A 54,135-nucleotide genomic window follows, 5' to 3' on the forward strand; every position below is an offset into this window, starting at 1 on the left:
CCCCCCCCCCTCCCCACGCTGCTCCTGGCCGGAATGTATAGGAGCAGCTGTGAGTGCAGGAGAGCCCCTCATACCTGCTGAGTGCTGACAGCTTGCCTCCTCTGTCCCCCTGTTGAATCCTCTCACTCCCATGTGAGTCTCTGCCCGACCTTCTAGGCCACCCTTCCCCCGGCGCCCTCAAGTGCCCCGGCAGTGCCTGCAGAGAGGCCGGTGGAGGGAGGGAGAGGGGTATCTTCCACCCTGGCTCATTAATATTATATGCCCCCCCCTAGTTTCAGCGCTGGCAGAATGTGTGGAGGCAGGTTCCCCTAGCCTGTGCTGGGTGCGGTGCCCGCTCACTTGATGTGGCCCGCCTGGTACAGGACAGCTGCCTGTACACTCCTATCTGCGGGCCTGGCCACAGGCACCGTGCTGGTCGCGGGCCTTCGGGCAGCGCCCGAGTGCCCAATGGGTCAGTTCGCCCCTGCTCATGATATTAGCGCAACTCTTTATCAGACCTAACATTTCAGTAAAAAATACACTGAATTTAATTCTACTGCGCAAAAACACAATATAATACACATTTTTTTTTTGTCAAATATAAACAAAGAGGTTGTGCCAAGTAAATAGATTCCAACATGCCAAGCTTAAAAATATGTGCACCCGTAAAAAGGCCAAAAATACAGTACCCCAAATTGTCCATTGTCGACGCATTCAAACTCTGTACAGGTTATCAGCTTACAATTAACCATGAATATTGGCCCTAGAATTATTGTTCTCATTCTGGTGCACTCGACGATACCTAACATGTGTGGCACAATTGTCGTTTTCTTACATAGGCGCACCCAATACGTGTTTGCATTAGTATGTACGTGAGGATGGGGGACTTTAAAACGTTTTTGGGGTGTTTTTTACATTTATTTTATTTTTTTAAACTTTTTTTATACTTAACTTAATTGCTATCACATAGGAGGGATTACAAGCTCATATGTAGTGACAGGTCCTCTATAAATTGACATTGTCACCTTTGCCACCTTTGCAGCCTATTGAAGCTATTGAAGCTGATCAAGCATAGATCGTGCTGGATCAGTTTCTTCCCCAGCCTCTCTAGCCGGGTAATGACAACTCAGAGATCGGAAGTGATGAAATCATCATCGCTTCTGGTTTTATTCAGCAGGGAGGAGATCAGCGGATGGACTGAGCAGTCCTGAGCTAGGTTAATTTCCTAGCCTCAGGCTACAGTCCATGTTTCCTGTATTACTGTTTCTCAGTTTACCGACTTCAGCTTGTATTTGGCTATACTTGTTTGCCATTCGCTCTGACCTTTTGCTGGTCCCTTTTTCTGATATTGACTGTCGACTGTGTTCCATGCTGTTGTTCTGTTCCAGGTCAGTTTCAATCTGCACATATGTGTCTAAGGACAACAACTTGGTACATCCACCAATAAATCCATCCCTTTTTGCGGGGTGCTCTGCTAAAGATCTGGTTCTCTCTGCGCAGAAGAAACTGCCTTTTTAACCCACAGACATTTCTCTCTACTCTCTCCTACATAGAGTATTCTTTGCAGCCAAAGTCATAACCTCCGCCAGTTGAGTGTCAGGATTTTTTTTCTTTTTTTTCTTTGTTGTAAGGTTTCTTAAAAATTAAACACTGGATACATACTTTGATGGTTTTAATAAGGCAGATATCCTCATGTCCGATTTACAAGTCTATTGTATGTGTTAAACTCAAACTTTTTTCAATAATGAATCCAGATCAATCAAAGATACATTGCCCAGCAAAGTTGCTTTACATTTTTGCCCAAACACTTATCTCATGTTTCTGAACAACTAAGTAACAGCTAAGTAGTCTCTCAGCTAAGTTTCCCTGAAATTCCGCTCCAGTACAAGATCATGAAGGACAGTACACACTCCAGTAACTGTTCATCTCCTAGCTTGGAGAAGGGAGGAGATGGGCCCGGGGGGAGGAAGTAGCTTGATTTTGTTTTAATCAGGGTAGCAGCTGATTCTGCAGGAAACTGAAACTTTTAAACATCAAGAAGCAGCATTCATTGTAAGTGATTTCAGAATTTGAAATAGCTTAAAATAGTTAATATCACTTTAAATATTTATTTTTGTTCTCTTTCATTGGTTTCCTTGAGCGAGACTTCCAAGTCCTTTGAAATGTCAGTGATTTATGCTATCAATACCTTTTTTTTTTTAAACTGTTTTTCTACTTTAATTGCTATCACATAGGGGGTCTTACAAGCCCCCCTATGTTGTAGCATAGTGATGGTGTCAGGTCCTCTTTAAGGTGACACTAGGGGTTCAAAAGACCCCTAGTGTCACCTTTCCACTTTAAATAAGCTATTGACGTGCAGTTTGCACTTCAATAGCTTATTCCTTGGCTTCAGTAGCCGAGCAATGACAGCTCAAGGACCGGAAGTGATGTAATACTCATCACTCTCAGTCCCAAAGAGCAAGGAAGAGATCAGTGAACGGAAGTTTGCCGCTCTGCTCCCCAGCTTCCCACGACACCTGAGATGCCGGGGCCATGGGGGGGGGATCGTGCATTTTACCAGCCTATAGAACAATCTGGCGGCCACTGCCAAAATCGCTTCTATTGTAAAGCCGACAACCAGCTTTACAATTGTAAACGGAGTCTGTTTAAACGGGCCCGCTCCCAATGATGTACTATGTACGTCAGTGGACGCGAAGGGGTTAAAGCCACCGCTTACCTCTGTAGTTGTGGGTATTGGAGAGTAATTTATCTTCAAATCACAACAAACACTCCAGCAGTTGACATTCAGCAGCTGGTTTGTGAATATCATTTACAGTGAAGATGAGCTATAATATTTGTGCCTTTGGTGTAAGATTTAATTACCGTATTAATTTCTCCACAATGCCTACAGAGGACAGTGAGGGCTTGTTTAAAGCTCATTTACTTCTTGTCTACAATATGTAAATATTTGAATATCCATAGCTTTGCTAGAGTTTCACTTATAGGAGAACTATGGGGTCAGTGTTTTTCCCCATAGTTCTCCTTAGGGTAACGGGAGGACACAAACTAGCGTCCTCCCGTTACCCTAAGCTCAGTATACCGCGAGCTATACTGAGACGCCGCACCTGGAGCGGATCCCGACTTAGATGACGGGATCCGCCCAGCTGCGTGAGTGACAGCTGGCTCTACCTACCTAGAGGCAGAGCCAGCTGTACCCGCCCCCTCCCCCGTCCGTTCTGCCAGTCAGCGCTGGCAGATCGGAGCGGGGAGAGGGGAATACAGCCCCTCCCCCTGTCACGGCAGAGAGATCGAGAGGTAAGGGAACCCGGTATGTTTTCCCTCACCTCCCGATCTACTGAGCCGACCTGTGACAGTCTCATTGTCACAGGTCGGCTTAGAACTATGAGGTGAGTGGAAATCACTTATGTCATAGTTCTCCTTTTAAAGGCCTTGTTATATTATAAATTAGTGTATTCATGCACATTTAGTCATAGGTGCAAATGATGCCTTTGGACTCCAAAGCAGGGCTTTGGACTTTGTCTATGAATTAACAACTGATGTAAAGAGGAGCCACAGCATTGGCCTCTCTCCGCTACACTCTGGCCTGTGGATTGATTTCCCTCAATGTCTTAATGTATAATGCAGGGCTAAGAGTGTGAAAGCAGAGAATCAGGTAAATAACTAGGGGGTAGCTCCACTGCAAAGGTCATTTTTATCCCTGCAAATAGGCTTTAATAATTGTTTACACATTCACAGATTAACAAACAGGAGTTGAATAGTACAGTATGTGTAGTACACAGTAACAAAGCTTTTTCCTTGTTGCTGTTTGTGCAACTTCAAGGTTGAGTTTGTATTAACAATAAGTTGTTGACTGAATCTGAATGGCTTTAGAAAGGAGCATTTAAACTATTGCGTAATTGAATGTGAAAGCTCATACAATGTATGGCTGTTACCAGGATACCAGAAAATACCATTACCAAAAGCGCACACACAAGGGGGGGAATTTATCAAAACTGGAGCAGACAAAGTCTGGAGCAGCTGTGCATGGCAACCAATCAGCATCTCTCTTTCATTTACAAACCTTGACTGGACACACTGAAGATAGAAGCTGATTGGTTGCCATGCACAGCTGCTCCAGATTCTGTCTCCTCCAGTTTTGATAAATTCCCTTCAAGGTGTTTTAATCTGTATGCTGTAGATAATACTTATCTACAAAAGGTTGAAATTACAAAGTTCACATTTATCATGGATTGTTGATTAACTAGCACAATTTCCTTTTTAACATCTTCTGTTCATTTAAGTTAGCCCTGTACATCTAAATTCATCTCACAGCCCACAGAGCTGAATAAGAGAAACCATTTGATTCCCCCATCCATGCTAAAAACCTCCCCTACCAGCTATTGCACACAGCAGTCAGTGGGACTCGCAACTGCTGAATAAACAATGACTGCATCTAAATAAATGTCAATGTTTGACTAGCAATTTGCCACCTGGCTCCTTTACCAAAGGTCGATTGACAAATTGACTTTTGTCAAGCTAGGTGGTGCCAACAGGGCCACCCACATCTCAGGTTTTGGCCAGCATTAGTCTGTGGGCAGCATGAACAGATGAGGGTTTACACTTTTGAGGAAGAAACATAAGAATCAAGTGATTAACAAATATATACTGTAGAGCAGGGATCTCAAAGTACCGGCCCACGAGCCGGTACTATGTGGCACGCAACCAGCTGACAAGTCGGGCACACGGTCACGGACCGCGTGCCCAACTTGCGGGAGCAGCTACACGGTCTGCATCTATGTCAGATGCAGACCGCAGAGCTGCTCCTGTCAGCCCCAGCCGGAGCTCTTTCAGTTCTGAGCTCCAACCGAATGATGAATGATTAGTAAGGTCTGCACTAGACCTTACAAATCACCACAAGATCACCAGGGAATGGTGATGTGCCTCCTCCCTGCACAGATGCAAGCAGGTGAGGGGGCATGGAAGGAAAGGAGGGAGGGGGGAGTCTATTATATGTGTGCTGGGGGCTTGGGATGGGGGGAGTTCCCCTATATTTCAGGTGCGATTAGGGATTCCTGTGTCACAAACTTGCGTTTTCCTGCAGCAGGAATCCCTAATCTGGCGTTTCAAGTTAGTGATATGATTACATGCAGTTACAAAAACAATCACTCTCCCTGGATACACAATCGTGTATCCAGGGATAGTTATTGTTTCCTAACTGCATGTAATCCTTTCACATATGATTACATGCAGTGTGCAGGCGTGTACATGCAGCAGCTGTCACCCGATCATTAACTTGACTCGGTGACAGTTGCCGCTTGTAACATGTGCATACATTAAAACTGGTACCGTATATAGTAGCGGCCCCAACGGGACAAAAAAATCTGCCCAGTGGCCCCCGACTAAATTGAGTTTGAGACCCCTGCTGTAAAATCTCATAAAAAGACCTCTAAGTCATCATTATGTGATAATCTAGCCAGATAGCTGATTACGCATTTGGAAAGAAATACCTGCACTGATTTTGGGCTAAATGAACATAGCATTTTGTAGGATACATTTTACTATTCTTTTATTTGCTATAATAAAGACATATGAGTTATTGGAAGAGGTGGGTATCCTGAGGTCTAGCCCTTTGGATAACTCTACTGTACCGAATTCAAAATTCTTGGATTACAGAACACAATGGGGGAAGTTTAAAGGAGAACTATGAGATGAGTGATTTCCACTCACCTCATAGTTCTAGCCGACCTGTGACAATGAGACTGTCACAGGTCGGCTCAGTAGATTGGGAGGTGAGCGAACACATACCGGGTTCGCTCACCTCTCGATCCTGTCACGGCTCTCTGCCGTGACAGGGGGAGGGGCTGGATTCCCCTCTCCCCGCTCCGATCTGCCAGCGTTGATTGGCAGAACGGACAGGGGAGGGGGTGGGTACAGCTGGCTCTGCCTCTAGATAGGCAGAGCCAGCTGTCACACACGCAGGTGGGCGGATCCCGACGTCCAGGTCGGGATCCGCTCTGGCGTCTCAGTATACCGCGAGCTGTAGCTCGCGTTATACTGAGCTTAGGGTAACGGGAGGACGCTAGTTTGTGTCCTCCCGTTACCCTAAGGAGAACTATGGGGAAAAACATTGACCCCATAGTTCTCTAACAATTTGGTCGCATTATCAGCATCTTTGAAACTGTTGTATGATTTGTAGAATATAAAGCAACAGATCTATTATTCTAGTTTATGTTTCATTCTTATATGAGGATTAAGGAGATGTGTCTAAACCAGTGCTTCCTAAAGTGTGGGTCGTGACCCCATATGGGGTCCCACAAGTGAACAGGGGGGGGTCGCGATCTGAGTCCCCGACCAGGACCGCCATCACCGCTGGGGGGGAGAGAAGAGGAGAGAGACACTGACCGACGCTGGGGGGAGGGATGAGAAGAGGAGAGAGACACCGACTGACGCTAAGGGAGGGGGGAGACACCGACCGACGTTGGGGGAAAGAGGAGACACCGACCAACGTTGGGGGGGAAAGAGGGGAGAGACACCGTCCGACGCTGGGGTCCCTTAAAAATTTCCTCGGCCAAAAAGGGGTCACGAGTGGAGAAAGTTTAAGAAGGCCTGGTCTAAACTGTCGCGGTCGCTAAACGATTGCAAGCTTACAGGGAACCTCCTGGAGGACAGCTGAATAGCCCCGAAGTGCTCAGCTGATTTGAGGGTATTATCTTTATGATACTTTAAGAAGTGCACAGGAGACTTCTAGAATTTGCGACAGTTCAGAGGGTTTTTAATGTCGCAAATGCTAGACCAGTTACTGTGCAGTTAAGAAATTATGTGAAAATATTGCACCTAAAAAAAAAGCTCATAACAGAGTTAAAGCTTTGCGGTTAGTTAGCATGACATTTTGGTCTTTGCAACAAAAAATTATGTCGTAAACACGTTCATAAATTTCCAAATGAGTAGAAGGAAGTCTAAGCTGACACTTACAATTTGTAATGCATATGGTTTTCAGTAATCCACAAAGCTGTAGCACTAGTCAGGGTATAACTAGAAATGACTGTGCCCTGTTGCAAAATTTTTATGGAGCCTTCATTAGCGGTGTGGATAAACACTTGATGGTCTGAGGTGGTAAGCCTACAGTGCATAACTATGAGGGTCCTTTTTATACTTCTTACCACTGGGGGGTATCTGTAATTGAACACTTAAAAATTGTTGCCAGATAATGTGAATAAGTTGCAGTCTCTGCTCAGAGACTTTGCTTCCTCTTTATTAGCCACTGCTTTGCTGAGCTGTGTATCAAAGAAGAGTTTCTTACTACTTAGCTGGTTCATGTGGTGATCGATGCACAAAAAAGTTTGCAATTCTCAGTCTCTTAGACAACAATGTTACAATCCTTTTTCAGACATGGATTGGGCTCCCAGGGTCCCAAAGCAGCTGCATTGGCTGTTGTGACTGTAGTTATGCCCTTAGCTCAAGTAGCGTATTCCCTGAATCCAGTGTAGCGCTACCCCCGCAAGGGCCGCTGTAATATACGAGCCTTCGATTTGGCGTTCGTTCACTTTAACCCCAGTGAGAGGCCTTGCCTGAAAGGCACTGAGCGAGTGGTGAACGACACTGTCAGTTACACAATACAGCAATACTTTTCAATAAGTAACTAAAAGTAATATAACTGACTATAATAGCCTATCTAAGTCTGGTAGGTTCTAACTAACCACTGGCCGGTGTGAATTCTACACACACCCAAAGTCTGCATGCGTTGGGGCACTTTAAATTCTGTGGTTGAGTAATCAGCCTCTGGTAAAACAATATTTGTAATCCACAGGATGGAAAGGGGTATCTTCGCAAAGTGTCACAGGGTAACCAACATTAACAGATGTGGTGATCCACCTTCAGATGGAGCTGCATTGCCAGTAAATGGGATCTAGCAGGATTAAGCAAGATCAACTCACACAAAGATGGCAGAAGATCTCTCACCATTAGATGCACTTGATGTATCTTCCTCCCAGCAATTGGTATCTTGATCGCTGTCTCAGCTGACTGGATGGCGATGGGAACAACACAGGCCACAGGATCTTCCAAAACAGGATGATGATAATGACTGCAGTACAATTCAACCTTAACAACTATGTAACCTCTCCCTTGTCAAACTACTCCCCTATTGGCCACCTCTCCCTCATCAAAGCACTCCTCCCCTTGCCACCTCTCCCTCATCAAAGCACTCCTCTCCTTGACACTTCTCCCTCGTCAAACCGCTCCTCTCCTTGCCACCTCTCCCTCGTCAAACTGATCCTCTCCCTGCCACTTCTCCCCCATCCTGGCCACCTCATTGCTGTCGAGCTGCTCCTCTCCCAGCCTTGTCCTATCCCCGGTCATCTGTTCCTATCTTGGCACCTCTACTCTGGTCAGACTGCCCTTCCCAACCACACAGCAGCAGCCTTCAGGGATTGCGGGTATAAATGGGTGTGTTTATCTTCAGACCCATGTACAGGTGAAACTCGAATAATTAGAATATTGTGCAAAAGTTCATTTATTTCACTAATGCAACTTAAAAGGTGAAACTAATATATGAGATAGACTCATTACATGCAAAGCAAGATAGTTCAAGCCGTGATTTGTCATAATTGTGATGATTATGGCTTACAGCTCATGAAAACCCCAAATCCACAATCTCAGAAAATTAGAATATTACATGCAATCAATAAAACAAGGATTGTACATAGAACAATATCGGACCTCTGAAAAGTATAAGCATGCATATGTACTCAGTACTTGGTTTGGGCCCCTTTTGCAGCAATGACTGCCTCAATGCGGCGTGGCATGGAAGCTATCAGCCTGTGGCACTGCTGAGGTGTTATGGAAGACCAGGATGCTTCAATAGCGGCCTTCAGCTCTTCTGCATTGTTCGGTCTCATATCTCTCATCTTTCTCTTGGCAATGCCCCATAGATTCTCTATGGGGTTCAGGTCAGGCGAGTTTGCTGGCCAATCAAGCACAGTAATCCCACGGTCATTGAACCAGGTTTTGGTGCTTTTGGCAGTGTGGGCAGGTGCCAAGTCCTGCTGGAAAATGAAGTCAGCATCCCCATAGAGCTCGTCTGCGGAAGGAAGCATGAAGTGCTTCAAAATCTCCTGGTAGACGGCTGCGTTGACCCTGGACTTAATGAAGCACAGTGGTCCAAAATCCTCTTTTCTGATGAGAGCAAATTTTGCATCTCATTTGGAAACCAAGGACCCAGAGTATGGAGGAAGAATGGAGAGGCACACACTGCAAGATGCTTGAAGTCCAGTGTGAAGTTTCCACAGTCTGTGTTGATTTGGGGAGCCATGTCATCTGCTGGTGTTGGTCCACTGTGCTTCATTAAGTCCAGGGTCAACACAGACTCGAATATTCTAATTATTCGAGTTTCACCTGTATAATGTATTATCATACAATTTTGAGCAGGTGAATTCACTCACTACTGCACTCACTACACAGCTACTATGAATGAATTTGTTTACAAATGTAAATCCATTCATAAATGTTTTTAAAATAAATACTTAATATAGCACAGGTTATAAAATAACTAAAAAGAAAAAAATAGCAACAGATGCTTTTTTTCTATTCCCTTTTTTAATTTATTACATTACTTGTAATGACAAAAATTGCAACAATTAATACAACAAAATAATACAAGAAAAAGAACACGTTTATAACTAATGGGTATGAGGCTGTTGCAGCCGGAGTATTTTTTATATGCTGCCTTGCATTCTCCCAGCCGCCCGGGGGAGAGAAACACTTTCTCCCGGAAAGGTTTACTCTGCTTAACCTGCTCTGTTGTTTGTTTGTTTTTCTTCTGACATTGGAGCCGCCGGCGCCGTCAGTCAGAAAAAAATAAACAGCATAAGAATGCATAGCTACATTCCTATTGGCTATTTATTTTGCAATTGCCAAACTAGCTATTGCACCCGCCCACTGCTGCTGTTCAAATTAACTCCATTACAAAAACTAGAGGCCACCACCTAAAATTGGTGGAAAAAAAATTCCAGCACAAGGGGCGAAGGGGGTTCTTCACAGTAAGATCAGTTAGGGTCTGGAACTCACTGCCACAGGCGGTGATTTCAGCAAAGAATGTGGAATTGTTCAAGAAACTTTTGGACGATTTCTTAAGGGACCGTAATATACAGGGGTACAGGTACTCCTAGAATGAGATCCTAATAGGTTGGACTTGATGGACTAATGTCTTTATTCAACCTCAAATACTATGAACTATGAATCAGCAGAGGGGACCTGAAGTTCTTCATCAGGTCACCTTCTAGTGATTGACAGCAGCAGAGGGCGGGTGCAATAGCCAGCTTGCTATTGGATATAGCAAATTGATATAGCCAATATTATTTTTTATTCTGACGGCAGCAGCTGTCGGAATACTAAAAAACAAACTTGCAGATAGCAAAAGAAGCTATTGCTTCCTCTATCTTTCATCATTTCAATCGTTTTTCTATTTTTTTTAACTGTTTTTCTATTCTGCTCGGGACCACAGAGGTACCGAGCAGAATAGCCGAGCCAAATAGCATTCGGCTATTCACTCACTGCTGTTCGGCATCTATGAGAATAGGCCGAACAGCAGCGAGTAGCCTGCCGGAGGTTCGGCTCAGCCAATCCAGATGTTGGATCGGCTGAGTCGACCTTCTTCTGCACTTCAGGTTGGCCTGAGCATGTTCGGCCGACCCGAAGCCACTCGATGTACGGCTGATTTTCAGCCGATATACGGCTGAAACCAGCCGTACAAGCCTGAAGTGAATAGCCTCATCTTCCCCTCATCTACCTCCCCCTCTTCATCTCCATAATCCACTCCCCCCCTCAGACAGAGAGCCCAGGAAGATATCAGCTCACAAGATTCCTAACAACAAAATCAGTAGGTATGTTTTGCTCTTGTTGAACTGATATAACAAAGAACTCTTAACGATATGTTTAGCAGACCATAATGGAAACAAGACTTTAAATACACTTTAATGACTAAAGAATAGATTTGAGCCTCCCAAAGGATCAGGTTCTAGCTTGGCTGAATAAATATGGAGTAGAATTGGACATTCAGAGTAGGGATCGACTGATATGGTTTATTTCAGAACCGATACCGATCATGGGCCACCTATGTGCTTGGGGCAAATGTAGAGAAATACTTTGCTGGGCAATGTGCATTTGTTTAATCTGGATTCATCATTAAAAAAAAGGTTTGAGAGTTTAATACTACTTTAATTAAATTGTACAAGTTTTTACTAAAATTTAGTGATATTCAGTTTTGTTATTAATAACCCAATTTAGTAAATGTAACCAATTTTAGTGAATATGACATACTGAGAAATGTAGCAAATACTTCTGGAGCTCTAGTCAGAGATGTTGTCATTGCTAAACAATCAAATTAATATTTAATTGTGAAGTGTCCTTGAGTCAAAGAATACCTTATCAACATACTGTGTAAATCTATTATACATATTTAAATTATGTTCAAGCTATGAGGAAGTTATGAAATGAAGTATGATCTGCTTACATCTAGAAACTATTTTATATGGGTTACTACTTACCTCTTTAGCTGTTGCAAAAATTTGGGGTTGATTAACTAAAGGAATATAGGTAGTTCATCTAGAAAATTAAATTATAATTTTTGAAAGTGTATATTCACTTTGCAAAGTGAATGTTAGCAACTGAGGAGTAATTAAAAGAAAATATTCCCCTGAAGGTGTGAATAAAAAAATTAAACTCAACACTCAAGATTGAGGAAAGACTGTGATTGCAGGGCATCATGGCCAAGCACCCTGAACATGGCACCCTACACACAGTGTGATGATGCAAAGAGTGAGTCAACATGATGACATCACATTCCGGGGAAAAGACTGAAAAGTTATATGATCCAGCTCATCACATGACCAACCACATCATCAGAAAAAAGTAGGGATGGCGTTTGATTTATAGGGGAGGGTTTGTTCAATGCTGTTTGAACTTCACTAAATTCGAACTTAACACCGAATCCCTCTGGAGTCAATGGGGAAGGGGTACATTTTTGTGGCTTATAGGCAAATATTGTCAAAGGCAGGTCACGTGGAGCTGGGTACTGCTTGGGAGATAGTTTACAGAGCAAAAATCAATTTTAAGAGATGCCATACAGTGGGGAAAGGGTCCTACATGCTTGGGAGATGCCTTTAAGCTGTATGTGGTACTATGAAACAGTACGATATTCACAGAGATCATCTGCGACACAGTATTTTGACATCACATATTTTGGCCTGAATTTAGTATCAACATTAGCCTTGCACCTCAGCCCCCAAAATTGCCTAAATTTTGTAGCAACATTCGTCCCCCATAGAATTTATTGAGATTTCCTGCTAAGTTGGGGATTAGAAAATTTCAGTCACTAATTATTGGAACAAGTATGTGGATATCTCATGTCTGTGATATAATCATGTTTGTTGCATGATAAATTGCAGGAAAGATGTTAAAACATTGCAGGACACACAAAGTAAAGATCACTGGGAAGATGCACTTGAGGTATGGTATATTACAAAACTCTGGGGGAGTAGGCCCTTAAGTAGATGCATACATTAACATTTTTTAAGTGCTGTTCAATACTAGTTTACTAAAGCTGGCCTGATGAGTTGTCACCAGAGCAAGAGGTTGGGTGAAATCTTCCAATGGAGACAAATGTTCCAGTGACAACTGTTTAAGATAAGAATTCTTCTCACTTTGGTGAGGATTTCTTATAATTTCCTGTTGCATCTCCAGAACAGGAAGTAAAGGGAAATAATCCTGTTGGAGGTTTTAATCCTCCTCTATTCTATCTAAATCAAACACATTTTTATCTAGCAGTACCTGAATTTGCCTTCATAATTTCCTAAAAGGCTTAAACTATATGAGTACTTTTTAAATCTGAGAGGCTGAAAACAAAAGATCTCCTTCAAAATTCTCTATTTAGTGCTACTGAAGAGGATTGTTGGGTGATTATTAGAAGACAACCCTCATGAATAATCTCACATGGTGTACTTAAATGGGAGAAATTGCCCATAAACATCCTAAATGAGATATTTTTGAGCTTTTCATCTGCTAGTACGGAACAGAGGAGACTAATTTATTATTGTTATCAAGTTGCAGCATTGTGTGCTCAACATAGGCGTCTCTACGGGGGGGGCAATTGCCCCCCCTAGCTTATGCCTTGCCCCCCCGTGTGCCCCCCCCGCTGATTCCCCTTTAAATCAAGTTCTGGGGTGGGAGGGGGTGTAGCGGTGCATTGAAGTCTCCTGCCCGCAATGTGATCGCCTGCACTGGAATGCATGGCAAAACAATGCCCCTCCTGACCTCGAATGCAGGGGGGAGTTTAGTGTGTGTTATGTGGTATCTTATGTGCCCCCCCTATATATTGTTCCTAGAGTCGCCACTGGTGCTCAATCACTCTATGGAAAATCTCTCTTCCCTTTCTCTAGCAGCTCACATTACAAGTAATGTGATAGAAAGTATGAAGTAATATGGTACAAAGAGTTCAGTCACATTCTAGTCACACAATTAAAAAGGAACTAAAGTCAAACTTTTTTTTTTGGCTTTAGTTCTCTTCTGGGTCACAGGAGTACATTAACTAATATACTCCTGTGACCTAAACTTAGCATATAGTGGGCTACTGCCCGCTATATTCTGACAGCGCAGAGCTGCGCTGCAGCCAGGAAAGATCCTGACAATATTGTCACCCCACCACCTGATTGACAGCTGGCTCTTCCTCTCTGGAGCTAAAGCCAGTTGTGCCCGTCCCCTCCCCCAAGCCAGCTGTGCCTGTCCCCTCCCCCATCTGCCCCTCCAGTGAGCGCAGGAAAAATAGAGAGGGAGGGGGGAATCCCTGGCAGTGATAACTGACAGTAACCACTGTCTGCAGGGAGAAGACCGTGAGCTGAGCGATCAGTGGTTTGCGATTTGCTCATCTCTCAATCTATAGAGCCGGCGTGTGACAGCTGCAGTGTCACAAGCCAGCACAAAGTATTGGGAAGAGCACTTTTTACTTTCCCAATACCTCTCCTTTTAAGATACAAAAAATGTCTGCGCTGTACTGGTTCTTCAACTGGAAGAGTGAAGTCGAGCAATAAGAGCTAGTCAGGCTTTGCTGCAATGCATATGTTCTGGGAAAAACATGATGGTGGGAGGGGAAAGCACAGGGATTGTCTCATCAGATTGCTGTTGCTGCTTTACTTGTCTAGTCTGCAGGCTGGGCCGTTCTTTTAACATGCATTTTTGACCTAACTACTACAAAGTACTACTACTGCATTGAGGACAGGGATCTGGTTGGCTGCTCAGCAAAGGTACATGGATCGTAAAAGAGGCTGAACAGAATTAAAAATCATTTGGCAGGTAAAATAATTCTCATATATGTATTTCAATTGGGTATTTAACTGCTTGTAACTGCCCACCAATCTCTGGCATCAACTCTGTGAAATCTTTGACCACTCTTCCATGCAAATTCCTTTAGTTGCAAAATGTTTGTGGGTTTCTTTGAATGAACTGCCTGTTTCAAATCACCCTACAACACTTTGGGTAGTCCATAACCATCCATTTCTTTGAGCCATTCCTTAATGGATTTGCTGATATGCTTCTAAATATTATCATGAGGAAAGATCCATTTCCGGTTCAACTTCAACTTTTGGACAAATGGCGTCCCATTCTTTTCAAATTTAGCAGACATTTGAAATCTACACCACTTGTAGATTATGTTCCTTAGACTCATTTCAGATAATTTTGGCAATCTTTTTAATTCCCTTGCCAGACTCATAGACATCTACAATTTTCATTCTGAGGACCTTAGAGAGCTCTATTGATCTTGGCATGATGACACCACACACGTTAATAGCAAACAGTGCACTGGATCTGAAAATAGCGGAGGTTTAACCCCTTAGTGACACAGCTTCAGAAAATGTTTTCGTTCCTGGGGACCAGAACAATTTTGCCATTTTTGCTATGTTTGTTGAACCATAATTTTAATCTTCCTCGTTCATTGCACCTACACATATTATATACCATTTAAAGCACAAAATGGACTTTAATTTGATGTGACATGATGTATGCATATATAAATTATGTTTTCATATAAAAAATGCAAACAAAATGAAAAAACTAACGCATTTTTCACAGCTTTGGCAATAATTATGTGTACATAACTAGTGTAGCTAACAGAAAGTAATTAATAATAAATTATGTTATTTGTCCTGATATATAGGGTATATCATATGTCTGGGATTTCAGTTTATTTTGGGAGTTATAGGTCACAAAATACAAGTAGTGAAATACAATTTTAGAATGTGGTATGTTTGTCTCCTATCTTTATTAGCCTCCTCTGCACTATATTTTCTTATAATTTTTTTATTAAATGTATTTTTTATTTTACTTAAACTTTTTTCCTTTTTTTAAATGTAATTTTTAAAAAAAAAACTTTATTATTTATTTTTTTTAACTATGGGGCACTAAGGGGTTATTTTTATTTACAGGGGCTTTGATACTTAGCATATCTGAGGAGAATACAGTATTCTCCTTAGATATACTTTTAACAGTTTGTAATACATAGCCAGCTTGCAGCCGCACAACACAGTGACGACTCTGTGATCGCTGTGATCAAAGTGCTGTGACCACCAATCCGCTGTTGAGGGTCTGCCTTGGACCCCAAGGGACCCATCAACCGCAGTAACTCAATAAATGCTGGTCCCTCCACAGACCAGCGCTCACTGTAGCGCATGATGGGATTTTTTGCAGAACTAAAGATGGCAGTTGTCTTATTAGTTTTTAGCCGAGGATTTTTTTATAGCCCAAGGAAGATTGCCTTAGATTGAAAGTAAAGTGGGGTAGGCCAAAAAAAAAAAAGCCCCCGGAGGTGTTTGCCATAATGTGCATAACAGCACATTATGGCCTACTTACCTTGTAAACAATGCCCTCCAGCACTGTGCTGCCCCCATCTTCACCTGATCATCTTCTGGGTTCAGCATTTTTGGCCAGATGGGGCGAGTTTTTAAACGTGAGGGTTTAATAACCCTTTAACTAATCAATGTAAGATTATTCCCTATCAAAATGCAGAGCTGAATGCTGATGTGATTTTTTTTAGTGAAAGGGGGTAAAGGTCCAATTTGAGAACCATTTCATGCAATAAAAGTCAAATCCAATTGCACACTTGAAAGCTACATGGATTAAACTTGTAGCATCAGCTAGACAATGAAAGCATAACGGCAGTAGCAACATTTGGATGCAGCATACAACAAACCCTGAGTTGTTAGTGGTTTATGAGTAGAAAACGTTGTTACTATTGAGTGAGTGTGCTAAATGATATCACAACTCCATAAACATAGGGCAATGCTTAATTTGGTATTGTATGCATGACAAAGATTTCATAGATGGTGCTATTAAAAGGAGCTTTTGGAAAGTGGTAAAATAGGGAAGACAAACAGAGCATGAAATATTGATGTTTATCTGATTATCTTGATATAAAAATTATGAGTAACTTATCCTCAGGTAAAAAAATTATTGCAGTTAAAATAACATCAATGTTAATGAATTAACCCAATTGTCTTTATTTTTTTTCCAAATCTAATATGAGTTAATACAAATTCCTTTTGATCAAAACTATAACTATGAGGTGTGTGAAAATCACTCATCCTCATAGTTCGAGCTGACGTATGGCAATGAAACTGTCACACGTCGGCTCAATAGATCGGGAAGTGAGCGAACACATACCATCGCTCGCTCACTTCTCGATCATCTCCCTGCAGAGAGCAGTGGCTGTCAGTCACGGCTCCCTGCAGGGATTCCCGCCTCAATGCTCCTATCCTCCAGCGCTGACTGGAGGAACGGGCGGGTACAGCTGGCTCTGTCATTCATGCAGCTGGGTGGATCTCAACAGCATTGTCGGGATACGTCCCGGCTGCGGCGGTCTCAGTATACCGCAAGCTGTAGCTTGCGATATACTGAGCTTTGGGTCACGGGAGGATGCTAGTATATGTCCTCCCGTGACCCTTAAGAGAACTATGGGGAAAAACGATTATTCCATAGTTCTCTTTTAACATATGTTATGATAACTGTAGATTTCACATATTTATTCTTAGAGATCATGGCTGGCTCCGCTCAACTGTCATTTGCGGGGGCGAAAGGCTGGCCTTCGGCAGGCCATTCGCCCCACTTCGGCTGTCACTTTGGCTCAGTCAAGTCGAAGCATATGCCTTCGGCTCAGCTGATCCGAAGGGCTCCGTCGGCCGAGGAGAGCCGAAGGATCAGCAGGAGCTACAGCTGGATCCTTTGGCTCCTTCATGAATGGAGTACACACAGTTTTTTTTTTTTTAACAAACCTCGTATCCCTATGTTTTTCTAAATCCAGCAACACACTGAGCTGGAACCTTTTACATCCAAAAGTCCCCACACCACAACTTGGCATATGCAGTCCAGTGTAGTGAGGAATGAATGCAAAGTACATTGGGGAGTTAAAACAACTAATCATTAAATGGATGGCCCAAAATAGGCCAAAATCTGCAGATCAGGACTTTGCAGTCTTCCTACACCTTAAAGAGACCCTGTTGCCAGATCAATCATTTTTACATAAAGCTTCTAATAAAATGTATATGTGCATTTAACATATGTGTGTTATTTACCTGTAATAGCCTCCTTTGTGTAGACATCCAAAAGCCCTGAGACTGCTGCTGGGCACCATCATCTTGTATCTGATATCAGCAGCACCAGCATACTCAAAGCTGTCACTCATATCCATATTTTGTCCAGAGTTGGGATTTACATTTTTACCCATTTGTTTCCTTTTTATGATTTGCTTCTCACACTTTGCACGCATGTCACTCCCTTGGTAGATGGTTAATTAATTCTGTATTTATGACTCAAGAGTACAAACCATTTTAAAATGGCAGTTTTGTGTGTAAATGACTATTGTGACTTGTCAGCATCAGGTTAAATCTTAACTATAAGGTGATCTCATGGTAATTCCTAACTCAATAGCTTGCTTTTAAAATCCACATTCTGTGCTGTAAAACATGTTTACAGGCAGTGTCAGAAATAAAGGTCAATTAGACCTGGAGAGATGTGTAAATATGCCTGAGATGTCTATGTACCATGTTTCTTTTTGAGTCCTCGGTTTTTCAAATATGTTGAACTCTCACTAAGTTTAGTAAGCAAGGTGAAGCTATATTCACTTTAATCATTCAATCATATGCAAACCAAAAGTCCAACTCCAGTCAAAACTCTGTTTTGGATAGCGGAAGGTTCATAATCTCATTTAAAGAAATCACTAGACCCCAGCAACAGGGCCCCAGGTTAAGGACTAAAAGCCACTCTGGAAATGTCTTGCTCTATTCTACTAAAGGCAGGCCAGGGCAGAGAGCTATCTAGCTCCATGATGCCTGTATAATTCCTGGTCAATGTCACACTTAAAAGAACTGAGAGCTGGAAGAACATGGCACAAGACTATTTTTTAAAGTGATCCTGTTGGCTGAAGTTTGTGTAGGTCTGTGAGGCTTTCGCTTGGGGCACTGTAATAAGTCTTGTTCCTCTAATCACTGCCATTAGCTCCCTAATCACTGCTAGTAAATTAACCCCATAGTCAAGTGTAACCTACAATAAAGTTATAAGAACTTGTGTATTATTGTGTGGAGTTGTTTACTCTTTTGTAAACCAATTGTTACATAGTTACAGTTACATAGTATTTGAGGTTGAATAAAGACATTAGTCCATCAAGTCAATTGTAAAATTAAAATTATAATATACAGGATTTATAACAGTCTGCACAGCAACGCTTTACAATAAGAGGAAGACATTACAACCACAATACAATTCAAGACAAGATGGTAAGGAGGGCTCTGCCGGTGAGGGCTTACAATCTAAAAGGGAGGGGGAAGTGATACATGAGGAGGTAGCTGTGTGGGGATGAATTGTTTGAGAACGTGATAGTTGATCGGTTAGGTTGAGGTGGGATAGGCTTCCCTGAAGAGATCTTTATGGAACGCCTAAAGGCAGTCAACGTGGGAGACAGATGGACAGGTTGGGGTAAAGAATAAAATGTAATATAAATCATAATTAAAATAGCTATTTGTGCATTTTTGTAAGCCTTTCTGCCTTCCCTTCGAGCTGATTGTGTATGGTGTTCAAATAGAACTTGTATATGTTTCCTGGGCATTGTGTAACAACACACTTGACCTAAGTTAAGCATTAACCTCTCCTGCCCTACCTCACCAGTGTAGAATACTACAATACCCATGAGCACCACTGTGATATTTTGAGAGAAGTGCCATTATGTTGATGGGCAAATGCCTGGTTTTCACATGGGTATCCTCAATATCTTCTGTTCTTGCTATGGGGATATGGACTAGTGATCAGTACGTTTGCTAAAAAATCAATTAAATCTCAAATCGGCAAATTAAAAAAATACCAATAATAAGTTGCATTAAAGTGAATGGGAGGCCATTATTTCTGTCCACATTTTGCCCTTTTTGCTTGACAAACAATTGTCACCCAGGTGCCATGGAAAGACCTATAGACCCTCACATTTTTCAGGTTCCTGCTTTGATTTTTTTTTTTTTTTCCTATACCTAAAATACCTCAATTGACCACACACATTTTTTGGTATATTTAACTGGAACAACAAATAAAAACAAACACCAAAAAAACACCTATTGTCTAAAACACTGCAAACAACAACAAACTGCACCCAAAAACAACACAGGAACACTTGGAGGTGTGGGCTGTCTGGGGCTTTCTATGCCATCTTGGTGACAATTGCTTTTTCAGTAGCCCTCAAGTGCCAAAAATGGCTATGAAAAACAGCCAGCTATTGATTGTAATACAACTCCAAATTTGAAATTAAAAATAACATTAGAAAATATAGGTTCTCATACAGCATTTCACAGCTATAGAGGCAGGTACAGAGGCCATATAATGTTTGATTCACTAAAGTACCGTATATACTCGAGTATAAGCCAAGATTTTCAGCCCATTTTTTGGGGTGAAATGTTATTTGCCTTGACAACCATGTCTTCCTGTGTTAGGTCTGCCCAGCCAGGCATTTAATGGTCATCCCCAGCCCGCTCCTCCATTTGTGACACAGTCAGGTGTTCACTCACAGATAGGAATAGCTGGGAGAGAGGGCAATGTAGTCGTGATGGGTGACTTCAATTACCCAGACATAAATTGGGCCAATGGAACTTCGGGTTCGGCAAAGGCGGGGCGATTTCTAAACATGTTGCGCGACAAAATGTAACTATGGTGCTAGGCTGCTAATGAGGTCACCTGACTGTGTCCTCCTGTTCACTCTTTTGTTGTGTCCTGCTATTGTTTCAATGTCCTTCCTCGGTCCTGGTACTCTGATTGTGACTGTTCCCTCTCCTGAATTCCCCTCTGGCTTTTCCTACACCGCAGAGCCTGCCACAGATCCTGCAAAGCCCCCCTGAGACCCGGCTGAACCCTTCACAGATCCTGCACAGCCCCCCTGAGACCCTGCACCCTCAGGGGGCTGTGCAGGATAGACCTCGCAGAGCTCACCACAGATCCTGCAAAGCCCCCTTGAGACCCAGCAAAGCAAAGGCTTTGCAGGCTGCAGCGCCCCCTATGGATCCTGTTAGGCCCCCTGAGACCCGACAAAGCCCCCCACCGATCCTGCAGAGACCCCTTGAGACCCTGCAGTCTGGAGGATCTCAGGGGGGTCGGGCAGGATCTGTGGTGGGCTTTGCATACTACAGAGCCACCTACGGATCCTGCAGAGCCAACCAAAGGGTATTGCATAGCACACCTGAGACTCTTTGGTGGGCTGTGCAGAATCTATGCTGGGCTCTGCCAGCACAGTCCTTTTACCTTGCATGGCCTGACCTCTTTGGAACACGACCTCCTTGTCCTCGGCGCCTGACTGGACGGCCTCCTCATCCTCGGCACCTGACACGGCCTACTTGTTATCTTCGCCGCCCGACTGGAGCTCCGGCGACGCCTCCCGCCTCCTCCATCGGTGTCTCTGCCCCGCCTCCGTCTTTGCTCCCACCTCTTCCGTCTTGGGGGCCACTTTTTTTCTCTCATGGGAGCCACTTGCCACATTTCATACTTTAAAATAAAATGTAACTATATCCAGTTTAAGTACTACAGACACTAATATACAGTCACAATAAGGCCCCATTCATATCTGTAGGTTTAGTTGCGATTAGGGATTCCTGCATCAGAAGCTTACTGCAGCAGAAATCCCTAATCTGGCGTTTAAAAGTGGCACCTATTCTAGTTAATGATCAGGTGACAGCAGCTCCATGTAAACGCCTGCACAATGCATGTAATGATATGTGATATGATTACATGCGGTTAGAAAACATTCTTCCTGGATGCACAATCCAGAGTGACTGATTCCTAACCGAATGTAAGCATATCACGTATCTTTACATGCAAGTGTTGTCACCTGATCATTAACTTAGGTGACAGCTGCCACTTGTAAACGCCAATTTAGGGATTTCTGCTGCAGGAAATCGCAAGTCCCAGTTAATCCGTAATTGCACCTAAAATATAGGTGTGAATGTAGCCTAATGCAGGGCTCAAAATTTCAACTCGCCCCCTCGCAAATTGCGAGTGCAAATGAAGCTATTGAGTCTGGCACTGTCACGGACGCAGCTGCACGTCTAGCCATAGATCGGATCTGCAGCTCCTCCTCAGAGCGCAGGAGCTGACTAGGGGAAGCATCCTGGCTGCTTGCACATGCTCAGTGCAAGGTTTCTTTCCCAGAGTGCGAGCATCAGTGTTCCCTGGGCAACCCGGCCGTGGTTTTGAAACCCGAGCTTTCTGCTGTAACTGTAAGTAAACTCTGCAGTCGTTAGAACAGTGATTAACCCCTACTGTGCCACAGGATCTATAAAGGTGCCACAGGATCAATACACACGTATTGATTAATATGAGCAAATGTGTTTGTCTAATGCCCTTTGTGTAATGCCCTGTGTGTAATGCTGCGTGTATGCCCTGTGTGTTATGCTGAGTGTATGCCCTGTGTGTTGTGATGTGCATATGCCCTGCGTGTTGTGATGTGCGTATGCCCTGTGTGTTGTGATGTGCGTATGCCCTGTGTGTTGTGATGTGTGTATGCCCTGCGTGTTGTGTGTATGCCCTGCGTGTTGTGTGTATGCCCTGCGTGTTGTGCTGTGTGTATGCTGTGTAATGCCCTGCATGTTGTGTCGTGTGTGTGTGTTTGTGCTATGCCCGGTATTGGTCCAGCAAGAGAATGATTAGTTTGTTCCCAGGTACACTCAGTACATTTGTGCACAAGAAGGATAGGATGGAGTGGGGTCAAGCAGGGCAACTGGTGGCGAGTAACTTTTAACACCTGGCTAGTAGCTCAGGGCCTGAAATTTTGAGCCCTGGCCTAATGGGAATTACATGCCTCCCACTCCACTCCAAGCCAGCGTTCACAGAGCGCTGGCCGAAAGGATCCGAATGCCAGCGCTGATTCAGCTACACGGTCTGCATCCGACAGAGATGCAGACCGTGTAGCTGCTCCAGCAAGTCAGGTGCGCGTACCTGACTTCTGAGCTGACAGTGGGTCACAAAGTACCGGCTCGCGGGCCGGTACATTGAGACCCTGGCATTTTTGCCACCCCCCTGGAATCTGCCGCCTGAGGCAAACGCATTATTTGCCTCGCGGCAGATACGCCCCTGAGCATACTTGTCCTATATGTTCATTCAGGTAAATTGTGCTCATGAAATGGCATAGCCAGGTTTACACCTCCTGACAGGTCCATACCTCTGTTAAAAGGCTATTCTGGTTGCCTGTTGTAGCATTTAGACTGATGTTGCTAGGGAGTGCTTCCATGTAATATATTAATATGTTTATTTCCTTATGATTATTAGTTGGTCTGGTATATTTTTATAATACAGTTTTATTAATAACTTTGGACACTACTGTACATATTGTATTAAACTGTACTTGTACTTATGCAAATTTGTTTTTACTTAACAAAGTGGCACTAAAATGTGAATATAAGTATTTCTGTATGCCTCTAAGTGTATGATCTAAGTAGATGTTCTGTTCCCTAATTTGCTAGAACAGGGGTGATGAAGTGTGAAACTATTGTTCTTGTAGTGTTGTGATCTTGGCAACTGTAATTCTGTAATAGGACTCTATTGTTTGAAAAGGATTATAGGTCTCTTTGTATTTGCTTATTCCATCTGTTTGTTTGTATCAAAACCTTCTGAAAATGGCAACTGAATTAAATATATTTTTTCTTTAGTTTCTCCTGCATAGCTATTTCTTTTGCAATACACCTTTAGGGAACATGTGAAAAAGAGGTTTACCTAAAGCAAGTCTACAACTAACGCTATTGTTGCTTGCTGTGTGCAGAGAGCACCAAAGAGGATGGGGAAGTGGTAGATTAAAAAGTACTTCACCAATAATATTTGCATTCTTCATCATCCTTGGTGTAACTGGATGCGTGGCATCAATGTCTTCATCGCATATATACTCTGCTGAAAGTTTATTTTTTTAGGGATGTATGCCCTTGCATGCCAGCTTGGGGCACGCAGTGCTGGAAAGTGATGTTGACTGCAGTTGGCTCTGTCTGTTTCCTAATGAACTGTTGGCAATCCTGATTCTCAATGTGTGCAGTGAGTGCACAGTGAGCCTTGGGGCCTCTGTGCACGGCACACATTACAGATACATCACTGCACTTACATAGATTTGTATGATTGGCTAGCAGGAGGCTAATCACAAAAGAAGCCAGACTGGGGTTTTAATACAAGAATTAGGATACTGCAGAAGATACAGCAGTGTAAAATTGGCCAGCAGCAGGATACATTTAATCAGCGATAATAGGCCTAACTGGTGTAACTTGTATTTATCTATGGCAATAGAGGGGTTCATTTAAATTCAGTGATATAATTTAAGGTTTATTTGCACACTGTTCTTGCCCCTATTTTTTTTTCCTTTCAAATGATGCAGCAGTGTGCTGCAAGCAAAAGGCAGATTAGCAAACAGATAGTCAGTGACAAGTGAATCCTCTTCTTTAAGCACCCCAAATTTAAAAGACCCTATCAACATAAACAAAATGTAAAAAAATTGAAGATAAATGAAAACCCTAAAACACCACCGTGAAACAAAAGCTCGCTTTTTCAAAGGGATGATATGCAGCAGAAAAAAATGCAGGTTAACCTAAAAATTTTCCCTATCAATATACAATATCAAAACGTTTTTGTTTGCTATGGAGGTTGCTAAAAGTGACTGCTGATCTCAAATTAATAATAAAATGAAAGACAAACAAAATCTAATAATAACAAAAAAAAGACAGCAAAGGGGTATATTGCCCAAAGAGCTAGCACTCTGCAATAGTTGAAATACTCTGAAAATAGTTGGGAAAAATGTATTTCGTCTTAATGGAGAATCCCTATCCCAAACAGATATTTTTTTCTGAGAGGTTTTTGAGTGCTGCAAAGTGAATAAGGTTCACCTCATTGATTAAAACACACATTCCACAGTATGTAAAAGGCAAACGGCTAACAAAGCTAAACAATATATACTATGAACATATATATTATAGCCCTAAAACCTTTTTATATTCACATATCAATGTTAATGATAACTTAAATCTTTGTAAATGATAAAAGGTCTTTTAGTGTGCATGGCTATACTTACAATTGGCCAATACATACAATTCAATACCCGCCATTTTGAAATGCAGTGAAAGACAATTCACTTAAAGGAGAACTATGAGATGAGCGATTTCCACTCACCTCATAGTTCTAGCCGACCTGTGACAAAACTGACCCCATAGTTCTACTTTAACAAAAAAGTTGTCCACTTTGGAAAGTGAATGTTAATGAATATATTGAATGTTTATATTGAATTAATATAGTGCAGTGGTGTTCCTTTTAATTACCTAATGTGCTATATCCCAAGTGAGCTTCCTACTAGAGTTGCAGCTACCTAATTTAAGCCCTTAATCCATAAACCATGATAAAATATGCTCTTATTGGGGTCTTTCTGGCTCTGAACCTCTAACACCTTCCTTAATAGCACTACTATTAAAAATGTTAAAAGAACAAGGTAAAGGTGTTCAGAACCACTAAAATGTAAGTAAGGGGCCCATAGGATGTAACCAGAATGTTAAATAACAGTCTATCAGAACACCAGGCTCGTAATGCAGAGAGGAAAAGATGCAGGTAGCATGCCCATGAGTTTTATGGGAACAATATTCATGAAAAGGGATATATATATATATACATATACATACTCTCCAACAATTAGGACCAAATGGGACCAAAAATATGTTGGAAATAAAGACAGTCTCAGCATAGATCTGTGTTAACTTTGGTTTTAAATGTCCCTGCTAACACTAGCAGAGTTATTCACTAAAGGGTGAAGAGTTTGGAGAAGGCAGGAAAAGTGAACAGATCTCCAATTCAGCTAATTTTCCAGTTCAGCTATGTTGTCCTAGATTGTTCACTTCTCCTGCCTTCTCCAAACTCTTCACCCTGCTGTGAATAACCCTGTAGGTGTTAGAATATTTAAATGCATAATGAAAAAAAATTCAGGTACACTATATTGCCAAAAGTATTGGGACACCCCTCCAAATCATTGGATTCAGGTGTTCCGTGAAATTCCTTGCTACTAAATATTCCACGGTCAACTGTTAGTGGTAATATAACAAAGTGGAAGCAACTGTGAACAACAGCAACTCAGCCACGAAGTGGCTGCAGAATCAATAGCTACAGACCTCCAAACCTCGTGTGGCCTTCAGATTGACACAACAACAGTGCGTAGAGAGCTTCATGGAATGGGTTTCCATGGCCGAGCAGCTGCATCCAAGCCTTACATCACCAGTGGTGTAAAGCACGCTGCCACTGGACTCTAGAGAAGTGGAGACGTGTTCTCTGGAGTGACGAATCAAGCTTCTCTGTCTGGAAATCCGATGGACGTGTCTGGGTTTGGCGGTTTATAGGAGAACAGTACAGTGTGGGGTTGTTTTTCAGGGTTTGGGCTTGGCCCCTTAGTTCCAGTGAAGGGAACTCTTAAGGCATCAGCATACCAAGACATTTTGGACAATTTCATGCTCCCAATGTTGTGGGAACAGTTTGGGGATGGCCCCTTCCTGTTCCTACATGACTGCGCACCAGTGCACAAAGCAAGGTCCATAAAGACATGGGTGAGCGAGTTTGGGGTGGAGGAACTTGACTGGCCTGCACAGAGTCCTGACCTCAACCGGATAGCACATCTTTGGGATGAATTAGAGCAGAGACTGCGAGCCTGGCCTTCTCGTCCAGCATGAGAACCTGATCTCACAAATGCGCTTCTGGAAGAATGGTCAAACATTGCCATAGACACACTCCTAAACCTTGTGGACAGCCTTCCCAGAAGAGTTGAAGCTGTTATAGCTGTAAAGGGTGGGCCAACTCAATATTGAACCCTACAGACTAAGACTGGGATGCCATTAAAGTTTGTGTGTGTAAAGGCAGGCACCCAATACTTTTGGTAATATAATGTATTTTCAAGACATTACTAAGTTTTTTATTTTTTCCTTTTTTTCATGTAGGTGAATAAAACCATGTATCAGCCGGAACCAGATAAAGGATATCCACCATTAGCACCTTACCCGCAGCCAGGTTGGTATATAAAAATATATTTATAAGAATGATGCCTAATCTGTCTAGTTATTGGTGGCTATAAGGGACTTGATACATCCTCCACTATGATTAAAAGTAAGGATTCAAGTGTTTAGGACTACCTAAGGGACTAATATCAAGCCAACTGCTATGAACTGTCACAATGTACCATATTGAAAAGAGGAAAGAGACATGCTAATATTGGGCTGCTTCTGTCCATCGAAATGGGAAGGACAAACAGTGGTAGGTCCTGGTGCTACATAGGATTGGCAGATCTCTCCGTGACTGTCATTCTTAGAGAACCTTCTGTCTGTCTATGACCTGCTTATCGCAGACAAAGTATAATAATCCTGTACGTGATTTAGTAAAGAGCAAGACATAATGTGATTACATATCACTGTTCCCATGATTCCTTATACACATGTAAATTGTTTGCGCCCACATATCAGGATTCTCAGACTCAAGCTCATTAAGTTTACAGGAATATAGTAAATGCTAAGAAGTAGTATTGTATGCACTGTCCACATTGGTGCACACATTACAAGGGATAATTATTTTCATTTTTTTTACCAATGAAAAACAGATTTTAAATAACAGACAACACAAGCTTCCGCTTATTCACTTCCCAGACTTGGTTAGTCCAGGGCTAGATAACAAAAGAATAGGGAACTGGAGGGTAATCTAACAAATACACTGGCTCGGTTGCCCTTTTATCAGTAAACTGATACAGTGGGGTTGATTTACTAACCTTATAAACACGCCACGAACAAGTATACACCTCTGTAGTGTGTTCCCTCCCAGCATGATCTATTGGTGGAATCTAGACACCTTTGTAGTGTGTACACACCCAGCAGGTGTGTTGTGCAAAGCCCGGCATGAATTACAAGGTGATTTTGTGTAAATTAGCTCTATGTTGTGTTGCTTGCGTTGATGAATGCAGGAATGTAAATGCATGAGCTAACCATTTTTGTCTAAACTGTGAAGCAGCATAATATATGCATCATGTGCATGATTTTTCCATATATGGCATTAGTGGAAATATGCTTTTAGAGACTTTTTGGTTGATAAATACGTTTTGCTGTGTAAAAATAACACGCACCTAGTGCGTGCGTGTGTTTAGGTTAGTAAATCACCCCCAATAGACCTGATTTCTCTAGGTTGGTTGCTACATTGAAAATGGTAAATTGTTTACTATTATGACATGTGATAACACTGCTTGACTCATAAAAGATCGAAACATTTTATGTGCAATTGAGGCATAATATTTTCTCTTTTTTTTTTACTCATAAAGTGGACCTTTACCCACTTTGACTGGAAATCGCATCATCATACAGCTCTGCATGCTGATATGAAATCATCTTACATTTATTAGCTAAACAAGCATATTTTTATTTTACTTACAATTTCTTTTTTTCTATTTCCTGGTCCACTTTGGCACCAATGATGTAATCATACACAATCATTCCATCCTGGGAAGGTTACATCAGCAGAGCATTGCTGAGAAATCTCATCTGTAATCTTATGAGATCTCAGGGAAAGGCATTTTCCTCCCCTGAGATGATGTACATGGTCACATATCCTAGTCACACGTACCAGAGTTCTAGGAAGTAAAGGGAGATATAGCCTTAGTTAAAAGTAAAGCCTAATCTACCCTTAGTTAAAATGGCCACTGTCAGAAGACTGACGGAAGAGAAAAAAAATTAGGTATGCCAAACATTTAAAAAACTGCAATTATCTAGAAGTATCTGTTTGTAGATTGTCATTACTAAACCTTTCTAAAGGTATCATTTTTGTTATTTTGAAGATGTGGGTAAAGTTCCTCTTTAAAAAAAAAACAACTGAGTTTGAGGTTTAAAGGATAAATTAGCTTTTGCTGGAAAAATCAGTGTCAGTAAACCTAATCAAAAAGATTACTTCTCTGTATCATATAACAGTTGCCCATGTCTGGCTAGTGACTACACATTCAACACTCCTTTTTTCCGTTAAAATTAATGCATAGTGGTTATGTTTGCATTTTCTTTTTTATGATGGCCAGGACTAAAACAATATGGGGTCTATTCGCAAAGCTGCCGAAAGATCTAGCCATAGCTTCGGCTGATCCTTCGGCTAGCTTCGGCCCCAGGACCCCTTCGGTTCTACGGGCTATTCACTATAGCCCGTATAGCTACCGAAGTTGGCTGAGCGACTCAGTCAAGCCGAAGGCATATGTTCCGGCTCGATTGAGTCGAGGTGAAAGCAGAAGCTGGCCAAATGGCCGGCCACTCGCCGGCCGACAGCCTACTATTGACAGCTGGGCGGAGCCAGCCGTCATCTCCCGGCTGGCTCTGGCCACTTGCAGAGACAGATCAGTGATTTGTCTTTACCAGACATCCCAACTCTCACCCGGACGCTCAGGGAGTCTTCCGCTATTAGTTAGCAGCTCCTGGCCGCCCGGGAGAGAAACACTTTCTCCCAGAAAGGTTTACTCTGCTCGATTGAGCAGAGTAGACCTTTCCCTGGTCTGTTTTTTTTTTTTTTCTTCTGACATTGGAGCCACTTGCCGCCGGCAGTCAGAAAGAAAAAACAGCATAGGAATGCATAGCTACATGGCTATTTCATTTTGCAATAGCCAATAGCAAACTAGCTATTGCACCCGCCCACTGCTGCTGTCAATTAGCAGAGAGGACCTGAAGTTCTCCATCAGGTCCTCTTCTAGTGATTGACAGCAGCAGAGGGCGGGTGCAATAGCCAGCTTGCTATTGGATATTGCCAATAGGAATCTAGCTATGCATTCCTATGCTGACTGTTTTTTGTTTTTTTTTATTTATTTATTCTGAAGCAGCTGTCAGAATACTAAAAAAAAAAACTTGCAGATAGCAAAGAAGCTATTGCTTCCTGTGCTATCTGCCATCATTTCAGGGGGGTGCTCTCTCCCCCCTGCATTACAATGAGAGCTTAACAGAGCCGGAGGTGATATTAAAGCTGACTCTGCTGAGCTCTCATGGTACTGACAGTTCAGCGTCCCCTGGTTTCTTTAGATATCTAGTCCTAGACGTGGTGAATGCTTCAGTGTTCTCTTTATGGCACCACAGCACACAATATGTTGTCTGCACATCATTCAGCTTCACAAAGTTGTCTATGTTAACATTCTTGCAGTATAGCACAAACTATGCATATGTCACGTTATGCAAGAACGTCAGTAAAGATAATTTTCTGAAGCTGAATGGTGTGCGTACAACATATCTTATATTAAATGTTCTAATTCAAGAGACCACTAAAATAAATTAGCATATAAATGTAACCGTTGTTATCCCCATACTTTTAATGGTGACATTTATATGCTTATTCCCACTAGAGGTCTTTTACATTGTAGCATTGTATCACCTTACTAACATGTATTTGCTTTCCGGGTTTCTTCATCTATTGGTCCTAATGCAGTGTTTTCTGTACATTTGACTAGAAGAGAAAATACCCCAAAAATATTCATATTTTCCCCAGTCGGGTGGCAGGCTCTTGGGCATGTCTTTTAATATGGTTTCTCTTAACAGATATATCACAGTAAGGGCCTTTTCACCTTATAGTGTAATCCATGTGTTGAGTGTATGCTATTGCACAGAGCATGATACCACATACTAGATGCGCTGGTGCATTGCACTGCAATTGAGTCCCAACACAGTGCCCAGCAGGCGGGCGTTACAGCAACACGCGGCACCCCAAAACATGCTTTATGTTGCTGTTTGTGGAAAAAAAGTAATGCATATGCTACTTTTTTTCAGCACACGGCAATGCACAGTGTTGCTCGGTGCTGCAACACAAATCCGACAGGAGGTTCATCAATTGCAATGCATCAGTGCACCTAGCATGTGGTACCGGGTGCTAGCATTCACTAAACACATTGATCCCATGTGTTTGTGCAAGGTTATAGTATTATCATGCCTGAACAAGATATTGTACTTAAAGGAGAACTATGGGGTCAGGGCTTTTTCCCATAGTTCTCCTTAGGGTAACGGGAGGACACAAACTAGCGTCCTCCCATCACCCTAGGCTCAGTATACCGCGAGCTACAGACACCGCAGCCGGAGCAGATCCTGACATCGATGTTGAGATCTGCCCAGCTGCGTGAGTGAGCAGGCTCTGCCTATCTAGAGGCAGAGCCAGCTGTACCCTCCCCTGTCCGTTCCGCCAGTCAGCGCTGGCGGATCGGAGTGGGGAGAGGGGAATCCAGCCCCTCCCCTGTCACGGCAGAGAGCCGTGACAGGATCAAGAGGTGAGCGAACGCCGGTATGTGTTCGCTCACCTCCCGATCTACTGAGCCGACCTGTGACAGTCTCATTGTCACAGGTCGGCTAGAACTATGAGGTGAGTGAAAAGCACTCACCTCATAGTTCTCCTTTAATGAAAGAGAATATCTAGGGGAGATTACAGGTAGCCGATGTTCTCCAGACTGCTCTCTTATAAACAAATTAAGGCAAGCAGGCTCTGTTTTCAGTGGAAATAAATAATTTAAGCAGAGGTAATTCAACTCTAGCTAAAAGAGTATATTCAGTGCATTAAAAACAAGCCACTGAGTTTGTATAGTAATGCCCATAGCGTAAGTACCTGTGAGATGAAGCAATGGGCTGAATCTGTAAGCGATCCTACTTGGAAGCTGGACCTTATTTTTGTAATCCAATGCTGACATTTAGGTGATCAAAAAGTATTCTCAGTTTTTTACAAAAACATTAACTTGTGGCCCAAAGCTTTTTAAGCAAGTACCAATATCCTGTTATTGTTATGTTGACTGTTTCTTGATTGTTTTAAAAAGCATACAGATTTTGATGTGAACTTGCAATACAATGTATAGGACTTTTGCAGTATTGGAACACATAAAAATACTGTTAAACATTACTATTAGTTCATTTAAAATAATTTGTATATTTACAATGTGCATTAATTTTCTTTTGTAAAGGTGTAGGAGCTGCCTATCCACCCCCTCCAGCCTATGGACCACCTCAACCAACAGGTAAAGCTATATAGTCATTGTTATCACCTGCATTCATTAGAGAGTGAGAGAGAAAGTGAGAAAAAAGAGGCTCTTGCAGGTGATTTCAGATGAGGAAACATGAAAGCTTTTTTATTAGGACAGTGCCCCACCTAAACATATGTAATTATGACAGTTTGTTACTTCACCTTAAAAGAATTGCAAGTGCCTTAAGGTGCCCATACACCTGCCGATTATCGTAGATCATCGCGGGAAATCCCGCGATCGTATGATAATCGGCAGGTGTATGGAAGGCGTGCGACCGTTTCTACTGTACGGTCGCACGTTTTTTGTCTTACGAGCATGTTTGAAAACCAGCCAAAATCGTAAGATTTTAGGCAGGTTTGTGGCCTGCTGGTAAGACACATGCTACACGGGCAGGTGTGCGCAAGCGCGCACACTGCTCGTTCAGCATTGCAGTCATAGGATGATCGCAAGTACAATCTGCCTGTCCAAGATAGGCAGATCGTACGTTTTTTTAATTACCGTGCAACCATCGCAGGACTATAGTCTTGCGATGGCTGTAAGGTGTATGGCCAGCTTTACTGTGTTATGCTTTACATGCATTCTGGTACGCTCCAGAGCAAAAAAAATAGTGCATGCAGTATTTTTTTCCCCCCGCACAGAAATGGACAGCACTGGTGTGAACAGAGCACAGAAATACCAAAAAGCGCTCTGGTCTGGATCTTGTCAGGACGTGGTGTGAACAAGCCCTTAAAGCTGGTCATATACCTATAAATTATCTGCAGATTTTCTATGGTAAGATGGAAAAAGTGCAACAGATTCCTCCATCTACGCTAAACTGTGTGGATGGGGGAATCTCCCACTGGGCCAAGCTTCAGTATCTTGCTAGTCAGCCCCGCTGGCTGTCAAAATATCTGAACAATCTGACTGGATGAACAATCTGACTGGATGCAGGCATTGTTCAGGTATTTTGAGAGCCAGCAGTGCCGACTAGCAAGATACTAAAGCTTGCTCCAGTGGGAGATTCCTCCATCCACACAGTTTAGCATAGATGGAGGACTCTGTTGCACTTTTTCCATCTAACCATAGAAAATCTGCAGATAATCTATAGGTGTATGGCCAGTTTAGGCATGACTGCAATAATCATTTATTGCTTGCTCAAAGAACTGTTGTAATTGATTTCCTGCTGTAAAAGTTAATGGATAGCTGGATAAGGTCCCACTGATCACACGCAGCCCAGCCACACCCCTCTTAAGGAAAAGGGTTAAAATTATATAAAATGCTGCTTCCCCAAGAACATGCAAGGATGATATTTACGCTCATCACAAAATCGTAAAATTCTCAGTCAAGGTTGTTTAGTTGCTCAGAGATTACAAACCTCTGTAAACAGCACAATTATCAGTTCAAGTCCCCACTAGCCCCACTTGACATCCTAATTATATTCTCATTATTTATTCATATTCTGTTTACCTGCATGTATTGTCATGTAACACTGAAAGAGAAAAAAGCTCTCCTAAAATAAAAAAGTAAACTTTTACTTTAAGTCCTACTCTTATACATTAAAAGTAAATTTCCACCTTAAAAAAATTATTAATGCACACATCTTCATAAAAGAAAAATGTGCTTTATCATTTTTTTTTTTTTATAGGAGCCAGTGAGGCATTGCAACTGCAATCCTCTGACTACTGCAGACTCTTTCTCCTGTCCCTGTCTGTACCGAGTACTTACATTCAGTAACGGGGATGAAAACTACAAGTCCCTCGGCCACGGTGGCTGACTTGTAGCTACTTCTGGTGTTCATTTTTGAAAATGACGTGACTCTGCCCACAGAGCCGCATCATCCATTCATAGATCCTTTGACATGATCTGTGAATGGATGACGCAGCTGTGTGAGTGGAGCCAAACACAGTCTTGCCATTTTAAAAAATCAACACCAGCTTGCGCCGAGAAGAACCCCACAGTCTGGTGACCACATAAATATGTCTAATGGCTTATAAATAAAAAGTATCAAGGACCTATAACATAAAAATATAATAATACACTATAGCAATGGGAATCTGTGCTGTTTACCTAAATAATAGAATAATATAATAATAATATTAATAATATTGTCTCAGTGTAAGTTTTTTTTTAAAAATAAATAAAAAAAACCATTGCAATGTATTTTAAAACTGTAAATGGACAAACTGCACCGAACTGCAGATTTCCCACTTCCCCTGTGTGGTATAAGAGTAAACTATACAAAAAGAAAAAACAGATATTCTAATCCATTTTGAATTGAATATCGCATAGAAGTGACTTTTCTTATTTGGAGCGTATTATACTGGAACTCCCAATTTTCTGAGATAAGAGGGACGCCATATAGTACAAATGCCAATGCGGGGCCAAAAAACCCCCATTCTGTTTTAAAAGTAGCTCATTTTTGAACTTTTGAGTTGCAAGCGTCTGAGAACTCATATATGAACAAGTTCAATTGAAAAGCACAGGATTTCAGTTGTTGAGCATGTAGAAGCTTTGAGCTTCAAACTTCAGAACGCTCAGCTATGAATCAAGGTTTAAGGGCAGACCCTTAAGGGCAAAGTTGAAGACCAAACGTAAAGTTGAACATAATGCATGGTTTCATGATGCATTGAAGTATCAGGTGGTATTTGTATATTGCCATGTAGTGAATTTGTCCATTTACAATTGTGTAGTACATTTCAAATGATGTTATTACTGGTGATGACTTATATTAAGAGACTTTTCTGACACACTTAGACCAATAATTTAGATAAGCAAATTACAGATGTTTAGTATTAAGTTTTATTCCACTGAAATCATCATATCATGATATTTGTAGCAGCAGTCCTTACACAGACCTTGAACTTTGTATCCCTAACATATATTTGCTGTATATAGGCATTGGGTTATATTGGTGTAAAAGGGATAGGACCAACAGGGTAATTTTGTGGGGGTTTTTTCTTTCTCTGCAGTTGTTATGGCTCCTGTATCCACAACAGTGGTAATGGCAACCTCATTTTCTGATAGACCTACATCTTGCATGTGTCCAGTTTGTCGCCAGAACGTAGTGACAAGAGTGGAATATAACTCAGGACTCCTTGCCTGGCTTATCTGTGGCATTCTGGTTTTATTTGGGTAAGTATCACAAAGCTATTCATTTACCAAATGTAAGAATAAGTGTACAAATAAAAAATGGTTATTTAATAGTAATAAAACAAATCCCTGCTTTCAAAGCATACAATATTTCTGAGCTTAAAGCTGAACTCCGAGCAAACAGACAAATACATGTAATACATGTAAAGGGGGCTGCTTTATTTGTCTGGGGGATTTGTGTTTCTGTCCCTAAACACCTGAGTTTTACACAGCTCTGCAACACAGAACAGTCCTGTCTGGCAGGGAAGAAGACCTGATTGTACTCTGCTGCAATTAAGAAACACTTACATGTCTTCTCCCTCACCTAGTCTGTGATTGTATAGTGAAAGAAGCAGCAAATAATGAGCTCATATCTCTTTCACTCTACTTTCTCCTCCTATAATAGTTACATATACAGTAGTTGTTACAGTTGAATAAAGACACTGGTCCACTGAGTTCAACCTTTGGGTTTTGTGTGCATGTGTTGGTGTGTGTGTCTGTGTGTGTTTGTTACTAAGATTACCTGAAAACCTGTATATCTTGTGCGCTGAGAAAAATATCTAGATAGTTCTTGAATGAATCCATACTCTCAGCTAATACCACTGTTTGTGGAACAGAGTTCCACAATTTTTTAGCTCTCACAGTAAATAATCCCCTTCGCTGTTTAAGAGTAAACCTTTTCTCTTCCAGTTTAAGGTGATGGCTTCTTGTATTCTTGACTGAACTGACAGTGAACGGTTTATTACTGATTATCCCATCACCATTAAACAATTTGTAGATTGATATAATTTCCCCTCTCAGTCTCCTCTTTTCAAGACTGAACAAGTTCAACGCTCGCAGTCTTTCCTTATAGCTTAGGTCCTCTATCCCCTTTATTAGTTTTGTTGCCCTTCTCTGGACTATTTCCGGCTCAAGGACATCCTTTCCATGGATCGGAGACCAAAACTGAATCTTTGACTCAAGATGTGGCCTACCCAGTGTTTTGTTCAGGGGCAGAATTATGGATTTTTCTTTACAGTACACTCCCATTTTTATACATGATGGTACCCTGTTTGCCTTATTTGCTGCTGCCTGGCTTTGCATGCTGTTACTAAGGCAACTGTCCACTCAGACTCCCAAATCTTTTTCCACCTCTGATTCCTCCAGTGGAACACCCATTAATGAGTAGCTCGCTTTCATATTTTTAACTCCAAAATACATACCCTTACACTTCTCAATATTAAACCTCATCTGCCATGTAGATGCTCTCCCCCAAAAATGTATGTCTTCTGTCGAGTTAACTACCCTACAAATTTTGGTATCATCAGCAAAAATTGAAATATTGCTATTATGATTAGTCCCGATATCATTGATAAACAGGTTGAACAGCAATGGCCCTAAGACAGAACCCTGTGGCACACCACTGTCAACTGAGGACTATTCAGGAAATTAGACATTTATTGATACTCTCTGGACCCGTTCACTTAGCCATTTCTCTATCCAAGTACACACAATTTCATCAATGCTCAAAGCTTGAAGCTTGTAAATTAAAAATTTATAAGGTATCGTATCAAATGCTTTTTCAAAATCAAGGTACACTACATCCACTGGCTTTCCTCTGTCTAGGTTGCCACTCACCTCCTTATAGAACGCTAATAGGTTGGTTTGAAATGAACGATCTTTCCTGCAGCCATGTTGGTTGTCACTTATGATACCATGCCCATCAGCATATTCATGAATATGGTCCTTTATCATACCCTTAAATAACTTGCATACCATGAATGTTAAGCTGACTGGTCTATAAATCCCAGGTACGTGTCTCAACCTTTTTTTTAAATATTGGTACAACAGTTGCTTTACGCCAGTCAGCTGGTTCCTCCCCACTCAGTATGGAGTACTTAAAAATTAGGAACAATGGCCTCGCTATTATCGTACTTACTCTTTAACCACTTCAAGACCAGGTGTTTAGACCCCCTTCCTGGCCAGGCCATTTTTCAGTACCGCTTTCCCAAGTACTGTGGAGAAGAATGCATTTAACACTTCGGCCATCTCCCTGTCATTTGTAAATAACCTTTCATTCTCATCCTTTATGGGACCCAGCATTCTCCTTGTTAGCATATGAGCACTGTAGCACAGCTGACTGGCTGCTTGTGCTACTTCTACTTCTCCCAGCTTTGCAAGAGGCTGCTACCAATTCAAATTCAGGTATCTGCATTTAAAAATACATTAATGTAGGGGTGCGGAAATTAACGATTAATCCGTCGATTAATCGTTAATTTCTTTGATCGATCAAAATTATTTTGATCGATCAAAGTACTCACCTCTCCGCCGGCTTCCGTCAGAGTGGCTCTGTCTGCTATCCAAGGGAAGGGGGGAGGAGTCGGGTAATGTAGTTGTCCGTGATGGGTAACGAAGGGAAGGAGGGAGGAGTCCGTTGACGTCGATGTCCGTGACGTCACCGGACTCCTCCCACTTCCCTTCGTTACCTGAACGGAATCACTTGGGTCGGTGCTACATGCACCCCCCCCAACTCCGCTCTATACTACATGCACCCCCCAACTCTGCTCTGTGCTACATGCACCCCCAACTCTGCTCTGTGCTACATGCACCCCCCAACTCTGCTCTGTGCTTCATGCTCCCCCCCAACTCTGCTCGGTGCTACATGCACCCCCAACTCTGATCTGTGCTACATACAGCCCGCCCAACTCTGCTCTGTGCTACATACACCCCCCAACTCTGCTTTGTGCTATATACACCAACCAACTCTGCTGTGTGCTACATATACCCCCCAACTCTACTCTGTGCTACATGCACCCCCCAACTCTGCTCTGTGCTACATACACCCCCCAACTCTGCTCTGTGCTACATACACCCTCCAACTCTGATGTGTGCTAAATATACCCCCAACTCTGCTCTGTGCTACATATACCCCCAACTCTGCTCTGTGCTACATATACCCCCAACTCTGCTCTGTTCTATATACACCGGCGGCCCTGAATATATCTATTTAGCTGTTTCCTGGAGTTTAGCTATAAAAGTATATATATGTATAATGTACTTACTTATGTGGGTCTGGGAACCAGATGTGAACCGGCCTGTGAGGAGGATCAGGATGCCCAGAATGTATGTTGAATGGCGGCTGATATATTGCCTGAGGCTGCCGCCATTCAACATACATTCTGGACATCCTGATCCTCCTCACAGGTCGGTTCACATCTGGTTCCCAGACCCACATAAGTAAGTACATTATACATATATATTTATTGTTCCTGTCACCTTCCCTGATATGTTCGGTCCAGGCAGTCAGCTGACCTAGTTTTGCGCGCTCTTGTTGTTCTAACAAGGCTGGTTAGACCCCACAGAGCCCTGCTACCCTGGTGAGGCCCCCTCAAAGCTCTGGTGAGACCCCCCTCTGTATGTGCGTTATAATTAATCGAAATTAGTCGATTAATCGATAAAAAAAAAATTCGATTAATCGAACAGGAACATTTTAATCATTACCAGCCCTACATTAATGATATAAACAAATGGAGAGCTGCATTCATTTGTTTCTTTATATCTGCCTGGAGTCCACCTTTGAAGTGCTTGAAAGAAGATGGGTCAGTATCACAGCCGGTGCATGAAGGCACTGCATTCTGAAAAAGACCTCAAAGTCAAAACACATTCTCTGCACATAATGCAGTGTCTTCTTATGGCAGCTGTGATGTTTGTTTTTAATGTACATCTATAAATGTTGAATTTATTTTACATGGAGATGCTGATCATCCTCTTTCAAGTTGATTGTGTCATTGCCTTGAAGCACACTTAAGTGTGCATTCCACTGTGGATGACAGAACCAGCAAACTACAACTAAGGTTTAAACTGCTTATATTTTGCCTTCACTTTTTCCTCCCTTTATACCCCCCCCCCCCCTTACATCCCTGCGTCCATCGGGTAGCTCATCCTTTATATTTTAGTATTGTGGGGTTTTATGAGGCAACAGACTTTGTTTTCAAAAAAAATCTCAATAATTGGAAAAATCTCAATTATTCCAATTAATTAAAATCCATCAACGACGTTAAAAACTATGTTTGCATGCATGATTCCCCCAAAAGCGTTTGTACTGGAATGACAGTAATAAATTAAATTAATAAATTGACTTTTGTTGATTTCACTTAAATGGTAACATAACATAGTATAGTAACATAGTATTTGAGGTTGAATAAAGACATAAGTCCATCAAGTCCAACCTGTTGTGTGTGTGTGTGTATAGGTCCATGAGTGTTCTCATTCTTAAGAGTACCTGTACCCTTGTACATTTCGGTCTCTCAGGAAGTCGTCCAAAAGCCTCTTGAATGATTCCAGATTAATTTGCGGAAATTACCGCTTGAGGCAGTGAGTTCCAGACCCTAACCGCGCGAACTGAGAAAAAACCCCTTCGCCCCTTGTGTTTGAATTTTTTTTCTACCAGTTTTAGGTGGTGTCCTCTAGTCTTTGTTATGGAATTAATCTCAAAGAGTTTGTTGCTAATGTTGCTATGACTATGGAACATTTTGTACATGAAAATCATGTCCCCCCTTAATCTCCTTACTTCCAACGTAAACATGTTTAAATTTAGTAGCCGTGTCTCATAGCTCAGGTCCTCCATCCCCTTTATGAGTTTGGTCGCCCTCCGCTGGACTTTCTCCAGTTCAAGGACATCCTTTCTGTGGACCGGTGCCCAAAACTGCACCGCATACTCCAGGTGGGGCCGAACCATTGATGTGTAAAGTGGCATAATTATAGACCTATCCCTGCAAAATATTCCCTTCTTGATGCAGGACAAGATTCTACTAGCTTTGCTTACAGCAACCTGGCACTGTAATTTATTATTCAGTTTGTGGTCTACAATGACCCCCAAATCTTTCTCCATTTCCGACTTCCCTAGCGGCATACCCATAATTGTATAACCCATTTGCCTATTATTCCTCCCAAAGTGCATAACTTTGCATTTATCGACATTAAACCTCATCTGCCACATAGTTGCCCATTCCCCTATTTTATCCAGGTCCTCCTGCAATGTTACACTATCTTGGTCTGTTTCTATTACCCTCCCAATTTTGGTATCGTCAGCAAACACTGAGATATCGCTGTGTACTCCGTCCCCGATGTCGTTAATAAACAGGTTGAAAAGCATGGTTCCCAGCACAGAACCCTGAGGCACACCGCTAATGACACCAGCCCAGTCTGATGGTCTCACCGCTGATGACACTAGCCTAGCACAATGGTGTGCTGATGACATCCTTTTGCAAACTTCCTCAGGGAATAGGAGACAATTTGTCTAGTGCAAACATATAATCAGTTTCTCATATTATCCTGTTTCGGGAAGTGGAGATCAGCCGGTCTCCCCCATCCCAAAAGGTGCGGTGGGACCAAAGGGATAGATAGGATATAGACTCTTGTCTTACTCAAGTTTTTCTCAGTATATCCATAGTATATTGTGGTGATCATCACCGTCAGTTATTATCAATCCATGGTCCAATTCTATAAAAAAAAACATATGTATATGCTACTCACCACGTCATATTGTGCTCTGTGACCGGTGTACTTCCAACCTTACCTAATCTAACCGACCCTAGTACATGTAGATGTTAATTCATATTTTTTACTAAAACTTTTTATTGTTTGAAGCATAGCAATTACAAATGGGAAATGTAACATGTTAAAGAAATAACAGTTTACAGAGATGTTCAGTGTAAAGTCAAGAAAAATTATTCATTTTTAACATTTAAATAACACATACATTACAGCGGGCCAAAACTATGCCATTGTTTACACAGATTTGAATTGTGTTGGGACTTGTCCTTTATTTGAACTTGATCTGCTCTGGCTTATGTCCTGGGGAAGTCATCCTTATGCATTTATTCAAAACCCAGTTTGCATTGATAAATGTAATTGTATTTTATTTTATTTTATCTGAATGGCATTTGTACATGGTAAAGGCCAGTCATCCAGCAATTCCATCTAATTCTGGAAGAGTCTGACACATAATTTTGCATGTTATGACGAAAAGTAAAAGTAGTAAAAATGAAATTTGTATTTTGTAACAGTACAGTAACAATAATCTTCAAAACTGATCACTGATCCTTGGAGAAAAGTGTATATTTTGGCTTTTTCCTCTTAAAATATGTAATAATTCTTGGAACACAATAACAACAAGAGAAAGCAGTATTTGTTATTCCTAAAAAATATATGTATCAATGGTTAGTGACAAAGTTGTTGCCACATCATATTTGAAAACTTCAGGACCAGTATTATGATCTGCAGTATTTTTTAAAGTAGATTCTGGTAGATGACCTCTGTATTCTAGTATGAATACAATTATCCACACTGAGATAGATGGGAGTGGTTCACAGGCATTAGGCAGTCAGACTGTTTTTCTGGCTCAACCATGTTTACCTGTAGCATTTCTATATCTCCTTAAGTTTCAGAGGAAACATTGATGTGGAAGAAGACCATCAATGAAATGAAAATAAATATGTTGGAGAAAAAAAATGAAAAATTGTAATTTAGGGACACACTTCAGTCCCTTGTCCTGGCACTGTTGTACTGCATATTTTTCCTAGCAGCACTATACACTTGGGAGGCATTGCCAGAATCCATGTGGTGTATACTACTGGGATCCATTACGTAAATATGTTCATGTGATGCTGAAGCAGTATGCATCAAGCTTTCAATCCTCTACAACCTTTCCCAAACGTTACAAAAAACTTTAAAGATCTTTCCTAAATGGTCATTTCACCCAAAACTGATAATTCAGAGTTCAACCTCCTAACAATGTCTTATATTATCAGGGATAACTTTTGGGTTAACTAACCCTTTCATATTAGATGTTGTCCTTGCAGCATAAAGTTGATATGTAAAAAGTGAATTTGTGTGTACTATGCTTGTGTCAAAGTGACTCTGCCCTAAGCAGGAGTGTCTATTTAAATTTAGTTGCCAGGCTGTAGCTAGCCTAAGTCAGTCTTGGGGGGATCAATGCAGTTGTATGTCTGATCCTTCAAGGCCTGCGGCTTGAGAAGGGTGACCATGTGCTTGAACAGAGGCCTGGGTTTCAAGGCTGGTATGTTAAGCCAGGGGACTGAGATACCATGACGAAACATCAGTCTGAATGAGGTACCTGAGAAGCTGGGCAGAAGCTTGGTACTTGACAAGAGTGTGATGATATTCCCCCAAGGAGTCGATAGATGAACCACTTGGTATCTTGCAGCCAGGAGTATATTTCACAAAATGCTAAGTCAGCATAAAGGTTATCTATCTTTGAAGGCTGTAAGTACTTTTTTTTTCTTCCTATTTCCTGGAGTATACCAAGTGCATGGGTGTCATGTGCCCTAACCCTCTCTCCTAAGGGTTTTGAGTGATAGTCAATAAACTCCTTGTTGCATTAAAAGTGGCTGGAGCCCATCTGTTCACATTGTATCCACATATCAGACCCTGAGGTGAAATGCGAGCCGATCCTGCCTCTGGGGTTCCCTAAATGCCTTTGGGGGTCAGGGGGTGCTAAATATTTGGATGCAATGCTACCCCAAGCACTGGACTGCAACTGTGCAGAATGTGGAAATTTGTCAGAAGAACATTTAAAGCCTCACATATGGTAACACTGTAATCCTGTGCATGGTGGAAAAGAACCTGTGTTTATTTTTTTGTGTGTGGGAGAGCATTACCCTGCTTTGTCACTTTTGGGTGGAGATGGGCACCTGTAAGTTCCAGAAGCTTCCAGACTAATCAGTGTAGTGGAGGAACTGTTCCTCTGCTTCTGTTTAATGGTGCAGCCTGTATGAACCGGCATTGCTGCACCTGCTGTGGAGCTGCTATATATTTGTGTGTAGGGAAGAGAAAGAACATGACGGGATTTATTAATTCCACTGTAATTTTCTTATCAGCAGAATGGAAAATCTCTACCCTGGGAATCACCACCAGTCCAGCTGTACAGGGAAATTATATTACACACACTGAGATATGACTGCAACCCAGAAGTTTGGAGCTGTATACTGTCTGAGACCATAAGGCCACCAGCATAGGTTTTCACATAGTTTTTCTTTAACCACTTGCTGACCAGGTGTTTACACCCCCTTCCTGTCCAGGCCATTTTTCAGTATTCAACACTGCGATACTTTGACTGACATTTATTCCGTCATACAACGCTGTACTGAAATACATTTTATACCATTCTTTGGGGACACATAGAGCTTTCTTTTGGTGGTATTTAATCACCACTGGGGTTTTTATTTTTTACTATATTAAGGAAAAATTATTAAATTAAAAAAAAAGTTTTTATTACATTATGTTAGGAAACAATTATTATTACCCAATTTGTTGGTAAAACATAGAAGACGGGGTCACGTCAGGTAAATAGACACAAAACATGTCACGCCATAAAATTGCGCACACCCGCAAAATCACAAAAAATTACCATACCCAAAATTGGCCATAGGCGACACTTTGAAAGCTTTTACTGCTCATTGGTTTAGTGTTATCTGTGGGTGAGGGCCCTAGAATTATTGCTCTCACTGCATCGTTCGCGGTGATATGTAACATGTGTGGCGTAATGGGCGCAATCGTCGTTTTTGCACGTATGCGCACCCAAAGCATGTTTGCCCGCGTGTATGTATGGGTGGGGACTTTAAAACATTTTTGTGGGTTGTGCCTTCGGCAGCTTTGTGAATAGCCCTCTTAGTTTCTTTCATGCTTGTCCAATGCTGAGCTTGTATATGCAACATTACATGGGTGTAGAAAGCAGCAAGTATGAACATAGTATTCAGCGCTTACCTTAAAACAGAACTTTACTTAAAAGTTATTTTAGTTCTTTTATTAGAGACAAATAATACTTTGCCTCTTCTGCAATGAAGAACACTTACATTCATCCATGCAAACTCTTTTCAGAGTATACTGAGCTGTGCATACCTTTCCTGATCTACATTCTTGCTGCATGTTAGTGACTCAGGAAGTACCGAAGCCACAGACAGACAACTCAAATATTCACAAGGAGATCAGCAATGAAAGCCTCTGGATTTCCCATAGTGTTTCCCTTAGGAAAGGATTACATTAACCCCTACTATCTTTTTATAACTAAAGATTGAGTTAAAAAAAAAAATTTGTTATGTTTTCTACCTCTACTTTTGGTCTCACAACATCCTGCTATACATCAAAGCTGTTAAAAATAATAACTTAGCAGATTTGTGTATGTATATAGGATTTTAAGAAATATTATTATTTTTCTATTAACATGTTATACACATTCTGTATAATAATTGTACTGGGTCTTGATACAGATCACAGAACTGCCTTCTTTTTACATCTGATTTGTAATAGATCAACTCAGTTTCGCCTTCTCCGGCAAACCTTCACTGCAATCAACGGCAGCAGGGTTAACTTTTTTTTTCATGCCAGTCTCCAACTAGTCTTGTTGCTGGTCCTCTTGCTGATGTCATTCCACCTGCACTGTAATCAGCTAGGAACCAGCAGCCTTTTCATCAGGATGGATGAGGACCCATTGTCAAGGACACATAAAACTAGCTTTGTATTTAGTATCTGTGACACAAAATAAATATTTACAACACTATAACCATTGACTCCACACAGCCATGAGTGATCTATATAAGTGTAAGTTTTCCTGACTACTACTCCTGGCTACTTGTCTGCTTTCACTAACATAAAAAAATATATACAGATCAAGAGTTCTGACTTTATTTGCTTAATTAGATCTGCATGTCAACCACATAAGTAGCATTTTCATTAGGTGGCATGGTAAACAGTGGCAGCCCAGATATTTCTCTCATATATTTCAGTTACATTTCTCTCTACCCATCCATCAATTTTGTAAATGCCTGGAAATGGAAATATATAGGTGCATGGGCATACATTACTTAATTCAGAAATCTTTGTACAAAACAAAAGGTTAAACAGGATACCCTGCTATTAGTAATAATTCATTTATTTCTACATTGTGACACTAATTGTGATGCATTCTGCATACAATATGAGAAAGTTTCCAAGGTCAAACAATTTAAAATAGTATTTTTTCAAAATTGACTCTCTGCTTTCAGAAAATATGTAATGTTTTGGGGGGTTTTTAATGGTCTAAAATGTGCATTTTAACATGTTTGTTAAAGAAATGCTTTTTTACATGTTTTTCTGGGGGATATGTAAAGCTAAGGAAGTTGCATTTATCTTACCTAACCACAGTTTTGTGCTCAGATTTCAGCTTTTCATGCTACCACCATAAAGAAACTGAAATATTCCCAGCCACTAACCGATGACCTTTTAGCGGTGTCCTCCAACCATGAACATTTTGCATTTTTCTCACTAGAATAGTACAAAGTTCCAAGTGTTAAAAAAAATCGTATTTTGCCACAATTGTCTGCAATATGTCAGAAAATATAACTTATCTAGTTGATTCTATTCTGTTTTTCAGTTGCTGGTTGGGATGCTGCCTCATTCCCTTTTGTGTGGACAGCTGTAAGGATGTTGACCACTTTTGTCCAAACTGCAATAATCATCTGTCAAAGTACAAAAGACTATAAAGAACACCTGAAGAAGCCAGTTGACATTTTTGAATTATAGTATTGTCCATGCCTGGCTTTTTATCTGCAAAATTACAAGGAAATCATGCATTAAGCAGTCCTATTTGAACATAAAATGATCTGATTCTATAAACTTTTGGTTTGTTCATGTACTATATAGATTTTATACCATGATTTGAACTTGTGTGAAACTTTTCTTATACCGATTATTTCCCTAATATGTTCAGTTTCAATCCCACATTAATTTTATAAACAAGATAATTGAAATTACTTTCTGTGCAGCATGTTTATTTGTCATATTCAACACACGATTCAGTCATACCAACTGCATTAGTTACTAGAGCCTTTTTTTAGAGTTTACCTGGACCAGATGGCTTACACCCACGTGTCCTCAAAGAATTGAGCTGTGTAATTTCAAAGCCATTGTATCTAATTTTTAGAGACTCTCTAACAACTAGCTTGGTACCGATGGATTGGCGCAAAGCTAATGTGGTGCCTATATTTAAAAAGGGATCAAAGTCTTTACCAAGTAATTACAGACCTGTAAGTTTAACCTCAATAGTTGGCAAGATACTTGAAAGTTTGATCAAGGATCACATGCAATTGTTTTTGCTTGAAAATTATATCATCAGTGATAGTCAACACGGATTCACAAAAGACAGAAGTTGTCAAACAAACCTACTTTCTTTTTATGAGGAAGTGAGTAACAAATTGGACAGGGGAGTGGCTGTGGATATAGTATTCTTGGACTTTGCAAAAGCGTTCCCCACATGCGGCTAATGTATAAGTTAAGGTCAGTAGGTATAGAGTATTCAATCTGTAATTGGATAGAAAACTGGCTTACAGACCGTATTCAGAGAGTGGTGATCAATGATTCATACTGAGGTCTGAGTCTTGTTAGTGGTGTCCCCCAAGGTTCAGTGTTGGGTCCCTTACTGTTTAACCTATTTATAAATGACATAGAATTGGGGATTAAAAGTACTATTTCTGTGTTTGCAGATGACACTAAGTTATGTAGTGGAATACAGTCCTTACAGGATGTCTCCAACTTACAGGCAGATCTGAATGCACTCTTTGATTGGGCAACTATTTGGCAAATGAGGTTTAATGTTGATAAATGTAAAGTTCTGCACTTAGGGACTAAAAACATGCATGCGTCCTATACTCTAGGGGGAGAATGTTTGGGGGAGTCAATGATGGAGAAAGATCTGGGTGTTCTGGTAGATCATAGACTCAATAATAGCATGCAATGTCAAGCTGCAGTTTCTAAAGCAAGCAAAATACTTTCTTGTATTATGAGAGGTATAGACTCCAGAGATAGAGACATAATCCTGCCCCTGTATAAAGCATTAGTAAGACCTCATCTAGAATATGCAGTTCAGTTTTGGGCAACAGTTCCCAAAAAGGATGTTGTGGAACTGGAGAAAGTGCAGTGAAGGGCGACCAAACTCATAAGAGGCATGGAGGAGCTCAACTATGAGGAACGATTAGCTGACCTGAATTTGTTCTTTCTGGAGAAGAGGCGATTTAAGGTGGGACATGATCACCATGTATAAATACATAAATGGTCCATATAAAGAGCTTTGTGCCAAATTATTCACGTTAAGGTCACTGCAAAGGACAAGGGGGCACTTATTGCGTCTGGAGGAAAAGGGGTTTAACCTTTGCATACGGAAAGGATTCTTCACAGTTAGAGCTGTGAAAATGTGGAATAGAATCCCCCAGGAGCTAGTCCTAGCTAGCTTGGTTAATTGTTTTAAAAAACATCTAGATGTATTCCTAAATGCACAGAATATGATTGGATATTGAGTTCTTAGAGGTATATTAAGCATCAGAGATTGTTGATCCAGGGAATATCCGATGGGATCAGGAAGGATTTTTTTCCCCCGTTGGAGCAAATTGAACCATGCTTTATAGGGGTTTTTTTTGCCTTCCTCTGGATCAACATTGGGTAATTGTGGGCATAGTGTTCTGTTTAGGCTTTTCTTCTTATCTCTATAGGTTGGACTAGCTCTATAGGTTGGACTCGATGGACTTGTGTCTTTTTTCAACCTGACTAACTATGTAACTATATACTGCCCTGCCATAATAAAAAAAATGTGTCCACTTAGATTTCGTACGTTTAAATATGAGTTCCAGGTGCCCCTGCATTAAAGATTTAAACCCCAGAACATCTAGTCTAGATATGTCAAACTCATGTCCAAGGAAGGGCCACAAAGGCAGTTGTACTTTCATCTGTGGGCCTCATTTTGAAAGCTATAAATGGTAATTGGAAATGTATTAAATACATATAACATTTTACTAATCATTATTATTGAAGAACATATTTTTCTGTTTCTTTGCTCTCTCCTCCAATCAGCATGTTTATTTGTTAGCACAAAGAGCAATTGAAACAACTGATTGGCTCCTTGTGCTGAATTTTCTTTTTCCAGTCTATGTTCTGCTGTAGGATAGATTGCAAGAGACTGATACCAAGTCAGATTTAGGTTCTTATACTTTTTGTGTTTCAAAATATACATTTAATAATGTAAAATGAATGACTGCTGAGGCTGCAATAGATACGAGCATTACAATGCCCATTATCAAACATTATACATTACATTTAATACCCTTACAACCCTAAGGCTGCATTTCATTAACTGGGACAATTTCCTGAAAAATACAATATATAGGTTGATAAGACCTATGCATACTCCTCACAATGGCCACTGGAAACACTTCCAGAAAGATTTCTAAATCATACTAAAAGTATGCAAAACCTAGATGTAATTTGTGTAGTTAAAAAAACACACACAGAAGAGCAGGAGTTTTGCTTGAACCTCTGTGATGTAAATAAGACTAAAGTAAAATCATTATCAAATACCTACACTTGTAGATATAACTAGAATGCTGTCTTAATACTGACTTGGAAAACACATGCACCATGTAATATTTTCATGCTTTAAAGAAGAACTCCAGGCAAATAAAATGCAAGGCTTAAGTGCTTGTTTTGCCTAAGGAGCTAAAATAACAAAACTATCCTCACCTGAACCAGGTCCAGTGAGTCATCATGTACTATGCAGTGTATTGGAGAGGGCCGAGGGACATTCTATCACTGGAGAGGAGGAGAGACACTGGTCTAGAAGCCATCTGGGATTGCAGTTCGGGTGAGTATATCTTTGTTATTTTACCTTCCTAGGCAAAACGAGCACTTAACCCTTGCAGTGTGGGGGTAGCTTCGCTGCAAGGGTTATTATTTTATTTGCCTAGAGTTCTTTAACCACTTTCAGTCCAACAGTTGTAATTAAATGGACGGACTGTGGCTTCTCAAATACTAGTGGACGTTATAAAATGTCCTTTCTCCTGCTTGCTGCCCTGTGCACATGAGTTGGAAACTGTTTGCATATTAAACAGCCAGTGATGGCTGTTTACATACAAGCGCCTGGGTGGCTGTAGAGCCGCACAATCGCTTTTTATGTTTTGTTGCAATGTTCGGTCCTCCCCTCCGCTGCAGCCTATGCTGGGCTCTGCTGTGCCCTCTGTGGGCCCGGGAGCGGCACAGCAGCTCTCAGTATTGAGATTGGCGGGATCAGCACACAATCTCCTGCTGATCTCCCCTCCTATCTCTGAAAGTGGAAGCGATGTGTATTACATCACTTCCGCATTCAGCTGTCATTTCTCCAGCTTCTTTAGCCAGAGAAAAGCTGGTAAGCATCTCTGCTTCATCAGCTTCTTTTGGGATTCCTAGGTGTCATTAGGAGTCTAAATTACCCCTGATGTCTCCATAAAGAGGACCTGTTAAATCCTCTTTGCTATCACGTTTCTAGCTCCCTATGTGATGGCAATAAAGTTAAAAGAGAACCATGGGGTAACCTATTTATCCCATAGTTCTCTTTAGGGTCACGTCCTCCCGTGACCCAAAGCTCAGTATATAGCGAGCTATTGCTTGCTATATACTAAGAGCGCCGCAGCCGGGACCGATCACGACAATACTGTTGAGATCCACCCTGCTGGCTGATTGCCAGCGGGCTCTTCCTATCTAGAGGCAGAGCTGGCTGTGCCCACCCCCTCCCCCATCTGTTCCTCCAGTCATTGCTGGAGGATCGGAGGGGGGATCCCTGTGGGGAGCAGTGACTGACAGTCACCGCACTCTGCAGGGAGATGATCGGAAAGTGAGAAAGTGATGGTATGTGTTCGCTCACTTCTCGATCATTAGAGTTGATGTGTGACAGTTTCAATGTCACATGTTGGCTCTAACTGTGAGGATGAGTGAAAATCACTCACCTCATAGTTCTCCTTTTAAGTGTAAAAAAAGTGTAAAAAAAAAAAAGTTTAAAAAAAGTCACATATTACAAAAAAATTTAAAAAACGCCCAAAAAAGTTTAAAGTCCTCCGCCCCGACATACACACACATAAAAATGTAAACATGCGTCGGGAGCGCCTACATGCGAAAATGTTGATTGTGCTGCACATGTTAGAACGTTAGAGAGCAAGCAATAACTTTAGGGCCATCAATTACTGTTAACACCAAATTGATGAGCAGCAAAAGCTTTTAAAGTGCGCCTATGGCCAATTTTGGGTATGGTCGTTTTTTGCAATTCCGCGGGCGTGCAATTTTAAGGCTTGACATGTTTAGTGTCTATTTACCTGACATGACCCCCATCTTTTATATTTTACAGAAAAATTGGGTAATAATAAATGTTTCATAACATAACGTAGTGAAAACAGTTTTTATTTGTATAGTGATTTTAAAAAACCCAGTGGTGATTAAATTATATCAAATTAATTTGCGTACGGCCTTACATGACTGAATAAGTGTCAGTTAAAGTACCTCAACACTGAATACTGAAAAATGGCCTGGACAGGAAGGGGATTTAACACTCTGGTCCTCAAGTGGCTAAAAAACATCTTGTAATTCTGTTTCTGATGGATTTTTATTTTTTTTATTTAGGGAAGCTGATAAAAGGTATAATTTTAAAGGTTACTTCAAACTTGTATTCCTTCAGGAAATGAAGCCATGATAGGTCTTTGTGATTCCTACATCATTGGCTGTAAGCATTTCTAGAGAGTGGTAACATCATGCCTGCACAGCTTTCCCAGGGCCGGTGCTAGGATTCCTGCCTACACAGGCAAGGTGGATTTTTGCGCCCCCCCCTTCCTCCCCCCCCTTCCCGACCCCCTGTAAAAACAGGGCATTTTGACAAGTACCTGTACTTGTCAAAATGCCCCAATGTTTGCGCTATGGTTTTTTTTGCTCCAGGTGGGGTCCTAATTTAGCTGGCCGGCGACTGCCTGAGGTGCCGCACATGTCGGGATCCTCTGGCAGTCGCCGGCCAGCTAAATTAGGACCCCACCTGGAGCTCCTCCCACTGGACCAGCGCTGACTCGCCGCTGCTCTCCCGCACCAAAGGTAAGTGAAAAAAAAAACATAGCGCAAACATCGGGGCATTTTGACAATTACTTGTCAAAATGCCCTGTTTTTTCCGCCCTCGCCCTGCAGCGCCCTCAGGCGGCCGCCTGACTTGCCTTGCGGTAGCGCCGGGCCTTAGCTTACCAACCGCCTATGTCTATGGGCACTGTTCTAAGAGAGACAATGTAGAAAAAAAGGCATGTTTAGCCTTGAACTGCTGTCAAGGCTGCCTGCTGTTTGAGAGAACTTCACTATATTGCCCTAAAACACACCCGTTTGTGTAACCGATTGTCCTGAGATTCCTGGAGTGGTAGGATTTTAGCAGAGATGGACAGCACTTTTCACTGTGGCATAGAGCTTAATAAAACCAGAACTGGTTATACCTTTTAGATAGTATAAAGAGCAAGTTGTGACATTATAATATAGTTTATACAGACATGATAGACAATAAATGCCATGGGCTCTTTGTGGAGAGCACTGATATTCTATATAATAGCATTGTATTTGTTAGTTGTAATTGTTCTGTAAAAAAATTCTTATAGTACATTTCAGGGAATGGTAAGGTGAACAAGGTGAGTGATTTAATGTTTTTTTTTTGTTTTCTCGTTCTCCCCGTGCTGCTTCCTCCGGCCGAGTAAACTGGCACCAGCCAGGAGGACAGTGTCAGACTGCTGAGGAGACTATCTGCCATTCCAGAACACAGAATAGCTGAACTTGAAAGTTTCAACTATTCTGTGTTCTATTACAAGAACACCATTTAGTTCAGCAGGTTTCAACTGAAGAGGACCGGGACCAAACGTCTTTAGGGCTCAGTCACACCAGATGCAGTGCGTTCTGGCCCGATTCTGGCCAGAACGCACTGCCTCGCATTGCGGCCGGCTCACTTTTTTGTGGGGCAGGAGGGGGTGTGGTGGGCCACTAAAGTGAATGGCACCGTAGCCACGCCCTCCGGCTGCAATGCGATTGGCCGCACGGGATCGCAACGCACATTATGCCTGCGGCCCGGTGAGAGCAAAATAGTACTTGCAGCATTTTGACCACAGGCATAATGTGCCTTGCGATCCCGTGCGGCCATTCGCATTGTGGCCAGAGGGCGTGGCTAGGGTGCCATTCACTTCAATGGCCCACCACACCCGCTGCTGCCCCCACATAAAAGTGAGCCGGCCGCAATGCGAGGCAGTGCGTTCTTGCCAGAATCGGGCCGAAACGCACTGCATCTGGTGTGAAGGAGGCCTTAGTGATTTTAATATGAAAAAGTTTAATAGAAAAAAATCAAACATCAAAAAAGTGAAAGATCATATTCCATCTTCCAATTAAAAACCTTTGACAACGTTATCCACAACCATTCACACTCCCACTCATACAGACGGCCCCGCACACTTCCCAAATAATGGAAAATCACTGTTGCTGGATCTATCACTGACTCTGTGGAGCTCATGGAGGGTATAGAGGGTGAGGGCCCTATCACACCATAAAGAGTGTGTTCCAGTGCGTTCAGCCTCTGGAACGCACTGGAAGGCAACCTGGCCGGCTCACTTTGTTTTGGGGCGGGAGGGGGCATGCTTGCAGCATTTTTGGCAGATCGCATTGGACCGGAACGCATTCACTAATGTGCCACGCATTCGGGTGCCAGGGATCGCGCTGCGGGGCCATTGAGTTCAATGCACCACCAGTGTGTTCCAGAGGCCGAACGCACTGGAATGTATTCTTGATGGTGTGACTCAACCACTTGAAGTCCGCGGAGTTAAACCCCCTTCCCATCCAGGCCATTTTTCAGTATTCAGCGCTGCGGTACTTTGACATTTATTCCGTCATGCAACGCTGTACTGAAATTAATTTTATACAATTTTTTGGGGACAGATAGAGCTTTCTTTTGGTGGTATTTAATCACCACTGCGTTTTTTTGTTTTTTACTATATTAAGGAAAAATTACAGAAATAAATAAAAAAGAAACAGTTTCCCCTATATTAAATGATAAAACATTTATTATTACCCAATTTTAAGGTAAAATATAAAAGACGGGTCAAGTCAGGTAAAAAGGCACCAAACATGTCAAGCCTTAAAATTGTGTGCGTGCGCAAAACCTCAATAAACGATAATAGGGGGGCGTGTCCTGCTCATGGCGGAGTAAGAAGCAAACGCAGCGAGCTCCGTGGGTTTCATCCTTACACTCCACTTATACCGACTTATACCCCTCTAAGTTGGGTCACACAAGATGTCCAAACGCATCAAAGAGGACAAGCAAGCCTCACAGCGGGGTACCCCCTCGATGCACGAGTTTTTCACCTCGACCCGCACCAGGCCCCGAGGCCGGGACCAATCCATCATGGCGTCCGAGCCCCGTCTCCTGCGCACACCTAGAGGCAATGCCCGGTCTCGTTCCCCCACACCGAATGAACTCCGTTCCGGAACACACTCACCCCAGATATACGACTCCGACTCCACGGACGCGGACTCTTACACTTCTCGCAAGCAACCGTCTGACGTCCCGCAGGAGTTCCGGGCCTTGCTGAACTACCTACCCACCAAGGAAGATTTTGCGGCCCTGGTCACTAGAGTGGAGGCGGCTCTTCAGCGAGACATATCTAAGATGCGACAGGAGATCCAGACGGTATCGACGGAGGTATCCGCGGTGACCACCACGTGTGCGGCCCTGGAAAACAGGGTTCTGGCCTTGGAGCACGCTCATCCGGAGACGTCACCGCACATTGCGGCCCTCCAACTGCGAATGGAGGACCTCGAGGACCGCAACCGTCGGCAGAATGTGAGAATACGGGGCCTGCCGGAGGCTACAAACCCGGCGGACCTTCGTTCCACGGTGCAGGCCATATTTGGCTCACTACTCCCCGATACACCGCCGGAATCCATCTTACTGGACAGGGTACACCGCACCCTCGGCCCGCCATCTCCGGAAGCGTCGCGCCCGAGAGACGTTGTCTGCCGCATCCAACAATACCCCATGAAAGAGGACATCCTACGCCAGGCCTGGCTGAAAAAAACGGTGGAGTTTGACGGGGCGGCCCTGCAGGTGATGCCAGATCTCTCGCGCAATACCCTCCGGCGCCGGGCCCTGCTGCGGCCTCTCCTCTCTCTGATCCTCCAGGCAGGAGCCTCCTATAGATGGGGATATCCAATCCGTCTACATGTTCGCAAGGGAGGTGCCTCCTTCACGGTCCGCTCCCCGGAGGATGTTCCAGGCCTCTGCGAGCTACTCCAGGTATCACCACCTCGACTACCGGACTGGCTTGCACACCTACCCGATGAATCCCCGATGTCTCCAAAACCACGCCAGGCTAGACGTCCTGCTCGGTCATCGTCCGGCGCGCCTCCGGCCCAGAGACCGACAGACCGTCCCAACTCTGCAGAGCCCTGATCTTCCTGCATTGACCCCTTCTCCACCCCCCCACCTGACCCTTGTCCCCAAGCAGTTGACCGTACCGGCTCCAAGGTGGCCCGGGCCTAGTGACAGTGGACTGTCCTACCCTGATGTTTTCCCTCATCTCCTCCCGCTGTCCAGATGGTGTCCACAAAGGCCGGAGGGACCCGGGTCGTATCCTTCCACAAATGTTATGTTTGGACTTATCATGGTTCCCGGC

At 42.2% G+C, this 54,135-nt stretch overlaps 1 protein-coding gene across 1 annotated transcript; it reads left to right on the forward strand.

The window, feature by feature from the left end:
* Positions 1-3,992: 3,992 nt before the first annotated feature.
* LOC108801781 (lipopolysaccharide-induced tumor necrosis factor-alpha factor homolog) lies at positions 3,993-45,358 on the forward strand. Its single transcript, XM_018573693.1, has 6 exons — positions 3,993-3,998; positions 4,885-4,890; positions 26,466-26,535; positions 31,463-31,516; positions 34,471-34,633; positions 45,042-45,358. Exons 2-6 carry the CDS (start codon positions 4,888-4,890, stop codon positions 45,148-45,150), a joined length of 399 nt encoding a protein of 132 aa, XP_018429195.1. The 5' UTR covers positions 3,993-3,998; positions 4,885-4,887; the 3' UTR covers positions 45,151-45,358.
* The last annotated feature ends 8,777 nt before the right edge of the window (positions 45,359-54,135 follow it).

The sequence above is a fragment of the Nanorana parkeri genome, unplaced genomic scaffold (assembly GCF_000935625.1).
Source record: "Nanorana parkeri isolate BGI_ZX_2015 unplaced genomic scaffold, ASM93562v1 scaffold2492, whole genome shotgun sequence".
NCBI lineage: Eukaryota > Metazoa > Chordata > Amphibia > Anura > Dicroglossidae > Nanorana > Nanorana parkeri.

What these genes read in the sequence shown, in the direction of transcription:
- LOC108801781 (XM_018573693.1), top strand. An exon ending in AGCACCTTACCCGCAGCCAG is followed by an intron (nt 26,536 to 31,462) that starts GTTGGTATATAA and finishes TCTTTTGTAAAG; the next exon opens with GTGTAGGAGCTGCCTATCCA. An exon ending in GGCATTCTGGTTTTATTTGG is followed by an intron (nt 34,634 to 45,041) that starts GTAAGTATCACA and finishes TCTGTTTTTCAG; the next exon opens with TTGCTGGTTGGGATGCTGCC.